The sequence below is a fragment of the Rhinoderma darwinii genome, chromosome 1, assembly GCF_050947455.1.
Source record: "Rhinoderma darwinii isolate aRhiDar2 chromosome 1, aRhiDar2.hap1, whole genome shotgun sequence".
Lineage (NCBI taxonomy): Eukaryota > Metazoa > Chordata > Amphibia > Anura > Rhinodermatidae > Rhinoderma > Rhinoderma darwinii.
This window is the reverse complement of record NC_134687.1, coordinates 427482054-427554142: the sequence shown is the minus strand read 5'-3', so window position 1 is coordinate 427554142 and position 72089 is coordinate 427482054. Positions and strand designations below refer to the sequence as shown.

Here is a 72089-nt window from a genome sequence, read left to right as displayed (position 1 = left end):
TCTGCTCCCTGTACATGATAATCCTCATACATCTGTCTCGAGTGGCGCACAACAAAATGATATCAGCGCCACATCAGTCCGTCGAATTTTGAAGAGGCATCATTATCATCCTTCTAAAATACGTCTTGTTCAGGAGCTATCCGAAGATGATTATAACAGAAGAGCGGAAGTTTGCGATACAATGCTGACACAATTTGATAATCATCAGATTTTCAACTGGACCTGTTTTTCGGATGAAGCTACGTTTGAACTAAACAGTTCTGTAAATGGACAGAACATGAGGTATTGGGCAGACGAAAATCCACATTGGATGGGAGACGGTCATACCCAGTATCCTCAGAAGGTTAACGTTTGGGCCGGAATATTGCTCAATCATATTGTTGGACCGTTTTTCATAAATGCAGAAAATTACTGCAATTTGTTAAGAAACCAAGCGATACCGGCTATTCAAAATATTGCTGGAGAAGCTTTCCGCAATGTTTGGCATCAGCAGGATGGAGCTCCAGCTCATTTTTCTCTGCGAGATCGAAATCTTCTGAACGATAATTTTCCTGATCAATGGATTGGTAGAAGAGGCCCGATAGAATGGCCACCGAGATCACCAGATCTGACCCCATTAGACTTTTTTTTTTTTTACGGGGGGTATTTAAAAAGTAAAGTCTATGAGACTAGGATCACAATCTTAGACTAGCTGCGGGAAATAGTGAACATTTCGATTTCAATCACACCAGATGTCAAATAACGTTATCGCCACGTTTTACGTTCGCTTAGGACACTATCAAGTTGTTGAAGGACATCAGTTCAAACATTTGATTTAATACAGTAATTGTTATATTTGTACTAATACACAATACATGCCCTCGATCTTGCTTTGGTTGGCCAGACAACACAGCGCAGAGGGTTTGGAGTCTTTAAATAACGGGGGAACGACGAACCCCGGGGTCCTTATCTCGGGCTGTGTACACGCACACACGTGTGAGAGGCAAGGGGACTCCCATTAATCTAGTACCCAAATGAGATGTATATCCGACTCTACGACCGCGCGGTACATTTTGGGTAATGTTAACACCGCCGGGAAGCCGATAAGATAACGAACGTTAAATATCTCAGCAAAAAAAAAAAAATCCCATCTCAAAACCGTTTGCAGCATCGTTTTTGTATTGAAAAGAGCTTTCAAATGACACCCCCCTGTGCCATTTAAGATTTTGCTGCCCCCGTCCACCCCACAACCCCCAATGGGGGGGGGGGGGGTTCCGTTAACTGGTAGATTTTATGACCCCACTAAATCCCACCAAATTTCAACCCTCTACCTCGAGCTGTTCAAAAAGTTATGAGGGTGTTTCAGAACTTTGTGGGCACTGTATTTTTACACAAAAAAAAACTAAACAAAAAGACCATAAAAAGATCACTGATCAGTGATAGGGTGGGGGGGGAAAATCACACGTATGTATGGGGTGTGAGGGGGGTTCTCTCATAAGATTGCTTTGACAGCACATCCACACAAGTAGCTCCCGCTCTGATCACGTCCAGGGATGTGGAGTTGGTAGAAATGTACTGACTCCAACTTCAAGATAATATTATACATTCTTCTTTTTTTTTTTTTAAATGCATTGTGTTTATTTACACAGAAACTTAGGAAAGTTTTCCATAAATTGCATTACAATAAATACATATTATGTTCCTAGTAGCCGGAATATTTACATTATGGTGAGGAAAAGCCTGTTATTTTACTACAGCAAATTTATTTCTAATTATTATACATGAACCATTTATGAAGGAGTTGGAACTGGAGTCAGTGAAAACAGAGGAGTCGGAAGCTTACCAATTTCACAGCCCTAATCGCCTCACAAACCAAAATCAGGTACTTAGAGCAGGTAATGCTGGGTAAATAAGCCTCTCTGTGATTGCGCAGTTAGGATTGACTTCCCAATGAAAGTGATTGCAGATGCCGAACCACTGTGGATTGATGTCCTGGAACTTTGTAGTGATTGGCTGCTGTTGATACCATCACTAGTGTGTCTTTTGACACAGTGACATGTTAAACTTTTCTACGTTTACGGTCCAGTGTTAAGCTAACGATTTACCACCTGTGGCGTAAATATACAGTGAAGGACAGGAAGGGGTTAAAAGCTTCATAGTTTCTTCCCTGTAATCCATCCAAAATTCCCATTGTAGTGTTATGTGGCAGATCTACAGCTTGTGCGTATAGGAATAATGCAAAACCATATTTCATAACAATATATCAGACAGAACTTGCAAACGGCAATCTCAGTGTGTAATATAAATTTTGATAGAGTATATATATATATATATATATATATATATATATAAATACTCTATCAGGAACAAAGAACAAGTAACAGCACCAGGACTTCAGTATTGGGGAGATGTTTGTTTATTCACCACCAGGTGGAAAGAATGAGCAACGTTTCGGTTCACAACTGGACCTTTCCCTTTAGGAGGGCATCTTATGGATTCCTCAAAATAGTAAATTGTCAGATGCACTTAAAAAAAAAATAAAAAAAAAAAAAAATCTCCATTTCAAAACGAGACAGTAATTTGATTTTAGATTTTATTTTTAATATGAAATATATACAGGAAGGAAAGACAGGTGATAAGGTTTCCTTGCTCACGCTATACATTACATATAAAACTACGAAGCTTGGATCAAGCCCACTTAACTCTGAAAAAAAAAAAATTGTTATACTGTGCATCAGTTTTCTAGGCGTTCACGTAGATCTCTATACTCAGGAGAAAAAAAAAAAAAAGCAATCTCAGACCACAACACTTGTGCACTCATTTTACATATAAGATAGGTATGGGGAATATACGGATGTAGTAAATCATAGATACATTAAAATGTTCATATGTCAAACATGCTTTTAACAATTTAAGGCCAGGTTCACACTAGGAGAAGTCTTTCCTTTACTGTTTATCCCTTTTAGGATCAACCCCTTACTTTAAGAAAATAAAAGCATCAAAACTGCCCTGTGTGAACCGGACCTAAAATGGACCCTTTGAGCCGATGTAGGTCCGAATTTACCATATAGACCTATCACATTCCTTAATTCCTGCTTCTGTGCGATACGTGGGACTTTTTTTTTAAACCACATAACTGAAGCGCTTCCTACACACAAAGGTGATGTGTCAACCATGTACTCGGACTCACATTTGGAAAGTGTGCAGCCAACGAGAACCAACACTAAAGTGACTTATTATTTTTTTTTTTAAAGCGTACCAAATAGAGCTATTTATATTTTATGGATGTGCTGAGGAACTTTCTTACATCTAACGCGACTTCGGATAGATTCACACGAGCATGGGGAAACAGATGTGAAAACGTGACGTTTTTCACGTCAGAGGTGCGCTCGTGCGCGCCCCATTTTCACAGACCCCCATAGACATGAGCCTATGGAGGGATCCGTGAAAACGGACGATTATAGCACAGGTTCCATTTTTCAACGGACCCTTCATATGGTCCGTTAAAACAATGGCCATGTGAACGGCCCCATTGAAATAGACGCATCCGTGTGACGGACGTTGTTTTAAACGGACTTCACACGGACAAATTTAATGCTCGTGTAAATAAGGCCTTAATCTGTAACATAAATAAGACCACATACCATAGGGGACCTGTCTTGAGATGCACAAGTAGTTGCAGCATTTTACACCAAAAATTGTATACTGTTGTTGAACAGGATCTGTACACAGCAAGTCAGAATCAAGATCATTACTCTTTTCATGCTCTAAGAGCACATTTTGCAGACAGAAATCACACAGTTAGAGAGAACATTCACACAGTTGGCTAAACAGCTGTATTATTGTGCGTATTATCAAGGCGGCTGTTCTAATGGTAAAGATATGCCCTACATCCTATGAGAACGGCATAAAAGCGTCAAAGGAGAGACTAGCCACTGGCTGCCGCTTTCTCCTTGTCTTGCTTTAGTCTGTAGTCCGCCAAGGCAGCTCTGATTGCATCTTCTGCTAGCACTGGGAAAAAAAATACAAAATTAGTTAAGCCCGAAACCCAAAAATTCGTATGTTAGGCTCTGTTTCCACCACATTTATGTTTGCCTCTTCAAAGTTAGTTTTTTTTATTTATTTATTTTAAGACTAGAACAAAAACGTAAAAACAGAATGCCTATCCTGTTGCCATGGACTTCTATTGTACAAAAGAAACACAACTATACAGAGCACTAATCGGACACACCCAACAGCTTTATATAAGAGGCTTACTGACCGTAAAACTGTCACATTTAATTTGAAAGTGTAGTTCCTATTTAAACGTGATAATATAGAGAAACATCAAGTTTGGATCGGTGGGGGTCCGGGTGCTGAAACCTCCACCGAAGCTGAAACTAAGGTGCAGAAGCACTCAGCTCCTTCAACTGACCAGCGTTCATAGTCCGATATCTATGTAAGCAGTCTGCAGCTTGATAGGGAGCGACAATCACAACCCGAAGGTGCAGGGCGCTCCGATGAGGGCTTCCGCACCTTTGTTTCAGCATCGGTGAGGGTCTCTTTAAAGTACCATTTAATGTACTCGGAAACTGAAAATAAAAAAGTCTTTGGATTCTGAAAATGGAAAAAGCAGAGATTCGTCCATTTTTTTTTCTTTTATGGGATTCGTTTAAGACTTTCACCGTGCGGTAAAAACGACAACTGAAATTTTTTGATATATACAACTTTGATCACCTTTTATTAAAAAATTTTTTTTAAAAGCGAAGGTGACCAAAAGGCAGTGATTTGGGCATTAAATATTTATTTTTCACGCCGTTGACCGTGCGAGTTAAATAATGGTATATTGTAATAGTTTAGACTTTTACGGACGCAGCGAGAAAGTCGTTGTGTATTTTTTACATTACATAGGAAAAAAAAAAATGGGAAAGGTTTTTTTTTTTGGACTTTAACCCCTTCCCGTCGTAAACAACTTTCAGATTATTATTTTTGTTTTTTCCTCCCCACATTCCAGAAGCCATAACGTCTTTATTTTTCCGTCTATATAGTCCTATGGGGCTTGATTTTTGCGGGACGAGTTGTAGTTTTTGCGTGCCGTTTTAACGGAATTCACTGCGCAATTAAGACGACATGTTAACTTTATTCTGTGGGTCAATAAGATTACGGCGATAGCAAATATATATATATAGTTTTATCTATATTTTACTACTTTTACATGTAAAAACCTAAGTGTAAAAGAGAATTTATATTGTGTCTCCAAATTCAGAGAGAAGCTGTAGTTTTTAATAATACCATTTTGGTGTACATGTGACGGTTTGATCACTTTTTGCGGGAGATGAGGTGACCAAAAAAAATAGACATTTTGGCGTTTACAACTTTTTTTTTTACGCCGTTCACTGTGCGGGTTAAATAATGATATATTGTAATAGTTCAGACTTTAACTGACGCGGCGATACCAATTAGGTTTATTTTTTTATTTTTTTAACTATGCTCTAGGGGGAAAATGTTGTTTTTTTTTTCACTTTTAATTATTATTTTTTTACCACAAAAAAAACAAAAAACTAATTTTTACTTTTTTTTTTTTATTAGTCCCCCTAGGAGACTTCAACCAGCTATCATTAGATCGCTTGCACAATATACTGCAATACTAATGTATTGCAGTATATTGTGATTCTGACAGGCAACTATTAAGCACTGCCGGAGGCAGAGCTTCATAGGAGTACAAAGATGGCGGACCTAGGGGCGTTCATTAAGCCCCCAGGCAGCCATAGCAACCACCGCCCACCCGCAATTGCATTGCGGGGGGCGCGATGAGCTGTTAGAGGGGGCCGCCCCCTCTGACAATTTAAGTGCTGCGATCGGTATTGACCGCAGCATTTAACGAGTTAAACTAGCGGGATAGCGCTAGAGCGCGATGCTGCTAGTTACTCTGAAGTGTCGGCTGTAACATACAGCCGACACCGACATCGTATGGTGCGAGCTCACTGCGTGAGCCTGCTCCATACTTCCCCCTACCCGACTTTGGCATATGGATACACCAAATGGCGGGAAGGAGTTAAAGTTATTATTAGTGAGAAAAAAAAAATACATTATATTTTTGGTTTACACACTTTATTGGATCGCTGGTACAATACACTGCAATACTAATGTAGAGCAGTATAATAGCGGTGTATTACAGGAGCCTGTAAAAATGACGACAACTGCAGCATATGGAACGGGTTCAGTGCATAACCCCCCCCCCCCCCCACCACAACATGCTATTAAAGAGGCTCTGTCACCAGATTTTGCAACCCCTATCTCCTATTGCAGCAGATCGGCGCTGCAATGTAGATAAGAGTAACGTTTTGGTTTTTTTAAACGAGCATTTTTGGCCAAGTTATGACCATTTTTATATTTATGCAAGTACAACTGGGCGTGTTTAAAGTAGAAGTACAACTGGGCGTGTATTATGTATGTACATCTGGGCGTTTTTACTTCTTTTACTAGCTGGGCGTTGTGACGAGAAGTATCATCCACTTCTCTTCACAACGCCCAGCTTCTGGCAGTGCAGACACACAGCGTGTTCTCGAGAGATCACGCTGTGTCGTCACTCACAGGTCCTGCATCGTGTCGGACGAGCGAGGACACATCGGCACCAGAGGCTACAGTTGATTCTGCAGCAGCATCGGCGTTTGCAGGTAAGTCGATGTAGCTACTTACCTGCAAACGCTGATGCAGAATCAACTGTAGCCTCTGGTTCCGATGTGGCCGACACGATGCAGGACCTGTGAGTGACGTCACAGCGTGATCTCTCGAGAACACGGCTGTGTCTGCACTGCCAGAAGCTGGGCGTTCTGAAGAGAAGTGGATGATCCTTCTATACACAACGCCCAGCTAGTAAAAAGTAAACACGCCCCGATGTACGCACATAATACACGCCCAGTTGGACTTTTGCAAGCCTCATTTACATAAATATAAAAATGGTCATAACTTGGCCAAAAATGCTCGTTTTAAAAAAAATAAAAAAACGTTACTGTAATCTACATTGCAGCGCCTATCTGCTGCAATAGCAGATAGGGGTTGCAAAATCTGGTGACAGAGCCTCTTTAAGTCAAGGTGCGCCAGGGGGGTTAATGTGCAGCGGATGGTGAAAATTACAATTTTCTGCTGATATGCTATTTTAATGCACAATATGTTACGCCCAGTTTGTGCCACTGAACACCAATACCTCATACAATGTTTAGTGGGTTCTCCTGGGCATAAAATGTCATATGTGGACGTAAGCTGATGTTTGGGCACACTGTCGGGCTCAGAAGAAACTGAGTGCCATTTGGCTTTTGGAGCGCAGATTTTGCTTGGTAATAGTTCTGTTTGAAATACCAGCAAAACCCCAGTTTATAATGTGGGGGGCATACGTAAGCTGGGAAGAGTACATCAGAGCATAATAAGAGGGTATAATAATGCGCTAAATAAATAATTCATACATGCGGCCAGTGTCGCACTGATAAATGGTGCCCGATCTTATCCGCTTTGGAACGCTCTGCACAATTTGTCGCCATATTCTGAGAGCCAGAACTTTATTTTTTTCTCCACCGGAGCTGTGTGAGAGCTTATTTGCTGCGGGACAATCTGTAGTTTTAATTGGTACCAGCGATTTTTTTGACCAGTTTTTATTAGACTTTTTTTGGCAAGCAAGGTGACAAAAAACCCCCCAAAAAAAAAAAAAAAAACTGACTAAAGTTGTTATATTTTTTATTTTATTTTAATACCGCGTGCGCTATAAATGACATTCGCTTTAGTCTGCGGGGCGATACAATTACGGCGATACCAGATATTTATATAGTTTGTCTTATGGCGTTTGCACAATAAAACACTTTTCATAAAAAATCATTTACTTTTTGTGTTACCTTATTCTAAGAGTCAGAACTTTTTTATTTTTTCATCAGGAAAGCCGTGCGAGGACTTTTTTGCGTAACGGACTGTAGTTTCGATTAGCACCATTTTTAGGTACATGCGACTTTTTGATCTTTTTATTCCATTTTTTGGAAGGTGTAGTGTGATTCTGGTATGGTTTATTATGATTTTCTTTTATGGCGTTCACCACGCAGGATAGATAACATACTTTTATTTTTACACAACTTTTTCCCACTAGGGGACTTGAGGGCAGGAGGCCCTGATCACAATTCTAATACACTGCACTACATGAGTAGTGCAGCATATTGGAGCTTTCAGCTATTTGCTGACAGCAAGCATAATGGGTCCTGACTTTATTTGTAGTATTTTCTGCTATGAAGGGAAATTATGTAAATTAACATAAAGTAGCAGAAATTGCTTTATAAAGGTGAAAGATGCACACAAAATAAGGAAAATAAAATCTAGCCGTCGAAGGGATAAATTAGATGATCGTACCATCTGCAGGTTGTTCTGAAGAACTACATCCTATAAAAACGTACCCATCATTGTTTTTATAATTTCAGCAAAAGATGACAGAATAAGTCCCCTTAGATTTTGACCGTAATTACAGACCCATTCATTTCTATTGACCACGGACACCTTCCCGTATAGTCGCGGAAAAGTGTCCGGGCCGTAGGAAGTCTCCGCGAAAGATAGGACATGTCCTATCTTGCTTTTTATGGACTTTGCTCCCATACTGTACGGATTACGGGCACTGCCATGTGCATGAGCCCTAAAGGAGCTTTGTCATATTTTGTGTTAAAGGTCAGAGCTTGGTTGCATTCATATGGGGCCGATTTCCCTGCCTTTACTGGACATGCTACTAGACCGTGAAGGCGGAATGGTGCTCCAATCACCCAAATCAATATGTGACAAATCTCTTTTTAAACAGTTTCTAAAAAAATTTTTGTCTTGTGATGCATATGGACATAGCGGCTGGTCCCCCGCTCAGGTCTACCTTCTATGAGCCAGTGTTCATTGCTCTGGTAGACCCAGGCCATCCACATATTGTAGGTTTTGGATTACTACATCTCCCCTGCAGCAGCTGCAGCTTTCCCAGAGATCACCAAACTAACTTTTGCACAGTGCAAGGAATAAATCTATATTTTCCCCAGGTCATCAAGCTAGAATTGGCTTAGGATAGGAAATTTTTTCAGTCTTTATTTCATTATTTATTCAGTGTACATCTACCTGTCTGCTAACGGAGTGGATATAGGAATCTGAACAGTACAGTGTATAAACGATGTGTCTTGTAATGAGCTGAGCACCTGTGTGTCCATCACATGACACTGGATAGATGTTTATCCACCAAAAGTAAACAATGAAAGTTCCTATTAAACAGCAAGCAGAGCTCTTATAACCAAGGGGTATATATTGATGCAAAAAAGGATTTACATTTTTTTTAAAAAGACAAATTAGGACAACAACTACCTCCCGAGAACTGATAAAATACTTACTAGAACAGTGCAGCTTCACTGGAGGAAGGCAGAGCTCTTTGGCAATATCGGTGTTCCTGATGGTCATTGCCTCATCAACCTATGAAATAAAATATACATAAAACCCTATGTAACAAACATGAGCCTATTGCAGATCACTCAGCAATAGCAGTGATCAATTAAAAGAAATAATATTTTAACAGTTAAACAACTTGAAAAGGCATCTTTTAGACACTGTGGAAAGGCCAGAGTTTCCTGGATTATTAGGTTTTAGTATACAGTTGTTGAGAGATTTCATTTTGAATTAAGACTAAGGCCGGAATTACACGAGCGTGTGCGTTTTGAGCGCGCAAAAGGCACTTAACAGCTCCGTGTGTCATCACCATATACTGCGTGATTTATGCGCAGCCGCCATCATTATGACACTCCGTTTGTATGTTTGTAAACAGAAAAGCACGTGGTGCTTTTCTGTTTTCAATCATACTGTTACTGCTGGTGCACGAATCACACGGAAGTGCTTCCGTGTGCCATGCGTGGTTTTCACGCACACATTGACTTAAATGGGTGCGTGATGCGCGAACAACGCACAAATATAGGACATGTCGTGCGTTTCACACAGCGGACTCACGCTGCGCAAAAATCACTGACAATCTGCAAGGCCCCATAGACTAACATAGGTCCGTGTAACGCGCGTGGAAAGCATGCGCGTTGCACGAACGTATTACACGTTCGTGTAAATCTGCCCTAAGAGATCAGAATAAAACCACTATAAAACACTCCAAAACCGTGAAATTGCAACACCAAGAAGAAAAGGTTTTGGAATTGCCGAAATCACAGGCTAAGGGCCTGTTCACACCACCGTTCGCTTTCCGTTCCGGGGTTCCGTCGGGTGAACCCCGCAACGGAAAGTGAAACCACAGCTTCCGTTTCAGTCACCATTGATATCAATGGTGCCGGAAACATCGCTAATGGTTTTCCGACGGAATCAATAGCAGAATCGACTCCGCTATTGATTCAGTTGGAAAACCGGAAACCTGCCGGAATGGTGACGAACGGAAACCATTAGCGATGTTTCCGTCACCATTGATATCAATGGTGACTGAAACGGAAGCTGTGGCTTCACTTTCCGTTGCGGGGTTCACCTGATGGAAAAGCGAACGGTGATGTGAACAGGCCCGAAGTTATTTATTTGCAAAATTATAAAAAAAAACAAAAAAAAAAAAAAAAAAAAACTGTAGAACCAAAATCTTCTAAACATCTTGATTTATTCAGTATCCAGTATGAGCGCCATGCCAAGAAATACACGCACTTCCACGCCTTGGCATGCCAATGAGGTTATTAATTGTTGCCTGAGGAATGTTATGCCACGCTTAATGCACTTGGGCACACAAATGATCAAGATTGGCTACTGGCAGCTCCCTTTGCAATTGCCGACCGATGACGGATGTATCTCGATGGGAGAAAAATCCGGCAGCACGTGCAGGCCACGGCCTGTTCTGTTAAAAATTGCTTCTGGGACACTTTGGTGAAATGGCCGTACCACTGGGTTCACGACAATCAATGTAACGCCACGCTGTTAGTCTACCTGAAATGAAGACGAGGGGTCCGGCTACCACATATTATGCCACACCACCGTCCTCGGAGTTGGACTGGTGTGACGTTCCCTTTTTAAGGCCTCTTTATGGCATTGCCCACGTGGACTCCAGACCAATCTCCGGCTATTATTGCATCGGAGAGAAAAACGGGACTCATCGCTGAAGAGGAGACCTCCATTCCAGCCTCCATTGTGGTCTTGCTATGCACAATGATAGCCTCGGTGAGCGATAGCGTGTGGACAAGAAGTCTCAGTTCAAGGCTTCTATGCCTCTCATTTTCAGACAAGTGGCTATAACTAGCACGTTGGCGAACAGGAGGCATCGCACAATCATCCCACACCACCGCAATTCGATTTTGAGGTTTCACGTGGCTAAAAAAAATAAACTTTGCTTTCAATCTGGCTTTTATGCGCCTCCCACATGCCACAGATTGGAGTTAGGTGATTGATAATGTGATTAGGGTATGTTCACACTCTTACTAAAAAAAAAAGTCTGAAAATACAGAGTTGTTTAAGGGAAAACAGCTCCTGATTTTCAGCAGTTATTTTAGCAACTTGTGTTTTTCGCTGCGTTTTTGGAGCCGTTTTTCTATAGTCAATGAAAACCTGCTCCAAAAACAGCTAAAAAAAGTGACATGCACCTTTGTTTGCGGGCGTTTTTTTTACGGGCGGGTAAAAAAAACAAAAAACGGCCTGTCGGAACAGAAAGACGTTAATCCCATTGAAAATCAATGGGCAGATGTATGGAGGCGTTTTGTTTCCGGTTTTTAAGGCCATTTACGGCGCGAAAAACGGCTGAAAATAAGCAGTGAACATACCCTTAGCGTCAACGGCTACTTCCTTGATTTGGCTAACCTTATGACTTGCCCTTCTTGGTGTTGTAACTTCAACATTGAGGCGTGTAAAATAAACCAAGAAAAATTACCGTTTTCCCCTTCACCCATTCAGTAGCCAGAGAGCTGGAGGCAATTGCAGAACCGCAGCCGAATGTTTTAAACCTAGCATCAACAATTTTTCCATTTTCATCCACTTCAATCTACAAGATAAAAATGACGAGTTATGGTATAAATCATATATTCTGTCTCATAGCTATTTTTACCTCCACTTGAGACTGCAGACAGCAGCGCAGGAACCCAATCATTTTTAATAAACTTATCCGTTCCACAGTTGCGGCATAGGCCATAAATTGCAAACCAGTACAAATACAACAGTGCACTTTGTCTATAAGATGGCTTATAATAAGCTCTGTTTGGTGCAAGCAGGATAGATTTAATGGGCATCAATAAGGGCCTAGTCACACTGCATTTGCAGTGTACATCAGAGGTTTAGGTAAAAAAAAAAAAAAAATAGAATGTATAAGAATGGCCTTTGTCGGATGAACGTGGGCCCTACGAATATATTTCGTTTATGTGCTGGGAGCTTTCCTGACATACGCCAAGACGACACTACAAATGCCTTACACCCAACAGTGCTTCCTTCCCTTTAAATGCCTTAACAGGACGTACAAACCTGCAGTTTCATAACATCTCCACATGCTGGAGCACCCACTAAGCCCGTTCCAACATTCCTTGCGTTCTTGTCAAGGGACCCAACATTTCGTGGGTTCTCATAGTGGTCAACCACCTGTAAATATACAAATGGAGAATGCATCATTGAATGAAGGTCAAAATAGTTCTCTGCCCTTGACTGGACATTTTGTACCTTTGCCAACCTGTTAAGCAGCAGACGTAATGACAATGCCTAAGGCTTCGTTCACACCATGGGTTTCCGTATGCATCACCATTGATTTCATTGGTGACTGAACTGGTGCCAACGGTTTCCGTTTGTCTCAGTTGTGCAAGTGTTCCATTGTTTTGTCGGAATCAATACCGTAGTCGATTATGCTATTCATTCCGTCAAAACGACGGAACCCTTGCACAACTGAGACAAACGGAAACCGTTGGCACCAGTTCAGTCACCAATGAAATCAATGGTGATGGAAACGGAAACCTATGGTTTTCCGTTTGTTTCAGTCAGGGTCCCATTCTGACGGGAAGCTCCGACAGAACGGGACCCTGACGCAGATATGAACGAAGCCTAAACTACACAAGTGAGTTTTAGTTAAAGGGAGGAAAAAAAAATAAAAAAAAAATAAAATATCGAAACCACTACTCTGCAATTGAAAAGAATGCAAGACATTGCATAATTGGTAAAGGGAACCTGCCATGCACATTATGCTGCCCTCACTACGTTCTGCAGTCTCTCACTTATCTGCTAATGTAGAGCAGTTTGAGAAACTTACATGAAGAGCGCAGGCAGCACTGGCAGGGATAAGTCCAGAGTTTTCATGAGCGGCCGCTAGCTCCGCTCACTTTTTGCAGATCGATTTCTCCCTATTCACAGGAATAGATTGACGCTGCCCAGGCTCTTCACGCAAGTTTAGAAACAGGCTACACTTCAGCAAATGAGGAACGGACCACTGAAATCCACATCTGGCACTACACAGCATAATGTGCACGAAGGGTTCCCTTTTAGAGAATGCCATTAGATTTTAATAAGATGCAGTTTACCACATTTGTAAAGACCTTAATGCACCTGGACGTCTAAGCATTCAAGGGACTGTTTAACCCCATGACATTTAATAAAAACAAAGAAAACCAACAAAAAAACAGCTTACAATGGTGTAACACAAAAATACTTACCTTACCAATCCTCTGCCACTACCTACCGGTCACCCACTGGTATCTGACGGTCCTACATGCAACTTACAACTGCACTGCAGTCGGGTCAATGCCGCTTTGTGGGGCCTTATAGTTGTGCAATAGGCCAGAAGAAAGCAAAAGTGCTTACATCACATGGTTTACTCTCGGGAAAGGGTTACTCATACAGCTACGGAGTGATCACAAGAACAATTTTATTTAAATTCAAAAGAAGCTAGCTGGCTCTGCCAACCAACAATAACTTTAAATAGCAGGATTCCTGACATGCTGTGCAAATAGTAACAACATAACACTGAAGAGGTGGTTTGAGATTAGACTAAAGAGTCCATGTTTTTTCTCTTCCAGAAACAACTCTGCATCTGTTATTATTGCGCAAGTGAATGGTTCTGAGCTGCAATTACAAACAGTCCGGTGGTGCTGACCCTTTATTCGAAGATCATTCAACCCGTCATGTTGAACATGGAGTGCGACCTGCGAGCAGAATGTTATAGAGGATGAGAGAAGAAAATTGAGATATAGTTGTGTGACAAAATATTCAGTATAACTTGGAATGTATGGATTTAAATTCCTTCTCACTGTGGTGTTAGGAGTCGGGTTGGCGGTCTCACACAATGATTGACAGCATGCGCGTGCTCATCTCTTGAGAGATCAGTCTTGTACTTTGTCTGCCGAACTGGCAAGGGGGCGTGTCACTGCTACAGACAGTGTAAGAGCTGGGGAGCGCATACACTGTCCGTAGCAGAGACACGCCCCCTTGCCAGTTCGGCAGACAATACAAGACTGATCTCTCGCAAGCGCGCTCTCCACAGCTCTGTCCGTAGCACTGACACGCCACCTTGCCTGTTCGGGTGAAAAGACTGCAATCGCACACTCATACTGTGGCACTGTCCATATCTGATTGGACAGTGTCACAGCCATGTTACATGCCCCCTAGATTGTTCAGGGGGGTTATCTAAATATCGGGCGCCAAATATAACGGCACCGATATCTAAATAACAGTGGAAGGCAGAAAAAAAATGTAAAGTGCCCCAGGGTTCGTGCAGCCCTGCCCATTACATGCTGCACATGTATGGGAGGTGAAAAGTTCTTAAACGACCGCCCACTGTTGACGACAGGCAGTGTAGGTTCTTAGTCTACAGCGGGCATCGCTGTAGTTAAAGGGGTTGTCCAGGAAAAAATAATTTTCTAAAAAATGTCCCCCAGCCTTGATTTGCCTTCCCTAATACCCCCTATTAAACTTCTAACCAGTTTCTGTTTGATTTCCATCGTCACTGCTGCTTTTTCTGTTTGTTTACATCCCTTACTGGCTGTTTCCTGTCTTGTAACCCACTATACCCATGATCCCCGGCTGCATCTGAGGAGACAGTTGCATCCTCCCCCTTCCTCCAAAGCACCTCAGCTATTTGCATACTGCCACGCCCCTCTATGGTCACATGGTCCTTCCCTGCTCTAATTACAGATTACAGGCAGACGCTCCCTCCCTGCACACGGTCTGAGGCCGGATTACACCAGCGTGTGCCTTTTGCTTGCGCAAAAAACACGTCGTTTTGTGCGCGCAAAAGGTACATAACAGCTCCGTGTGTCAGCCCCGTATGATGCGTGGCTGTGTGATTTTCACGCAGCCGCCATCATTATGACACTCCGTTTGTATGTTTGTAGCACAAGGTGCTTTTCTGTTTTCATTCATACTTTTTACTGCTGTTGCGTGAATCACGCGCGTACCACGGAAGTGCTTCCGTGTGCTGCGATTGATTTTCAATGGGTGCGTGATGCGCGAACAACACACAAATATCGGACATGTCGTGAGTTTTACGCAGCAGACACACGCTGCATGAAACTCAGTCTGCACGGCCCCATAGACTAATATAGGTCCGTGCGAGGCGCGTGAAAATCACGCGCATTGCACGGACGTATTACACGTTCGTCTGAATAAGCCCTAACACAGTAATAATCATCATTATCCTTTGTGCCTCCATCTATCCCTGATCTAAGTACAGGCACCCGTCTCCCTCCCCCGCCCCTTCCACAGCCTGATAAATGTCAGGGTATGTTCACAGGCAAAGACGTCTCAAAATACGGAGCCGTTTTCAAGAGAAAACAGCTCCTGATTTTCAGAATTTTTTTTGTGCAAATTGCGATTTTCGCTGCGTTTTTGGAGCTTTTTTCACTACAGTCTATGGAAAATGTTTGGAGGCGTTCTGCTTCGGATTTTTCGGGAGTTTACGGCCCGAAAAACGGACGAAAATAGGCCGTGTGAACATGCCCTAAGTCTGCCCACTCCACCTAAGTCAGACATCTTGGTACACACAATCCAGTCAGCACATTTACCTCACCTACTGCTGGATCTGTTCCAATAGATCCTGTATTAGGCCCTGTTCACACGGAGTTTTTTTGCTGGCAGAAAATTCTGCATCAAGATTCTGTCTTGAATTTGGAGGCAGATTTTGACCTGCCTGCACGCCGTTTGCCACGTTTTTTTGCCCGCGGCCATTGAGGGAAAAAGAAGCGACATGCCCATTCTTCGGGCATTTACTCCTCTGACATCTATGGGAGGCAGAGAAAGCGTTTTTCGCAGCGTTTTTGCCCGTTGCGCTCAATACCCGCGGGCGAAAATCGTGGCAAACGGCGTGGAGGCAGATCAAAATCTGGCTGAAAGTTCAAGCGAAATTTTGAGGCAGAATTTTCTGCCTGCAAATAACTGTGAACAGGGCCTTACAGTGAAGCAAACGCCAAACACTACTCCAAACAATGGTAAAACGTTTCTTTTTTTTTTTACATAATTTACTATAAATGTATGCAAGGCCCCATACACACTAACGTGCTTTTGTGGGCGCAATTCCCCCGAAAATCCACGAGAGAATTGCGGCCCCATTCACTACCTTCTATAGATACTGCCACAGCCCCCATATAGGTAATGCCACACAGCCCCCCTGTAAGTAATGCCACACAGCCCCCCCTGTAGGTAATGGCACATAGCGCCCCCCCCCCCGTCCCGTAGGTAATGCCACATAGCCCCCCCTGTAAGTAATGCCACACAGCCCCCCCTGTAAGTAATGCCACACAGCCCCCCCTGTAGGTAATGGCACATAGCCCCCCCCCCCGTAGGTAATGCCACATAGCCCCCCCCCCCCCCGTAGGTAATGCCACATAGCGCGCCCCCCCCCCGTAGGTAATGCCACATAGCGCGCCCCCCCCCCCCCCGTAGGTAATGCCACATAGCCCCCCCTGTAGGTAATGCCACATAGCCCCCCCTGTAGGTAATGCCACACAGCCCCCCTGTAAGTAATGCCACACAGCCCCCCCTGTAGGTAATGGCACATAGCCCCCCCCCCGTAGGTAATGCCACATAGCCCCCCCCCGTAGGTAATGCCACATAGCCCCCCCCCCCGTAGGTAATGCCACATAGCCCCCCCCCCCGTAGGTAATGCCACATAGCGCCCCCCCCTGTAGGTAATGCCACATAGCCCCCCCTGTAGGTAATGCCACATAGCCCCCCCTGTAGGTAATGCCACACAGCCCCCCTGTAAGTAATGCCACACAGCCCCCCTTGTAAGTAATGCCACACAGCCCCCCCTGTAGGTAATGGCACATAGCCCCCCCCCCGTAGGTAATGCCACATAGCCCCCCCCCCGTAGGTAATGCCACATAGCGCCCCCCCCCCCCCCGTAGGTAATGCCACATAGCCCCCCCTGTAGGTAATGCCACATAGCCCCCCCCGTAGGTAATGCCACATAGCCCCCCCCCCCCCCCCCCGTAGGTAATGCCACATAGCCCCGCCCCCCCGTAGGTAATGCCACATACCCCCCCCCCCCCCCGTAGGTAATGCCACATAACCCCCCCCCCCCCAGGTAATGCCACATAGCCCGCCCCCCGTAGGTAATGCCACATAGCCACCCTGTAGGTAATGCCACATAGCCCCCCTGTAGGTAATGCCACATAGCCCCCCCCCCGTAGGTAATGCCACATAGCCCCCCCCCCGTAGGTAATGCCACATAGCCCCCCCCCCGTAGGTAATGCCACATAGCCCCCCCCCCCCCGTAGGTAATGCCACATAGCCCCGCCCCCCCGTAGGTAATGCCACATAACCCCCCCCCCCCCCGTAGGTAATGCCACATAACCCCCCCCCCCCCAGGTAATGCCACATAGCCCGCCCCCCGTAGGTAATGCCACATAGCCACCCTGTAGGTAATGCCACATAGCCCCCCTGTAGGTAATGCCACATAGCCCCCCCCCCCCCCGTAGGTAATGCCACATAGCCCCCCCCCCCGTAGGTAATGCCACATAGCCCCCCCCCCCCCCGTAGGTAATGCCACATAGCCCCCCCCCCCCCGTAGGTAATGCCACATAGCCCCCCCCTGTAGGTAATGCCACATAGCCCCCCCTGTAGGTAATGCCACATAGCCCCCCCCTGTAGGTAATGCCACATAGCCCCCCCCTGTAGGTAATGCCACATAGCCCCCCCTGTAGGTAATGCCACATAGCCCCCCCTGTAGGTAATGCCACATAGCCCCCCCTGTAGGTAATGCCACATAGCCCCCCCTGTAGGTAATGCCACATAGCCCCCCCTGTAGGTAATGCCACATAGCCCCCCCTGTAGGTAATGCCACATAGCGCGCCCCCCCCCCGTAAGTAATGCCACATAGCCCCCCCTGTAGGTAATGCCACCCTCCGTACTTTCCTGTAGGGGACGGCTCTGGAGAAATCCCTCACTTCACTGTCCATATATGAACAGTGAAGTGAGGTACTTCTCCTGGAACGGAATCCCCGGCCACATCGGCGGGGATTCCGCTTCAGAAGTCCCTGACGTCACTGTCCATATATGGACACAGTGAAGTCAGTGACTTTTCCTGGAGCGGAATCCCCGGCCAATTCGCCGGTGATTCCGCTTCATTAGTCCCTGACGTCACTGTCCATATATGGACACAGTGAAGTCAGTGACTTCTCCTGGAGCGGAATCCCCGGCCACATCGGCGTGGATTCCGCTTCATTAGTCCCTGACGTCACTGTCCATATATGGACACAGTGAAGTCTGACTTCTCCTGGAGCGGAATCCCTTAATCCCGGGTTTGGGGATTCCGCTCCTACAGTGAGCAAATAAACACCCCCCTCCTCCTATGCGCTTCGGACTGTGAGGAGGAGAGAGCGAGCTACGGCAGACACGGCCGTCACAGTGCACACCGACACGTGGTACAGTTACGTCATTTATGATGTAACCGTACACTGTGAAAACCGGAAGTTAGGCGCGAATGGACGAGTATGCACAGGAAGTGCAAATTTTACATGGACAAGCGGTCACGTGACGGAAGAGGGGATACGACGATACAGCCAGCTAATCAAACGTAAGTACATTACAAAGTTAAATGTTTTTTATTGTTTAGTTTAATTAAAAGTAATTTTTTACTTCCGGAAAACCTCTTTAAGGCTTCTGATTGCTCATTCTCTAAGCAGAAGCTGTAAAAGCCGGGATCGGACAAAACAGACCCCAGCTGTTTAACAACCATTTGCCGTGATCCACAACCAAAAGCTATGCGTTCAAAATAAAGTTGTTAAAAGTTATCCCTTCATGGGATTGGAAAAACAATGCCAAAAATTGTTTTTTCCTAGATCCACGCCGTAAAAATAAAAGTTACTTAGAGGGGCTGTTTTAATATACAGGATAGGTAATTAGTATATGATCGGAGAGGGTCCAACATAGAGACCCCACACCAATGATATGTCATCGCTTTGCAGGGTCAGTGCTGGAAGCCAATGACCCGACCATCATATAGCGACCATGCTGCAGATCTCCTATACAAGGGAAAAGGAGCAGAGCTGCAGTAACCCGGTTGATAGGTCATCATTATAAAAACAGCCACCAGCATGGACAAGGCCTTTAACTTAAAGAGGCTCTATCACCAGATTTTGCAACCCCTATCTGCTATTGCAGCAGATCAGCACTGCAATGTAGATTACAGTAACGTTTTTATTTAAAAAAAACGAGCATTTTTGGCCAAGTTATGACCATTTTTGTATTTATGCAAATGAGGCTTGCTAAAGTCCAACTGGGCGTGTTTACAGTAAAAGTCCAACTGGGCGTGTATTATGTGCGTCCATCGGGGCGTGTTTACTACTTTTACTAGCTGGGCGTTCTAACGAGAAGTATCATCCACTTCTCTTCACAACGCCCAGCTTCTGGCAGTGCAGACACACAGCGTGTTCTCGAGAGATCACGCTGTGACGTCACTCACTTCCTGCCCCAGGTCCTGCATCGTGTCGGACGAGCGAGGACACATCGGCACCAGAGGCTACAGTTGATTCTGCAGCAGCATCGGCGTTTGCAGGTAAGTCGATGTAGCTACTTACCTGCAAACGCTGATGCTGCTGCAGAATCAACTGTAGCCTCTGGTGCCGATGTGGCCGACACGATGCAGGACCTGGGGCAGGAAGTGAGTGATGTCACAGCGTGATCTCTCGAGAACACGCTGTGTGTCTTCCCTGCCAGAAGCTGGGCGTTAACGAACAGAAGTGGATGATGCTGATTCGTCAGCATCATACACTCCCATTCACAACGCCCAGCTAGTAAAAGAAGTAAACACGCCCAGATGTAACACATAATACACGCCCACTTGTACTTTTACTTTAAACACGCCCAGTTGGACTTTTGCAAGCCTCATTTGCATAAATACAAAAATGATCATAACTTGGCCAAAAATGCTAGTTTTTTAAAAATAAAAACGTTACTGTAATCTACATTGCAGCGCCGATCTGCTGCAATAGCAGATAGGGGTTGCAAAATCTGGTGACAGAGCCTCTTTAAAGGGGTTTTCCAGCTTCTGACAACTGATGACCTTTCCACCGGATAGGTCATCAGTACATGATCTGTGGGTGTCCGACACCCAGGCCCCCGCTCAGATCAGATCAGCTGGTCCGGTGCCTCCGTGCACCGGACATACAAGCCGGAAGCAGTTGGCTCCGGCCATGGAATAGCAGCGGAGCTCCAGCTCAGATTCAAGTGAATAGGAGCAGACCTGCAGCACGGCCGTTATGCTATGTACAGAGCCAACTGCTTCTGAGCTCCGTACATAGCATTATGTGCCACAACATCCGATGCTGCAGGCCACCGGAGAGGCTTATCGATGCGGGGTCCGGGTGTCAGACCCGCACCAATAAAATACTGATGACCTATCCGGTGGATAGGGCATCACTTGTCAGAAGGTGGACAAACCCTTTAAAGGGGTTATCCGGGGACCAGAAATTGCATTGCAATAATATATTTATGTGAAACAAAGTCACTTACTAATGTACTTTTAATTTAAAATTCTGTACTAAATGGTGCAGTTCAAACCTCGTGGATTGTTCCTGGAAGTCCTGGAGCTTTTCTAATAATGAAAACTCGCCGACAGAGCCCCGCGCGACTGAGCTCTTGCTTCACGTGATGTTCGTGAACATGACCGCGAGGGGCTGTCACATTGCCTATTGCTTGAGTCCCGAGCGGACAATCAACTAGCGCTTTGCTCTGGACTCCTTGGTCAATTCAGGGGTTTCCTATCGCTGGGGTACCCAAGCAAGTCAGCTGATGCTCTGCCTGGGGACTCCACAACTCCTGCCCACGTCAATCTCCATATATGTACTGTTTAAAACAATACGATCAGCAGATGATCGAGCGTTTGCCCATTCATCTACTGATCGCTGCCCTGTCTTTGCAGGGCAATCAGCAACAAGCATCATATGAACCATCGTGTGCCTGATAAAACCCCCTTAACACAGTAGGCCCCAGACTGCAGAGCAAAGAAATAGTTTCTCTTACATAACACAAGACCTCATACAGCCAGATCACCGGAAAAAAAAAAAAAAAGGAAGCGTTCGTTGCTGAAAGGTAAAAACAGAAAAAAAAAAAAAAAAAAAAGTACATGGCTATTAAGGGCTTCTCAGGACTGCTCATTAAGGGGTTAAATTATTTTGGTATCCCTCCACTCTTAGGCCTCATGCACACGACCGTAAAAACTCCCGTTATTACGGGTCGTAATTACGACACGTAATAACGGGCTCATAGACTTCTATTGGCCACGGGTACCTTCCCGTTTTCTTACGGGAAGGTGCCCGTGCCGTTAAAAAAGATAGAACATGTCCTATTTCAGGCCGTAATAACGGCACGGACAGCCCATAGAAGTCTATGGAGCTCCCGTAATGACGGGTGGCTACATGTGTGCACCCGTCATTACGGCAGCGTTGCTAAGCGACGTCAGTAAATAGTCACTGTCCAGGGTGCTGAAAGAGTTAACTGAACGGCAGTAACTCTTTCAGCACCCTGGACAGTGACTACCTATCAGAATAAAGAGCAACCTGTAAAAAATAATAAAAGACGTTCATACTTACCGAGAACTTCCTGCTTCCTCCAGTCCGGTCTCCCGGTCGTTGCCTTGGTGACGCGTCCCTCTCGACATTCGGCCCGACGTCCTGGCCATCCCTGGATGACGTTTCAGCCCATCTGACCGCTGCAGCCAATCACAGGTCAATCACAGGCTGCAGCGGTCACATGGACTGCCGCGTCATCCAGGGAGGTCGGGCTGGATGTGAAGAGAGGGACGCGTCACCAAGACAACGGCCGGGTAAGTATGAATTTCTTTAACTTTTATTACAGAAAGGGCTGTCCCTTCTCTCTATCCTGCACTGATAGAGAGAAGGGGCTGCCGATTAGTGCAGTGCTATTTTGCCGCCAAAAACGTGCCCGTAAATACGGGTGCCACCGGACCCATATTTACGGGCACGGGTCCGTAAATACTGGTGCAAAACGGGTCGAATACGTGTGACACCGGACCCGTATTTACGCCAGTATTTACGGGTGGGAAAAAATACGGTCGTGTGCGAGGCCTTATTACAATTTTGATGATAAGCAGTTGCTTGAACATCTTGTGAGACTAGAAACATGGCTCTCCAGTCACACCAGGCGCACAACGGAGTTATAATAATAGAAGAGGGAAAACCCCAGAAACTGCGCACACACAGCCCTACGTCCTTCAGCCCCTCATCACCAGCGCTCCGTGCAGTTCTATATACCGCGCCAGTCTCCACAACACAAGGGACAGTCATCTCACTCTGTTATTTCCAGCCCCGAAGATTGCAAGGACACTCCAACTAAACATGCCCTCACCCGGCAACTCAGCGGTCACTAACACGTGCCTCATCATTACTGCGTAACACAACAGCGCAGCCATGTCCTCTACACTACCTTCTTGTGATAGGCGGCACAGGGCACTCGGAACTCCGGCACAGCACACCTACTCCACACCGTGCAAAACAAACGTCCTACTCCTGTCATCGCGTCTCTTCAACACACAAGATAAGAGAAATGGCGACGAGCTGACGTAACTGTATACGGAAGTCACGTGACCATTCGCAGTAAAATATGGTGTACGGCCTCTCCTGGGGCCTGATTTGTCACGTGATTAGGGGGGGGTGTCCTGTGTTATGCAAGGGGGAGTGGTACTTTTAAGTAAAGTGCGTCACATTGTCTGTCGGTCTATATATAGTCGCGATATACTGTGACAGCCTGCTATGATGATGTTGGCGGGCTCTTTAGCTCTGCGTTACAGTGTCTGAGCTTTTACACATTTCTAGCCAGGGTTATTCCCATCTTATAAAGTTCCATTCTCAGGATTGTGGGGGTCGGAGCCATATGCCATCGCTTATAAGGCTCTATTCACACGACAGGGTCCGAGTGTCGGCCGATAAAAACGGCCGTTTGGACCGTTTTTTCCCAGCCGTTTTGCATCCGTTCCAGTCCGTGTTGCCATTTTTAACGGCCAATTTTGACCCGTTTTGCATCCGGTTTTTTTCCCTGTCCATTTTAAAATCGGATGAATTTAATTTGTAAATTTTTTGCCACACACTTCCCTCTGTAGATAATGCCGCACACTGCCCTTTGTAGATACTGCCACAGCCCCCCTGTAGGTAGTGGCACACAGCCCTCTGTAGGTAGTGCCACACAGCCCCATGTAGGTAGTGCCACACAGCTCCCTGTAGGTAGTGGCACACAGCCCCCTGTAGGTAGTGGCACACAGCCCCATGTAGGTAGTGGCACACAGCCCCATGTAGGTAATGCCACACAGCCCCCTGAAGGTAGTTCTACACAGCACCCCCCCCCCCCAATAGATGGAACCACCCCCCCCCCCCCCAATAGATGGAACCCCCCCCCCCCCTACCTGTCTGTAGATAGTGCCACCGTTCCAGGAGAAGTCCCTGACTTCAATGTCTATATATGGACACAGTGAAGTCAGGGACTTCTCCTGGAGCGGAAACACCGGCCACAGGGTCGGGGATTCCGCTTCAGAAGTGCCAGACGTCACTGTGTCCATATATGGACACAGTGATATCCGGCACTTCTGAAGCGGAATCCCCGGCCACAGCGTTGCCGAAGCTGTGGCCGGGGATTGGGGATTCCGCTCCTACAGGGAGCAAAAAAATACCCTCCTCCTCCTCCTCACATGCACTTCGCACTGTGAGGAGGAGAAGGAGGGAGAGCGAGCGACGGAAGATACGGCCGTCACTCGGGACACATTCTATGGGAGACTTCTATGCCGGACGTCCGAAAATAGGGCATGTCTCATTTTTTGACGTCCGGGTTTCCCGGGCCGTCAAAAAATCGGTCGTGTAGATAACCCCATTAGGGGTCTATTGCTCCTACTGCGGCCGTCACATGGCCGGGAAACCCTTTCGTGTGAATAAGGTCTAAGGCTTAGTTCACATCTCGTTTTGTGCACACGTTTGTGGTATGCGATGACGCTTACGTTTTTAAAGTTACAAAAACATGCATTTGTAGCATACGTTTGTTTTTTTGTACACGTCGTATACTTTTTTATGCGTTTGTGTCAGTTTTTCTAAAAACGTATACTTTTTTTGTTCTTGAGCTAAATCAAACTTTGCCAAGTCAAGATTTCCCATATATGGTGACAAAAACGTATAACTTTTACGTATGCAAACGTCGGGTTTAAAGGGAGTCTGTCAACAGAACTTCAGTTTTGAACTAGGAGTATGCTAATATAGTTCATGCGAACCTGATTTTCAATATGTTTTCCTTGTTCCCCACGGTGCCTAAGTTTATGCAAATTAGCATTTCGGTGCAACGAGCGCGTCATTGCCCTGTTCAATCCACATCCCTCCCTGCTGGATGTAATTGACATAGGCCAGGCAGCGTACTCTGCATGTTCGGCCTGACCCCCGTAGTGTAGTGTACGCGCTTGCACGTTCCTGTATCTTAGTCGGCACATGCGCAGTATAAACAATATGTCCGCCGTTGCAATCGGCACTACTGCGCATGCGCTGAGGACGTCATCAGTACATGCGCAGTAGCATAGCTCCCAACCGTCCCGGATCCGGCAAGACAGTCCCGGTCTCTCACCACTGTCCCGCCGTCCTGGGCGGTCTGCAAAATGTCCCGCTAGGCTCTGCAGCTGTATCAAAACAGCTGATCGCGGCTGACAGGCGCCCTGCATGCCAGATCACTGCAGCAGCGATCAGCGTCAGAAGAAGGCAGGAGTCTTGCGGCCGTGTTCTGACAGGGATCGATACCGGCGCGGGAGTGGACCAGTCCAGTCACCTGACCTGTCATCTGACCTCACCGGGCAGATGACAGGTCAGTTGACTGGACTGGTCCCCTCTTGGGCCGACATCGACACCAGTGAGAACGCTGCTGCAAGACTTCTGCCTTCTTCTGACGGTGAGTGACGTCAAAGCAGAGCGGAGAGTGGCAGCAGTAGGGCTACGTCTACCGCTCTCCGCTCTGGCGGCATTGTGGCACAAACTATAAGGGGGTTGTGTGGCACTATGTACAAGGGAGGAGGGGGGTTGTGTGGAACTATGTACAAGAGGGGAGGGGGTTGTGTGGCGCTATGTACAAAAGGGGGGCTGTGTGTGGCGCTATCTACAGGGGGAGCTGTGTGTGGCGCTATGTACAGGGGTGCTGTGTGTGGCGCTATCTACAGGGGGGCTGTGTGTGGTGCTATCTACAGGGGGAGCTGTGTGTGGCACTTTGTACAGGGGGGGCTCTATGTGGCGCTATCTACAGGGGGCTGTGTGTGGCGCTATCTACAGGGGGGCTGTGTGTGGAGCGATCTACAATGGGACTCTGGTGGATGATTTTTCCATTGACCGGTAGCAGAGTTACACAACTTGAAAAAAAAAATCAGTGTTTTACTTTTTGGCCAAGTGGGCGTTGTACAGAGGAGTGTATGATGCTGACCAATCAGCGACCAATCAGCGTCATCCACTTCTCTCCATTCATTTACTCAGCACATAGCTATATAGCTATATCGCTATGTGCAGCCACATACACAAACACTAATATTACTGCAGTGTCCTGACAATGAATATACATTACCTCCAGCCAAGACGTGATGTGTATTCACAATCCTGACACTTCTCTAACACAATCCCGACACTACAGTACAGCAAGCATAATCTCGTTTGAAATGTCAGTTTACATTGTAATCTCGCGAGATTACGCTTACTGTGCTGTAGTTTCGGGATTCCGAATACACATCACGCCCTGGCTGGAGGTAATGTCTATTCATTGTCAGGACACTGCAGTAATGTATATTCATTGTCAGGACACTGCAATAACGTTACAGTGTGTTTATGTGGCTGCACATAGCGATATAGCTATATCGCTATCTGCAGTCTAAATGAATGGAGAGAAGTGTATGACGCTGATTGGTCACTGATTGGTCAGCGTCATACACTCCTCTGTACAACGCCCACTTGGTCAAAAAGTAAACACGCCCAGTTGTCCATTGAGAAACTCATTAGCATAAAGCTAAAATAGGTCATAACTTTTCTAAATAAAAAACACTGCTGTAATCTACATTACAGCACCGATCACATCATGTACAATATACGCCACTTCTAATGTGGAGACAGAGCCTCTGTAAAATAAAAATAAAAACGTATACGTGCGGTATACGTTTTGGAAATGTACTGAAAACTGTAGTACACTACGTTTTTCAGGACATGGAAAAAAGGATAGAACGTAAGCACAAACTACACCATTAGGGCATCCGTCCTGACCATAGAGATCACTATACACGCTGTGGTACATGTTTTGACACTTTTTTTCATGTCAAAACGTGCACGTCAGACGTATAGTAAAAACGAGATGTGAACTTAGCCGAAATGGGAATAACCCTTTAGGGCGCAATGTTTGTTATTTTTTGCCTTACCACATTCCATGAACCATATTTTTTGTCTGTTTGCATTCCACATTGTATTTTTTCATGGCATATTTTTGTAGTACATATGACATTGTGCTTAGAGGCTCTGTCACCAGATTTTGCAACCCCTATCTGCTATTGCAGCAGATAGGCGCTGCAATGTAGATAAGAGTAACGTTTTTATTTTCATACACGCCCACTTGAACTTTTACTTTAAACACGCCCACTTGGACTTTTGCAAGCCTCATTTGCATAAATACAAAAATGGTCATAACTTGGCCAAAAATGCTTCCGTGCGAACTGCGTGATTCGCGCAAGAGCTGTCAAACTGAATGTAAACAGAAAAGCACCAAGTGCTTTTCTGTTTACAAACATCCGAACGGAGTGTCTTAGACATGAGCGAACCGAACTTTACCGGGTTCGGCCGAACTCGTTTTGACCGAACCCGGCAGGAGACAGTCACTGTGCAGGGTGCTGAAAGAGTTAAACTGGTTCAGCACCCTGGACAGTGACTTCCGATTCCAATATACGTGAACGTGTAAAAAAAAAAAAAAAGTTCTGACTTACCGATAACTCCCGGCTTCTTCCTCCAGTCTGACCTCCCGGGATGACAATTCTGTCCAAGTGACAGCTGCAGCCAATCACAAGCCAAGCACAGGCTGCAGCGGTCACATGGACTGCTGCGTCATCCAGGGAGGTGGGGCCAGATGTCAAGAGAGGCGCGTCACCAAGGACGCTTCACCAAGGCAACGGCCGGGAAGTTCTCGGTAAGTACGAACCTCTTTTTTTTTAAACCGGTTACTCGATATGGTGATCGGAATGCACTGTCGAGGGTGCTGAAAGAGTTACTGCCGATCAGTTAACTCTTTCAGCACCATGGACAGTGACTGACGTGGACTAGCCTCATCTCTATGATGGCGGCTGCGCGAAAATCACGCAGCCGCGCATCATACACGGATGACACACAGAGCTGTCAAGTGCCTTTTGCGCACGCAAAACGCTGCGTTTTTTTCGCGCGCAAAACGCACACGCTTGTGTAAATGAGGCCTTAGACAGGCATTATAAAGGCTTTGAACTTTAGCAGCAATTTCTCACATTTTCAAGAAAATTTCAAAAGGCTATTTTTACAGGGGCCAGTTCAGTTCTGAAGTGGCTTTGAGGGCCTTATATATTAGTAACCACCAATAAGTCACCCCATTTTAAAAACTGCACCCCTCAAAGTATTCAAAACAGCATTTAGAAAGTTTCTTAACCCTTTAGACGTTTCACAGGAATTAAAGCAAAGTAGAGGTGAAATTTACAAATTTCATTTTTTTTTCTTTGCAGAAATGTATTTTTAAACCATTTTTTTCGTAACACAGAAAGTTTTACTAGAGAAATGCAACTCAATATTTACTGCCCAGGTTCTGAAGATTTAGGAAATATCCCACACGTGGCCCTAGTGTGGTAATGGACTGAAGCACAAGCCTCAGAATCAAAGATTGGAAATCCCCCAAAAGTGACCCCATTTGGGAAACTACACCCCTCAAGGAAATTATCTAGAGATATTGTGAGCATTTTGACTGCACAGGTTTATTGCAGAAATTATTGGAAGTAGGCCCTGAAAATGAAAATCTTAATTTTTTCAAAGAAAATGTAGGTTTAGCTAATTTTTTCTCATTTCCAGAAGGACTAAAGGAGAAAAAAACATCACAAAATTTGTAAAGCAATTTCTCCCGAGTAAAACAATACCCCACATAAATGGCTGTTTGGACACACGGCAGGGCTTAGAAGAGAAGGAGCGCTATTTGGGTTTTGGAGCTCAAATTTAGCAGGAATGGTTTGTGGAGGCCATGTCGCATTTAGCCCCTGTGGGACCAAAACAGTTTAAACGCCCAGAAAGTGACTCCATTTAGGAAACTACACCCCTTGAGGCATTCATCTAGGGGTGTAGTGAGCATTTTGACCCCACAGGTTTTTCATAGAATTTATTAGAATTGGGCAGTGAAAATAAAAACAATCCCTTTTCTTCAATAAGACGTAGCTTTAGCTCAAAATTTGTCATGTTCTCAACAAATAAAAGAAAAAAGAACCCCAACAACTGTAAAACAATACCCTATATGTGGTCTTAAACTGCTGTTGGGGCACACAGTAGGGCTCAGAAGGGAAGTAGCGGCATTTGGCTTTTGGAGAGCGGATTTTGCTAGATTGGTTTCTAGTCGCTATATCGCATTTGCAAAGCCCCTGTGGGACCAAAACAGTGGAAACCCTCTAGAAGTGACCCAATTTTGGAAACTACACCCACAAGGTATTCGCATGGGGGTGTAGTGAGCATGTTAACCCCGTGTCACGGCGCGGGGTGTGGACCCACTGGGCCGTACCGCGTATCGGGATAGCAGCTGGCCAAACAGGTATAATGCAATGTCTATAGTTCTGAAATGGTACCTGGGGCAACGTAGACAGTAGCGGTGGTTTCAGGCTAAGATGAGGCTCCGACAGTAGATAAACACCTGGCAGGGTGCGATACAATAGATGCAGCGGCAGGCACAACACGACTCCAACTCTTGAAGGCACGGTAGCACAGGATACAGGGTACAGGCAGAAGGAACGGGAAACACTGGGAACTGGAAAACACTAGGAGACCATTTGCAAGGACAAACTTAAGGTAACACAACAACGCTCAGGCAATGTTCGAGAGGGCAGAGCCCCTTTTATAATCCAGAGGCATTCTGGGCTAATTGCAGCTTTTCTGCAGATGTGCGCGTACAGGCCCTTTAAGGCCGTGCACGCGCGGCCGCATGCAAGCTGCGGGAGACAGTGTCCGGACCAGGAAGTGAGTGCCGGCGTCTCCCAGGAGGGAGATGCCGCTGGGAACTCACTCGTCCATGGCCGCGGCCGTCAGAGGGTGTCAGGTCGACGGTCCGCGGGCATAGATGTTACACCCCGCAGATGTTTTGCAAAAATTAGTGTCCACTCGATGTTGCAGAGTAAAAATTTTATTTTTTCCATAGATATGCCAACATGTGGTGCCCAGCATGTGCCACCATAACAAGACAGCTCTCTAATTATTATGCTGTGTTTCCCGGTTTTAGAATCACCCTACATGGGGCACTAATTTTATGCCTGGACATTTGACAGGGCTCAGGAGTGAAAGAGTACCATGCGAAATTGAGGCCTAATTTGGTGATTTACAAAGTATTGGTTCATAATTGCAGAGGCTCTGATGTGAAATAATAAAAGGAACTCCTGTCAAGTGACCCCATTTTGGAAACTACACCCCTCAAGGCATTTATTAGGGGTGTAGTGAGCATTTTCACCCCACAGGTCTTTTCCATAAATGATAGCGCTGCGTATGGTGCAAAGTAAAAATGTACATTTTTCCCTAGATATGCCATTTCAGTGGCAAATATGTCGTGCCCAGCTTTTGCCACTGGAGACACACACCCCAAAAATTGTTAAAAGGGTTCTCCCGGGTATGGCGATGCCATATATGTGGAAGTAAACTGCTGTTTGGGCACGCTGTAGGGTTCAAAAGGGAGTGATCGCCATTTGGATTTTGGAGCGTGGATTTTGATTCGTGGTAGTTTTCTTTGGTATTTTACTGGTATTTTAGTTTATAATGTGGTGGCATATGTTTGGGGAATTTTGCTGGGAAGTTTTGTCCTGGTATAATACGGGCACCCTCGCTTCCAGCAGATGTGTTTGGGCCCTCCCCTTTCCTGGTTCCCTAATTTTAGGGCCTTGATAAATCGCCACTTGAAACAGAAGAAATGTTCCCCTCAGGCCGGCACAACTGCATATTTTTCTTTCCTGACTTATTGGAGCCTTAACTAATTAAATTTTTTCATAGACGTAGCGGTATGAGGACTGTTTTTTTGCGGGACAAGCTGTAGTTATTATTGGTACCATTTTTGGGTACATGTGACTTTTTGACCACTTTTTATCCTATTTTTTGGGAGGCCAGGTGACCAGAAAACTGCAATTCTGGCATCGTTTTTTAGTTTTTTTATACAGCGTTCACCATGCGTTATAAATTACATGTTAACTTTATACTGCGGGTCAGTCCGATTCCGGCGATACCAAATTTATAGCACTTTTTATATTTCACAACTTTTTGCACAATAAAATGACTTTTGTAAAGAGAATGTATTTTTTCTGTTGCCAAGCTGTGTGAACCATAACTTTTTAATTTTTTTGTCGACGGAGCTGTATAAGGGCTTGTTTTTTGCCAGACGAGCTATAGTTTATATAGGTACCATTTTTTGATAAATGCGACTTTTTGATCACTTTTTATTCCAATATTTGTAGGACAAAGTGACCAAAAAACAGAAATTCTGGTATAGTTATTTACGTGTTTTTTTTTTACCGTGTGGAATAATAACATAATATTTTTATAGTTCAGGCCGTTACGGTCCCGGCGATACCAAATATGTATGGTTTATAAAGAATTTTCAATAATAAAGGACTTGATAAGGGAAAAGGGTGATAGTGTTTTATTTTATTACTTGAAGCTTTTATTATGTTTTAAAAGTTTTTTTTTCAGTTTTTTTATACTTTTTTTTAAGTCCCACTAGGGGACTTGAAGGTCCAACTGTTTGATTTTTTTTTCTAATACATTGCACTACCTATGTAGTGCAATGTATTAGATCTGTCAGTGAGTCACTGACAGCAAGCCGACTAGGGCCTAATCGACTTCCGTAATGGTAGAGCCATTATTAGGCCTCCTGTTACCGTAGCAGCAGTCGGCAGCCCTGCTATCGCATGGCAGGGCTGCCGATCTGCTAGCAACCTCTAAGATGCAGCGATCGCTTTAGATCGCTGCATCTAAGGGGTTAATGGCAGGGATTGGAGCTAGCTCCAGTTTCTGCTGTTACAGGTGGATGTCAGCTGTAACATACAGCTGACATCCACCGATGATGATGCCGATTCAGCCTGTGTGTAGACACCGGAAGCATTTCAGGCCCCGCCTCCGCCATTGCAGCCACCGGAACCCCGGCAATTTCATTGCTGGGGTGCTGTTGAGCTGCAGACTCCTTAAATGATCGCTTTTGACCGCTGCATTTAAGGGGTGAATGGCGGGGATCAAAGCTAATTTCGGTCCCCGCCATTACAGCCGGATGTCAGCTGTAATACACCGCTGACAGTGGCGTAACTACCGCTATAGCAGCCGTAGCGGCTGCTACGGGGCCCGCGGCATGAGGGGGCCCGTGTCGCCCGCCGGCACGGGCCCCCACCATGGCCGGAGGCTCAGCTAGCAGCCGCTATGGCTGCTACAGCGGGACGCCACTGAACACTATGGCAGAACAGGGAGGTATCTCCCCGCTCTGCCATTAAACAAAAGACATGTATCCCCTATTCACAGGATAGGGGATACATGTGTGATCGCTGGCATTGATAGGGAGGACGGGGGACTGAAAGTCCCCTGAAGTTCTCCATCACAAACCTCGGACTTCCGGGGTCTGTGTCTGCAGCTCCGTAGAAATGAATGGAGCGCCGGTCGCGCTAGTGCGCATGCGTGACCTGCGCTCCTTTCATTTTTATTGAGCTGCGCAGACGCCGGAAGTCAGAGGTTAGTCATGGAGAACTTGGGGGACTTTCGGTCCCCCGTTCTCCCTATCGCTGCCAGCGATCACACATGTATCCCCTCTCCTGTGGATAGGGGATACATGTCTTTTCACACTGTAGGTCGCATTTTTTTTGGGGGTTGGGGACGCTGTATGGCGTTCCCTACAGGGGGGGCTGTATGGCGTTCCCTATGGGGGGGGGCTGTATGGCGTTCCCTACAGGGGGGGGCTGTATAGCTTTCCCTACAGGGGGGGGCTGTATGGCGTTCCCTACAGGGGGGGGCTGTATGGCATTCCCTACAGGGGGGTCTGTATGGCGTTCCCTACAGGCCCCCCTGTAGGGAACGCCATACAGACCCCCTGTAGATAACGCCATACAGCCCCCTCTGTAGAGAACGCCATACAGCCCCCTTGTGGATAGCGCCATGCAGCCCCCCTGTAGATAACGCCATACAGCCCCCCTGTAGATAACGCCATACAGCACCCCCTGTAGATAACGCCATACATCCCCCTGTAGATAGCGCCATACAGCCCCCCTGTGGATAGCGACATTCAGCCCCCTGTAGATAACGCCATACAGCCCCCCTGTAGATAACGCCATACAGCCCCCTCTGTAGATAACGCCATACAGACCCCCCTGTAGATAACGCCATACAGCACCCCCTGTAGATAGCGCCATACAGCCCCCACTGTAGAGAACGCCATACAGCCCCCTCTGTAGATGGCGCCATACAGCCCCCCTGTAGATAACGCCATACAGCCCCCTTTGTAGATATCTACAGGGGGGGCTGTATGGCGTTATCTACAGGGGGGGCTGTATCGCGTTCTACACAGGGGTGGCTGTATGGCATTCTCTACAGGGGGGGCTGTATGGCGTTATCTACAGGGGGCTGTATGGTGTTATCTACAGGGGGGCTGTAAAAAAGGCACTATCTACAAGGGGGGGGGGGTTGTGTGACACCCAGGGGAGGGGTGGCCCAGTCAAAAGTTTGCTATGGGGCCTAGTCTTTCCTAGTTAAGCCCCAGACCGCTGACATCCAATGATGGCACCGAATCAGCTTCAGAGCCGGTGCCATCCATTTGTCGTATGGATACGCCAAAATGCGGGAAGCACTAGCTTTCCATGACATATCCATACGACAAATGTCGAGAAGGGGTTAAGGTGCAAAATATTTTTTTACTGTGACACAGACATTAATTAAGACAAAAAAACAGAGAAATTGAATGTGTATAGGTATTTACCCCTGAAAGTCAATACTTTGTAGAGTCACCTTTTGCTGCAATTACATATGTAAGTCTTTTAGGGAATGCCCCTATTACCTTAGCACGTCTAGACACTGGGAATTTGGCCATTCTTCCAGGCAAAAATTCAACAAACTCCTGCAAGTTCGATGCGTTGTGTTGGTGTGCAGCAGTCTTCAAATTGGATTGAGGTCTGGTCTTTGACTAGGTCATTCCAAGACATTGTTTCCACTTAAAGAACACCTGCCATGTCACCAGAAATGTTAACCTGCTGCCATACCTGCATTGTTCTTCCTCTCCTCGGAAAGCAGAGCGAGCAGTGTAGGGACCCATAGACTTTCTATTGAGCTCCTACACCGCTTGCTCGGGTTTCTGAGGAAAGCTGAGCAGAAATGAAGCGGCACAGCGATCACCTGAGCGCTTCTGCCACTTTGTTTTAGCGATCAGTGGGAGTCTCAGTGCTCAGACCCTCATCGACATGTCAAAAGTTTTTTGAAAGTATAGGTACACTTTAATAAATGTCCCCTTCCTAACTGGCTTGTATTTGTGTGCACATTGATGTTGATGGTGATTTGGATCCACGCAAAAATTTGTAAGCAATAAACAATATTCCTATAACAAGGCAGAACAAGGCCAAAGAACAGAACAGGAGGTGCTGTCGTGTGGACCTTGCTCAAGAATTTTGGATTTTAACTTCAGAAGTTAGGCACTGTTCACATTTGTATTGGAGGCTCCATGCAACGCTATGCTTCCTATCAAAACGATGGACACCACGACAGAACCCAACAGACCCTATTGTAAATCAATGGGGTTTATCGGTGGTTCTGTCGTACGCAAATGTGAACAGAGCCTGATTAAAGCAATTTTACTATTTTTCAGAAACATTAAAGGACAAAGGTTTTCTGGAATGTACAAATAGGGCTAAAAATCTTATAACAGTGGAAACAAAAAAACTTACTGATAGGCACCCTTCCCGCAGCTCCGATCCTTCGTGTTGACAAGTTGAATGTAACGACGTGGCATACATATGAAATCGCGTCATTGCAGCAGCCAATCACATTTTTACAAATCATTAAATGTGTTCTAGTAATCATATCATGTATCTTATATTTGAGGATATTCAACATTATATTTATGGAATAACTGAAAATGGTTAAAGGGGTTTTCCACAAGCGGACAACTGATGACCTATCCACAGGATAGGTGATCAGCATGTGATCGGTGGGGGTCCGACAGCCGGATATTGCAACCAATCAGCCGCTCCGGCTGCCTCCAGGCGCCGGATGTTTTGAACGGTATGCAGTAGTTGGAGCCGGAAGCAGATGGCTCCGGTCACAGAATAGCGGCCAAGCTGCAGGTCTGCTCCTATTTAAGTGGAGCGGCTGTTCGTTGCGGTGTCCGGGTGTCGAACCCCCACCGATCATATACCAATGACCTATCCTGTGGATAGATCATTAGTTGTTCGGTCGGTAGTTTATTCTACATTCACACGAGTGTGACAGATTTACGCACGAAAAAATTGTGCGTAAATCTGTCCGTGTGCGTTTTGCATCAGTGTGCTTTACAAGTGGCATGCGTTTTTTACTCACTCGCAAGCCCTTGTTTCGTTTTTTTTCAATGTAATTGATGCGTCAAACACAGACAGCACATGGATGTGCGTCCGTGGTTTTCACGCACCCAGTGACTTCAATGGACGAAATTGACACCAATATAGGACATGCAGTGAGTTTCACACAACAGACACACCGTGTGAAAACTCATGCATGTGTGAACGGCCCCATTGAAATCAATGGGTCCGTGTGCTGTGCATTGTTCCAACGCACAGCACACGGACGAGAATCATGCTGGTCTGAATGAGCCCTAAGGCTGGATTCACACACAGCGTTTTTGTGCGTACTGCATAACAATAGGGATATAACTACCACCATATTTAAAATAAATAAATAAATCTACAGAGATTTTTTTAATGCAGTATACAAAATATCATTTTATTGCTCAGATAGGGCAATTTTTAACACAAATTTTTCTGGACTTCCTGTCAGTCATTCTATTGGCGTCCACTACTGTCAGTACTTCCCAATTTACAGTGCTCTGCACGTTACCACAACCAACATGGCCGATACCAAACATAACGTAGCGTGCACAGTATGGGCAGTTCTAAAGAGGACCCAAAGAACGCCTGGTCCTCCGTTTCCCTGGAGACAAGGCTGTCCCTTTTGCCTGCATAAAAAAAATAAACATTTTCTGTAGCCGTAACCTTATTAAAATGTACGTAGTGAGTCTGTTGAGACTTTCTGTAACATACAAAGGATGCCTTTTCAGGGAGTGTGTGTTTAGTACTGTTTGCGGATAGTATTGTAGACAGGAGTACTGCGAACACCTGCCCGCCCAGCAACGTTGTGAATTCGCAGAAAGGAGCATGATGGCGGCTGCTGAGCACGGGCTGAAGGAGAAGGAAACTCAACGTCTTGGTGGTGGTGAGGAGGAGGAAGGAGAAGAAGGAATGGAATCTGAGGAAGAAGAGCGCCGAGATGGTTCCGCTGAGGGAACGGGACAGTCTTCCTCAGACGAGGAAGACGAGAAAGAAAATGAAGCAGAAATCCAGAGACTGGAAGAGCAGGTAATGATTGGGAACAAGTGGCCCGCATACATGGAAGATGGCACTGAGGGAGGGAGCGAGTGTTGTCGTGAAATACTCGTTCTATTCGTTCCAATCTCGGGGAAAGTTAAGAACTGGTCAGTAAAATGTTGTATATTCCAGTCTATGTGGATCCAGAGCAAGGTATAGAAGACCTTATATAAGCTAGTGCAGGCAAAAAGTGGGGCTGTTATCCACAGCAACCAATCAGGTCACTAAGCTGCCTTCGAAGAATGGAAGCTGTATTTGTCATTGGTTGCTATGGGCAACTGCGCCACTTTTTGTCTGCACTGTACCTTCTGTTCTGGTGCGGTTAGGATACAGACACTTTTTTTTTGACAGCCTGCATTCTGTGAATGGAGACAGGTTATCGGATGTCGCGCAGCATTTAGCACAACAGATAACCCAATTGTGAAGGGAACAACTCCGGTAAATGTCTGTTTTCCCACTATTACAAGTGATGGCATAACGCTGGCCTGTGTGCGGATCAGACTGCAGAGACCCCTGCTAATGCTCAGAATGAAGGACCCGCAGCTATGAACTCCTTCAAAGGTGTTCCCTGCACAGCAGCGCTTCAGGCCACCATGACAGGAACTGCGACAGCCTTGTAAGCGCCATCATCAAAGAGATCTATTTTTATTTTTTTTAATGTTTCTAATACAAAGAGATTTTGTTTATGTTGGATAAAACCTTCCTCTAGAAATGGTGGAAATCTGTTTGTCATTTGTACAGATTTGTGTATGAAAGGTCATTTCAATCATTAGAGCATGGTATTGACTATAAGTATATGTGATACAAAGTGATTGTTAAATATTTATGTTTGCAAACTATTTGTCCCTGTTCACACTTTTTGACTGGGAAAACCCGTCCGAATCGGCGCCAATAACCAGCTGAATTCGCCCCCTATTGATTCCAATGGGAGGCAGAAGCGTTTTTATTTTCCCGGGTGGCTTTTAGGAAAAAAAACTGTGGTCTTGTCTTGCCACGGTTCCGTCTTTGACCTCTCATTGAAATCAATTAGAGGCATAAAAAACCAGCGGGGCTCATTTCTGAGCGTTTTTCCGCTGCGTTTTTTGCCCGCGGTCCTTTTATTAGCCTCAATGGCCCCCGGACGAGAAACACAGCGGAAAAAGCACAGGCAGGTCAAAATCTGCAGCATATTTTTTCTGCCTGAAAAAAAACTGTGAACTAGGCCTTTGAGTCCTGTTTTTTTTATATAAATCGACCTAAAATAAACAAGTAAAACAAGTTACCGCTTTTTTTTAAATGTAAATGATTTAAAAAATAAATATATATTGATAAGACTAAAATGTAAACTCTTTGTTTGTTTTCTCATTTGAAGCCTACACCGTTGAGCTTGCTAAATTGTCCTCTGAAGTGCACTGTACTCTGATCGTTCCCAGGGCCTTGTTCACACAGTGCAGTTAAGATTTTCATAAGCTGCCGCTCCCTCCGCCGATGTTGACAGCTTTCTCCCTATCCACAATTACTTCAGCTTTCAACTCGCGGGACCGGTTTTCACGGGTACCTCATAGACTTGAGTCTATTGATGGATCCGTGAAAACTGACAAAAATAGCACGTCTTATTTTATAACGGGCCCTGTGAAAAGCCTCTTAGAAATACATGCAGCCGTGTGATGACCGTTAAAAAATAAAAATCAATCACACACTATTAAGCCTGTAGAGAAAGCTTCAACTGCCTGTCCTCGCAACCCCTCTACACAACTGCTCAGTGCTCTTCTCCACCATAACTAATGAAAAGCCTTCCACCCTACTCTTCAAACCTCAACTTACCACCTCTGCACTTGACCCAATTCCATCCCACCTCATCTCTAACCTTACTACTGTGTTTATCCCATCCCTAATCCATCTCTTCAACCTTTGGCTAATCACTGGCATCTTTTTACTTCTTCATTTAAACATGCACCCATCACACCCATCCTTAAGAAGCCATCCCTGGCCCCGTCCTTTTTGTCCATCTATAGCTCCATCTTACTACTCCCGTTTGCCTAAAAATTCCTTGAACCACATGTCCACCTTGACTTGTCCTCGAACCTCTCATCCAAATCTTCTTTTCAACCATCCACAATCTGGCTTCCGACCCCACCACTCCACTGAGACGGCCCTGACCAAAATGACGAAAGATTTTTTAACGCCCAAAGCCTCATGACATTACTCTGTGCTCCTTCTCTGCCTTCGACCCAGTCGACCACTATCTCCTGTCACAAATTCTCTCATCCCTAGGCATCAGAGACTCATCCCTCTACACTACCGTATGTGCATATTCTATCCTCCACTACTGTCTCCTTCACTCTTCTCTTGTAGATTTTAAGCCCTCGTGGGCAGGTTGAAGTCCAATATCTATTGTACTTTTACTCATGTTTTGTACATGCAAACTTTTTTTTAATATGTGCGCTGGAATTAATGGCATAAAGGTATTTTTTTTTATTTATAAAAAGGTCAATCAGTGTCGTTTGTGCAACTTTATAATTCGTTTTTAATAAAAACTTTTTGAGATATAGCTGCTTTGTATCCTGTATACAGAGCAGCTGTATCGTTCGCTAAATCCTGTTCTTGTCAGGTCAGCGGCACTGACAGGTTCAATGACTGACACGCAGGTTCCACCTGTTATCCAGCACATCTAAGTTCATAACTTAGATGTGCTCGATCCTGCGTTTTGGAGACACACAGGACCCGCTGACTCTGAACCCACCGATCCCGCTGACCTGACGGGAACAGGACTTAGCGAACGATACAGCTGCTCTGTATACAGGATACAAAGCAGCTGTATCTCAAAAAAGAAAAAGTTTTCGTATTAAAGAAAAAAAAATGCCTTTCAAAGGTGTACATGGCCTTTAATACAAGGAGGTCCGTGCTTTTTTTGCATTACAGGTACGACCATTCAAATGAATGGTTGATGTGCAATGCTACATTTCCCCTGCAGGTGCCAGTGCTTGGTTAAACAACCCGCTGGTACGAATGCTACGCGCAGTATGTGGTTACAAGTCGTGTATTGATTGTTGCATATTATCCTTCAGTGTTGATATTCCTTTATGTTGACATTAATCTAAAATATGATTCTTATTTATCAGCTCTCTATAAATGCCTTTGACTACAATTGCCATGTGGACCTCATAAAACTCTTGAGGCAGGAAGGTGAACTGGAGAGATTAAGACGTGCCCGTCAAAAGATGAGTGAGCTTTTCCCACTAACTGAGGGTATGTGTATGGGATGCAAGTACCCTGATGTAAACATTTTAAATACATGACCTAATCTGTAGATAGGTACTGTATATGCCATTGAAGTTTTATCGTAAAACTAGATAAAGATGGCAAAAAAAGAATGTATGATCCAATTAGCATTTTTGTACTTTTTCGTTGGTATACTTGATTTTTTATTTTATGTGTGCCTCGGTACTAAACCTTATTTGTGTATTTTTTTTTTCTCCTGCAGAGATATGGTTGGACTGGTTGAAGGATGAAATGAAAATGACAGAAGATGGTTCAAGTCGTGAGGCTGCTTATGGGCTGTTCGAGAAAGCCGTTAAAGATTATATCTGTAAGTCCCAATAGTCTTGCACATACAATACTATGATTATTGTCTGCATTATATACTTCTACCCTAGATGTAGGAAGCAGAGAAATGTTATTGAACAAGCTCTCGCGTGACAACCTTGGTCAGGTATAGCAAAACAGACGTATGTTTCTAGAATTCCTTATAAATGACCATAAACTGTGTAGCATCGTGTAAAACCAGTCAAAACCTTGTACATGATACTAAGGTAATGCAAAATATGAAATTGTATTGTTTTAGGTCCAGAAATCTGGTTGGAATATGCACAGTATTCAATCGGAGGGATGGGCGAAGAGGGTGGCATTGCCAAGGTTCGCGCTATCTTTGAGAGAGCGTTAACAGCTGTTGGACTTCATATGACCAAGGGATCAACCATATGGGATGCTTACAGAGAATTTGAGAATGCAATATTAGGAACTATACAGGTAATATAATTGGGTAAGGTTCTATATTTATAATAGTTAATGCTGATTTCAGTCTCTTGCCACTTTTAGTTCTGCTTTGGGGATATTTATTAATCTTGTTGAATTTTTTATTATAGGTTGGTTGCAATAAATTCTTACTTTATTTCTTATGTATTAGCCTTTGCCTGGTACAATTCCTTCAGCAGAACAACAGCAAATGCTGAACGCCCAACTTGAGAGAATCCACACTCTGTTCAAACGCCAGCTGGGTGTACCCCTTCTGGGTAAGTTTATTTAAAGGTGTACCTAAACTGAAATGAAACCCTATTTAAAATCTCTTGTTTCCGCCACAGATTTTTTTTCATGTCCTAGTTTTTTTTATTCTGCATGTTTTGTAAATTTTGCTCACTCATGACATTAAGGGGTATAGACCCTGCCACTACTATGCTGACACTAAGCCAGCCATACACGTAAGATTGCTGTCTGCTCATTCACCCAACAGCCATCTTTTTCAACTCCCCCCCCATATACATGTACTGTTGGATCGGCTGAGGGAGCATGTTTATTGCTGGGGATAAGCTACAAGATACATCTCCAACAAAAGAAACAATATAATCGTAGACCAAGGTTCATTGGCAAATAATTGACCCGCACCTATTTCTAGGACGGGGCCCCCTGAATCCCGCTCTGTGTTGCGCCATTAGCAGGTGAATTTCGACCATGAATTCTGAAACGGCATAGCTCACTGTGCTACGCTGTTTCCGTAAGTACCATAGAACTGAATGGTAGTTCCATAAACCGCATAGTTTACATGCTACGCTCCTTCCATAACTGTCATTAGCTACTATGGGAGTTACGGAAACAACGTAGCCACGCTGCTTTTGTAACTCCCGACCATATAGTCAGGAGGCGGCCGGGGAGCCAGAGGGAGCAGAAAAAGGCAGAACGGGGTTTAGGGGGCCCCGTTCTAGAAATAAGTGCAGGTCCCAGAGGTGCATCTTCTGACATTTATGACCTATTCTGCGGATGTCTCATAAATGTCTCTGATGGGAAAACCCCTTTAAAAAGACAATACAGACATACCAAAGAAACTGGTGGGTGAAGCAGGACAATATAAGTATAACTAAACAAAGTTTCATATGTAATTCAGCAAATTAATTTAACGTATTATTTCACCCAGTAAAGTGCAGGTGCATTATGCACTTTACTAGGTGACATATGTTAAATGAATTTATGTCTGTATTGTCTTGTTAACTATCTTTTATGAAAATAGTTTAATAATGAATCTTGGTTTAGCACAATGTTTTCTTTTGTTGGAGGTATTTGAATTTTTGGTGCATTTAGACTTCGTTCTTGGCATGGTCTGCCATATGTAGGTTGGCTACAAGACATTTGACAAACCTTCACCAAGGGGAACTAATTCAACATGCTGATCCTTTAGACAGTCCGACGTCTTCCATGCACATTTGACTGTCTCCTATCCTGAAGGATTTATCTCTATCCAGTAATAAATGTAATCTTGAAACCATGGTAAGCAAGGCTATGGCCTCCACATGGATATGGGCATCTTCTAGACCAGAGCCAGAAGAAATGGAGGGTGGGAAATTGAGTCCTGAACGCTTTGAATGATCAGAGGAAGCAAAATCTAGAGCTGAAAGCATTGTAGCCATTTGGAGGGGGATATAAATTGTCTCCAGTTTTTTTATTTCATACATCTTGTATGTAGGAAACTATTAAGTAAGTAGTTCCACTTCTTCAAGACTCGTATGCAAAGCAACACAATATGAGCATTGACTAGTGCGTATAATCTGGGATTTATTGCTTGATAGATATGGAGACAACCTATGCAGAGTATGAAGAGTGGTCAGAAGAATCCATTCCAGAGATTGTCAATCAGAACTATAAGAAAGCTGTTCAACAAGTGGAAAAGTACAAGTCTTATGAGGAGGCACTGGTGAGCGCTAGATTTGTGGTTTTCGTACATTTTACTATAGTATGTGTTGCCGCAATAAATAACACGGACTACAAGAAATTAGCGTTTAGGGTGCATTTTGGTGTGTAATGTAGGAATTGTTATAAAAAAAAATCTGAAATGATGCAGTATATAAAGCCATAGACAGTCACTATTGTTCTACATATTGAAAAATCGGCTAGTTTGGAGCAAATCTGTTTTATAACATGAATAGTGTTACGCAGCATGCTGATGGCCGTATTCGGAATCTGCATCACACTAAACCTGAACGCTGCACTTGTAGAATTCTGTGGGCTTTGCTGTGCCCCCAATTTTCACCCAGGTATTTTCTCACGGATTCTGCTAAATTTATTCTAGGGGAGAGTACTGTGCCTCTGTATTGCACACCCGTATGTTTACCACCGTATGCCTCCGTGCAACGTGTGTGATATTAAAAAAGGGATCGGGCACACAACCGTATTACAGTTTCTTATAAGTTCTGAGTTGTAGAAAGCAGTAATGTGACCACACCAGAGAGAGAGAGGATCCACCCCAAGGATAGAAAACTTACAGATCATAAAGGTGGAGTCTCTCCTCAAGCCTCAGTGGTTTTCTGTCCTGGCTGGGAGACCTACAGGCCCTGTCGCACTTAATTTTTCTTGTACATGGACGGTGGTTGCCTTCCTGAAGTGTTCCCAGCTTTCCCAGTGTCAAAAGCAGGTCCGGTGTGATGTATCTCCCAGAGACACAGGGATGTGTATCTTCTGATAAAGCCTCGGTAGGGCGCGTGCTTGGCTGATCCGCGTTAAACAGTGGCCTCGTGGAACGAACACTGGTATACGGGTCAGCTGACTGAGACACTTCTGAATGGAAGTTGGCATCTAAAGATGGCGGCGGAGCCCAGTTAAGAGTTAACGTTATTCACCTTCTGGAGAGGTGTGGGAATTTAGGACAAAAATACCACGATTGTGATATATATAGAGCATAAAAGAGATCCTTGAGCTTCAGTGCATACTATATTCAGTACCATTGAAAACGCAACTGCGTTTAAAGACAACCCTTCCCCTGCCCATACATGTGCAGGGCTACACAAACACTGTCACTTTAAATTTTTTCCCTATCTTCCTCCGTTATTTACATATCTGTGGTTATAACTGGTGGTTCTGCAGAGATCGCTCTCTGTCTGTGTGTGATCTCGCGGAGGGAACACCGCGCAAGCCGCCCTGACACTGTCCGCAGCTGATTGGGCAGTGTCAGAGCGAAGAGATCACGCCCCCTTGCCGTTTAGTTAGTTAGAAACGCCCCATTGACAGTTCAGGGGCTTCTTTACATATCGGGCGCCAAATATAACGGCACCGATATGTAAATAACGGGGGAAGTTAGAAAAATAATTTCAAGTGAGACCGTGTTTGTGAAGCCCTGTCCATTACATGCCGCACACGTATGAGCAGGTGAAAGGTTCTCTTTAAAAGAGACACCGCTGATCATTCCAACCCAACCCCTGGCACTGTAATGTCCTGTGTTGTGAGTATGCTATAAAGATTATTATTTTTTTGCATATGATACTCTTTTCATGTGTCTTGTTTTGGAGAGGCCTAGGAAAACATTGACAAAAATTAAGAATAAGGAATGTGCATTGTGCGACGTAAAACTTTCTTCTGCATATAATAAAAGAAGTCGTACCGAGCCTTTATTGAGCAGATAATCTCTGAAGTATCCCCTTCTTTGTTTAAGAATATTAAATCCATGGTCCAGTCCAAAACTAGGAGTTCCCTTAAGGGTAAAAGTTGTCCAAGTACTCCCTCAGGGAAATGAGAGTTCTCCCTGGTGTCTAGCTCAGAGGAAGAGTCTAACATCGCTGAGAGTGGAACATTGTATTCCGATTTTTCTTCCTTGGACAAGATGGACGGGGGCAGTCCATGCTTCCCGGCCGATAATACAAAAAAATAGTTAAGAGCCGTTCGGTCCACTATGAAGATTGAAAACCCTCGGGTATCTAGATCCATTCATGATGTCATGTTTGAGACTCCAGGGCGGTGCATGTTAATGTTTCATGGCTTCTCAAAAAATAATGGAAAAAGCTGGACAAAAAGTGTTTATTCCTAAGGGGGTAACAATGTAAGTATCCGTTTGAAGAGAATGTCTGTACCAGTTGGAATCACACCCCAAGATTGTGTCCAGTATCTAGGAAGACAACCTTACCTATTGATGTAATGGGCCTGCTTAAAGGGGTTATGTGGGGACCGAAAAATATTAGCAGTGTTGTCACATCAGTGTGTGGCTACACTGCTAATATACACTCCGGTCACCCGTCATGCTGATGATGAGATTTTAATAGATTTTTATAAATAGATTTTTATAGTCTTGTTGTCTAGCTTCGTGACAAGACAACTCTTTGTCATGTGACTGGTCCCACTTTACTATATGTAATCGATGTACTACTGCTATATCACTTAAATAGAGTACAGCAGGGCCGGTCACATGACAGTCGTGTCGTCATGAAGACTGTGCAACTAGATTTGTATATTAGCAGTTTACTCCCATACTGCAGTGAGTACACTGCTAATACTTTTCGGTCCCCACATAACCCCTTACAGGGTCCTTAAGACGAAAAAGCGGTGAAGTTTCTTAAAAAGAGCTTAATAGTTGACAGCGGCCTCCTTTTTAAGCCCAACATCACAGCCACATGCACCACTAGGACCCTTATCATTTGCCTTCACCAGCTGGAATCACAACTTAAAAGTAAATGCTCCAGAGAACAAATTCTTGCTTCCCTGACCGTATCCAAAAATCAGCAGGTTTCTTGGCACAAGCATCAGTAGATGTGGTCAGATAAGCCGCTCCTACCAACTTTCTCTTAAAATTCAGCTTGTAGAGCTCTGGAGGGGTGATTTACCTTCCAAATCTAAATTATCGCCTATCTCGTGTCATGGGGAATTTCTTATTGGCTCTATCTTAGATGATATTTTGGAAAAGGCAGGAGATAAAAAAAAAAAGTGCCTTTTCCCAAATTTAAAATATCTTTTCATCCTTCAAGGAGGATTAGGCAAGATAAATTTGCTTGGGAAAAAAAGAATAAAAATGGAAGATTCCCAAGGGTTTAATCTCTCTGCTGAATAAAATGACGCCAGGTCCCATGTAGGCGTGAAAGGTTGATATTTTTCCTTCCAGACTGATGAGCAATTTTATTAAGCAGGTGGGTTTTAGATACCATAGGTCAATGGTTGAGACTAGAACGATTTCTAGTAACACATGTCTTACATTCTGCAGTGGGCCATTAAGCCCTAAAATTAGACGTTCCTAAAGTTTATGGAAAGCAAGTACTGGTTTCAGCTCTGAAGAAACAAGGAATGAGATTCTTCTCACCTCTTTTCGTAGCAAAACGAGAAAAAAAAAAACATTGTTTCCCTCAGCCACGAGCCCAAAGCCAGTAGGAGTTGAATGGGGCAGTAGTTGAGCATGTGCACTGCCACTCCATTCAAACGCTATGCCACTGACAGAAACTGCCAAGCCGTGCGCTCAGCAGTTTCTGTCTGCCGTAGACCTCAAGGACATGGGACCCCCGTTCTGGCGATCGGTGGGGGACTTAGCGGTCAGACCCCCACACCAATCTATTAGTTATCACCTATTCAGTAGATAGGTGATAACCTGTAGTAACCGGAATAAAACTTTACTTCATTATATGATGTTTAAAATGGAAAACCAGAAGATCAACTGTGAATCTTCTTTACCCACATTGCTTTGTGGCAGTCGACCATCTACACAAAGCCTATTGCCATGTCCTTATGCGTATGGAAAATCAAAAGTTTTTGAGAAAAGCCGTAAATATTCAGGTATGTTCTATCTCCCTTTCAGTTTCGGACCCCCCGTTGCAATTTCTGTGACCCATCGAGTGTTCACCAAAATAGTGGTGGAGTTGTCCGCTCCTATTCGAGAGGATATTCTTTTTATCCCGTATCTTGATGATTTTTTAATTGTGGGAAAGACGGAGAAGACCTGGGCTTATCACGTATCCTCTCAAGCCTAGGGTGGATGATCAATTTCAAGACCAACACCAGTAAAGAAAATCCAACTGAATTCAGGTGCTACTTGCCAAAAGAAAAGATTGAGAGAGATTGCAAACGGATTTCTGACTTAATCTTGTGTGCTTGTGTTTCTCTAAGGAAGGCAATGTCTCTCCTAGGAACCTTGACAGCTTGTATTCTGGGCCTAGGGTTATATCAGCACGCTACAATGGACATCTGTTATCTGGAGAAGAAACTGAGGATATCAGACGAAACTCTACAGTACCTGTCCTGGTGGCAACACAAATAGAATCTGACCCATAAAAAATCTCACTCCCTATGGGAATTACTACCAATGCCAGTCCTTCCGGTTATGGGGCACATGGGAAATCAGGTGTTCCAGGGCCTGGCCTGTGGAGGTGGTCTTTCTGGTTAGGCTCATCACATCTAAAGGAACTTACAGCAATTAGGCTAGCACTGACTAGAATCCCCCTTAGGATCTTAATACTGTACGTATTCCACAAAAATGTCAAATTCTGTCAGACAACATGACGGTCTCATACATCAGCCATCAGGGGAGCACAAGATCAAAGTCCCTTATGACCGAAACAGAAAAAATCTTGATGTTGGTAGGAGAATACCTCCTTTTCCTTTCAGCTCTTTATATTAAGAGTGGAAAATGACACTGCAGACTTTGTCGCCATCAGCTAAAATAGGGGGACTAGATCCTCAACCAGTCAATTTTCAAACAAATTGTGGCCTTGTGGGGCAATCCAGAAGTGGATCTGTTTGCAACCAAATCGAACAAGAAAGTATAGACTTTTTTTCTCCCAAGGAATCCCCATATGGGGTGGATGCGCTTCTTCAAAAATGGGATTTCAGACTAATAGATGCTTTTCCCTTAATCTCACTGATTCCAACAGTTGAAAAAGACTCGGGTGGGCCAGGCAAGAGTCCTTCTGTTTGCACCCTTTTGGCCCAGGGGAGCCTAGTTTACCTGGCTATGGGTCACGTCAGTGACCGGACCCTGGATGCTTCCAGAAGTTACAGATCTGTTATTCCAGGGTCCTGTTCTGTATTCTCAAATGTTGAACCTGCCCCTGATGGCTTGGCATTTGAGCAGAAGATTCTGACAAAAGTTTCTCACATTAAGTTATATCGATCTTACTCAAAAGTCCGCAGTAACCCTCCTTCAACATCTGTGCAAGAATATGGAATCGTTTTCTAGTTTAGACTTGGCTGACCATCCCTGGATATAAGGGGACTTGTACAGGCTTCCTAGAAGTCCAGGCCAATTGAAAGACCTAGAATCCCCCCTTGGGACCTTAATTAAGTTCTGAATGCCCTAACCAAGCCTCTCCTTGAGACTTTATGGTCTGCCCCATTAAGGTTTTGACGCTTAATAACTTTCTCCTGATTGCCTTAACATCAGCTAGAAGGATTAGGGAGTTACACGCTTTTTTTTTTTTTTTTTTTTTTTTTTTGGGTACACCCTTCTTTCACCACAGCATTGGAAGACAGAGTGGCGGTTAGACCAGACCCAGCATTCCTACCTAAGGCAGCATCTAAATTCTATTATTTGCAGGAAATTGTTCCTCCATTTTTTTTTTTTATTTTTTTTTAATGACACAAAATCTCAGAAGGAAACTTTTATTATTTTTCTTGCTAAACCACGTGAAACCTGAACACTCACAACCAAGATGAAAATACACAATGGCCATAGGAAAAAAAAAAAAAGGGGTTTTGTCATTGGTTCTGGAAAATCAAATTATCAGTGAGTGTAGTTCTAATTTTCTGTTGGCTTCATCATGCACCATCAGATGCTGTATTACAAAGACGTTCTCTCCTAAAACATTGCTACTATATTTTCGTAAGACGGTGCCACATGGCGCTGTAGCATGGAGCTGCGGGGACTTCATACAGTCTCTGCCGTGTTCATCATGCCAAACACCGTTTTCGGATTAGATGACTGTCTGACCTTTAATAATCATTCAACCAAATATTGTAGCAGAAACCAAATGTGTTTTTCCCACTAATATCAGATATTTATTTTGTTTATTTTTAGTATAGACTTAAAAAAAAGTAAAAAATAAATAAATAATGCTTGTACTGTACAATACTATTAAGAATTTCAAGATTTGTTTTGTATTGTATGTTCCAGATCTTAATTTCTATATATTTCTGTCTAATGCTCCATTAGCTGGCCGCTGAAACGCCAAAGTTGGCAGAATACCAGGCTTACATTGACTTTGAAGTGAAAGAAGGAGACCCTGCCCGTATCCCGCTGATCTTCGAGCGGGCCTTGGCTGACAACTGTTTGGTGCCAGATCTTTGGGCAAGATATACACAGTATCTTGTGAGTACCTGCTTGGAAAGGCAATGTTACCTATTTATGGATGAGTTGGATCATTTTGTCATCCATTTTTTTACTTTGTAGTCAAAAGTACAATGAAAGGACCTAATAACACTGTTTTTCAAAACTGTGTTCTTCTAGGACAGAAAGCTAAAAACGAAGGAACTTGTGCTTGGTGCACATGATCGAGCGGTCAGAAATTGTCCATGGACAGTGGGCTTGTGGAAAAGTTATATCCTTGCCTTAGAGCGCCATTGTGTTGATCACAGCACCATAACTGGTAAGTGAGTTGTATATGGAATAAAGCATTTGAATGACATGAAGGCTTATATTTTTGTGTTTTTCTTTTGTAAGGCTAAGTAAAGGACAAGTGATCCAGTATTAACCCTTTCATGCACATTTATCAATGGTGACATAAGAACAACACTGTACAAAGGGAGAGGGAGTCATTTATTTGGCGCACACTGCCGAATACATTTGCTGCAACTCACGCCATATTAGGCACACTTCTCGTCCTTATGCCATATACACTTTACTCCATATAGAGTGACAAAGTAAAAAGCGCTCATAAATAAAATCTCCACGTTGCACGCCAAGCCTCTCCTGCTTTACTTTGTCACTCTGAGTATATGGAATAAAGTAGCAAGAGATTTTATCCAGCGCTGCAGTCTGCGCTATGTGTCTCCGCTTTTATACTTTGCAGAACCACTTTATGTGAAGGCTGGGAGATGATGTAGTAGAAAGATCAAGTGTGTTCTGATACTTTATCTACCACATGTTACCGCCTTGTTATTGGGGATGGTGAGGAACTTTTCCTGGAGTCGGTGTGTTGAATTTTTATGTGGACTAGACAGTGTGTAGCCTTATTTCATAGAATTAGTATTTACAGGTCCTTCTCAATGAATTAGAATATCATCAAAAAGTTTTTCAGTAATTCAATTCAAAAAGTGAAACTCATATTATATAGATTCATTACACACAGAGTGATCTATTTCCAGCATTTTTTTCTTTTAATGTTGAAGATTATGGCTAACAGTTAATGAAAACACAAAATTTAGTCTCTCAGAAAATTAGAATATTATATAAACCCAATTTCAAAAAGGATTTTTAATATCAAAATGTTGTCCTACTGAAAAGTATGTACAGTATATGCCCTCAGTACTTGGTCGGGGCTCCGACTCTGCATGAATTACTGCATGAATGCGGCATGGCATGGAGGCGATCAGCCTGTGGCACTGCTGAGGTGTTATGGAAGCCCAGGTTGCTTTGATAGCGGCCTTCAGCTCGTCTGCATTGTTGGGTCTGGTGTCTCATCTTCCTCCTGACAATACCCTATAGATTCTCTATGGGGTTTAGGTCAGGCGAGTTTCCAGGCCAATCAAGCAGAGTGATACTGTGGTTATTAAACCAGGTATTGGCACTTTTCGCAGTGTGGGCAGGTGCCAAGTTCTGCTGAAAAATGAAATCCGCATCTCCATAAAGCTTGTCAGCAGAGGGAAGCCTGAAGTGCTCGAAAATTTCCAGGTAGACGCTGCACTGACTCTGGACTTGATATAACACAGTGGACCAACACCAGCAGATGACATGGCTCCCCAAACCATCACTGACTGTGGAAACTTCTCACTGGACCGCTAGCAACTTGGATTGATGCCTCTCCACTCTTCCTCCAGACTCTGGGATCCTGATTTCCAAATGAAATGCAAAATTTACTTTCATCTGAAAACAGGACTTTGGGCCACTGAGCAACAGACCAGTCCTTTTAAAAGCTTAGGAAACCTTTGCAGGTGTTTTGTGTTGATTCGCTGGTTAGAGTGCGACTCCATGAGTCTACAATCTGCAAAGTTTACTCAATATTCTAATTTTCTGAGAGACTACATTTTGGGTTTTCATTAATTGTTAGCCATAATCATCAACATTAAAAGAAAACAATGCTGGAAATAGATCACTGTGTGTAATGAATCTATATAATATAGGAGTTTCACTTTTTCAATTGAATTACTGAAATTTACTTTTTGATATTCTAATTCATTGAGGAGAACTAGTATGTATTTCTGAGTGGATTGCTGGACTTTATTCACTGCAATTGGGTGCTCCACTGATTACAGATTAGTGCAACCCATATGTCAGTACATTATATAATGGTTCAAAAGGACAACATTTAACCTGATAGGTACTTGGGTCTAATCTTAAAAAAATGTTTTGGAGTAGAATTCTAATATTGTGCATTGTTTTCATTTTGAAAAAAATAAATAAATTCAAATTTCTTTCTGTTTTCATAATTAGAAACTTTTGAGAAGGCTCTAAATGCAGGGTTCATCCATGCCACGGACTATGTGGAAATTTGGCAGTCATACTTGGATTATCTCAGACGAAGAGTGGATTTCACCAAAGGTAACTATATTCAGTCTGATAAAAGATCTTAGAATAATATAGTCTTCTATCTGTGGCTACTCTTTGATTCCTTCTCACTATACTCCGTAAGTATACTTACAGTAGGGGCCCTTTTACACGGGCAAATTATCGGGCAAACGAGCATTCATAGAACGTTCGTTTCCGATAATTGTCCTGTGTAAACAGGGCAACGATCAGCTGATGAACGAGCAAACGCTCCTCTATTGGGTGATCGCATCGTTTTAAATGCATAAACTTTTTGTCGGCAGCACAACTCACGTTGGTCTGTGTAAAAGTACCTTAAAGGTAATGTGTCGCTAGAAAAACATGTTTTGTTTTTTTTAATTAAACATTTAGTGTGTAGGTGATTAGACATTGTTCTAATTTTTTTTATTTTTTTCACGAGTCAGGAAATATTATAAATTAGATTCTAATTTATAACATTTCCCAGCGCTGGTCACTAGATGGAGCAATTCCCAAAATTGCAGCATTGCATGTGGTAAAGCAACCACATTGCTTTATGCTGCAAAATTTGAGAAAACTCACTCGCTCTAGTGAGCTCTCAGAATCCCCCCCCCCCTCCTTTATCCTGGCTAGTGCCGGGAGAAACGAGGGGATTGAACGGTCAAACCTCTTACACTGTGTGTCGCCATTTTTTGAGCTAACACACAGTGTAGTAAGTTTACATACACTAGTAAAACACACTGAAACACGAACATACATAGAAATAACTTACCTGCTCCTGCCGCCGCCGCTCCCTCCGGTCCGTCCGCTCCGTCTGCTACCGCCGCTCCAAGTGCACAAGTCCGGAAGCCGCGACCGGAAGTAGTAATCTTACTGTCCGGCCGCGACTTCCGGTCCACAGGAAAATGGCGCCGGACGTCGCACAGTTCAACTTGGACTGTGTGGGAGCGGCGCATGCGCCGTTCCCACACAGACGGCGTTCAGCATAGTGGATGGAACGGGCCCTGTTCGCATTCACTATGGGACTGTGGCTGCCGTATTCCATGTCTGTATGTGTCGTTAATCGACACATACAGAAATGGAAAAAAAAAATGGCAGCCCCCATAAGGAAGAAAAAGTGAAAAAATAAAAAAAAGTAAAACACAAACACACAAATTAAAAAATGTTTAATAACACACTAAAGTCAAATTGATGTAAAAAATTTTTTTTTCGTGACACTGGTCCTTTAAGTCCTCAGCTAGTCCATGCAGACAACCATCTCACCCTTGAGTCCATTGTCTTTTGAAGACCCATCTGATTTATCGAATTTGAATTCTCTTCTTTACTCCATATTTCAGCACTGGGAATATTGCTTTTGCTCTTTTCTGTGAGGTGAAACATAAAAAAAATGGTCTCCTTTAGTATGTACAGTCCTGATGAACATCTTAGACTTGCCACCACAGATAAAAGATCAGTTTCAGGTAGCTTTGTTCTGCCTACGCGAACAGGATTTATGCCCCATGCAATCGTTTTTTTTTTTATTGCCCTTGTTCTGGCACAGGCAACACGAGATTTATAGTTTTGGCTTCCCATGTCAGATTTTTTTAATATATATTTTGAGTAAAGGAGAAAGATAAACTGGTAAACACATTTTTGGAATAGAAAGAGTAGATAACATGCAATTTCTCTGCATTGTAGCCTCCTCTAGTGCTTATTGTATACTTCACCGCTATACTAGAACTTCCCTCTATCACTGGAGGTTGGCGATCGTTTAATATATATTGGAAATGTTGAGAAAGTGCCTTGACTTTTATGGCTACATCTCCATTTGTACTTTTTTGCTCCGAGATTGTATAGTAGAATTTAGGATTAAGGGGAGTATCACACGGATTTCAGAAGACCCAACGTTGCATCAACTGAACATTTAGTAAATCGTCTGTAATTTGTAATATATCTGTAAATACATTATTTCTAATCTGATCACTTTGCCTTTCAGATTCCAGTAAAGAACATGAAGAGCTTAGAGCTGCATTTGTTCGTGCGTTAGACTACCTTAAGCAGGAAGTGGAAGAAAGTAGGTATTCGAGTATCTGTACCGTGTGTTGCTAGATTTGGTGGTAGTTTTTTTTCAAATAATTGTGATTTTTGTACAGTTTACCATGTGTAGTTTACAATGCATGGAAGGAACAGCCTGAAGATAGTTTATCTGTGCAATCTTGCTTTCTCTTGGCTGGCTTAAAGGGAATGTGTCTCTAGAAAAAGAATTTTTTTTTTTTTTTTTTAGTTAAACTGTTAGTATATAAATGATTACACATTGTTCTAATTTTTTTCACAAGTCAGGAAATATTATAAATTAGATTCTAATTTATAACATTTCCATGTGCTGGTCACTAGAGGGAGCAATTCCCAAAATTGCAGCATTGGCATGTGGTAAAGCAACCTCATTGCTTTATGCTGCAAAATTGGAGAAGACCCACTCGCTCTAATGTGCTCAAACAATTCCCCCTCCTTTCTCCTGGCTAGTGCCAGGAGAAAGGAGGGGGTTGAATGTTCAAACCTCCTACACTGTGTGCTGCCATTTTTTGAGTGAATGCACAGTGTAGGAGGATTAGATACAGTGGTAATCACACAGTATAACACGAACATATATACACAAACATAGCTTACCTGCTCCTGCCGCTGTCCCTGCCGCTCCCTCCGCTCCTAGTCCTTGCTCCTGAACATGTGGACGGAAGTCGCAACCAGAAGTAGTCATCTTACTGTCCGGCCGCGGCTTCCGGTCCACATGAAAATAGCGCCGGATGTCGCTCTGCCGAAGACCTTCGTTTTGGTCTGTGTGGGAACGGCACATGCGCCGTTCCCACACAGACGGCGTACGCTATAGTGAATGGAATGGCTCCCGTTCGCATTCTCTATGGGGATGTTTGGGCCGTATTCCATCTCTGTATGTGTCGTTAATTGACACATACAGAGATGGGAAAAAAAAAAGGCAGCCCCCATGGAGAAGTAAAAGAGAGAAAAAAGTAAAACACAAATAAAATTTATTTTAATAACATACTAAAAGCAATAAAATATAAAAAAAAAAAAAATTCCGTGACACCTTCCCTTTAAGTGATTTATTGAATTCTTCTCTGTTCACGTTACCATTAAGAACCTCCATCGGGGTTTCCTCCACTTTTGATGACAAGAATAGCGCTACATGCTGCCCTATTCTTACCATTAAAATGACTGAAATCTTGGTGGTACCTATTACAATGGATCTGTCACAGCTTTATCTCTTCCGTTATGGCTTCTCTGAGTGCATATTGCCTTCTATACACACCGCTTTTTTTCTTGAACATTTATTGTTGTGTGTTTTGTGGCTTTTGTTTCACTGTATTTATTTAGCAGTGCGAGCCTCGATCTCTTTGTGGGGAGTTACAAAAACAGCTGAGCTACGCTGTTTCTGTAACTCATAGAAGTGAATTGGCGTTATGGAAACTGCATAGCACGGCGAACTACTCTGTTTTTCCGTAGCTCCCAAATTCCGGAAACAGCGTAGCTTGACTCAAGATGTGAAAACCCCTTTAAGCTTTATATGCATGTGTATACAGTGCTACTTAGCTGTTTCTTGGTGGAACCCCAGGGGACATTATTATGTCATTGTCGTAGTCGCACAATGGATCTGTCACAGAATTATGGCTTTTGTTATAAAATGATAGTGTGAACAGATCCTTAGCCAATTGTAGTAAACTGAGAATGCTAATTTATATAATTTATTATTCACTTTCTCTACAATATTTGATGGCATATGCACAATACACATTGCCTCTACGCCTATAATAGCACCACGAGAGACCGCCTCTGTCCTGGACAGGGAACAGGAACCTCTGGGAGCACCCCCATCTTCAATTCCTGTTCTCTGTCCAGTAGACATGTTGAGGGAGCTATTATTCTAGGATTGCAAAGTTTGTACTGTAGAGACCCCCCCCCCCATTTATTTGAAGGGACTGAAAGGTTACATGCTGGCGTAAGTCCCCTCTAGGAGTCTGTAGGATCCCCCCCCCCCTTTTTTTCTTTTTCTTTTCTTCCTTGACTGCTAAAAGTTTCTATCTTGGTGTGCTGTTTTTTTCTGGGGCGGGGGTTGGCTTGGTTTATAAGATGTCCAAATTTTCTGTTTTATTGAATGTTTCTGCATTTTTACAGAGTTTAGTGAAAGTGGAGATCCTTCTTGTAGCGTAATGCAGAACTGGGCCAGGATAGAGGTAAGATGTTTCATAACCATATGAGGCATTTATGGGAAACCTGCATTAAATGCTGGCTGGAGCCAGTTCATCCACGGTCTCCGGCTGTGATTCCATATGTGCACAGCCTCCTCCTGTATGTGTGCATGCGCCAGATGCAGCATGTTGTTACTATTAAGCGTTTGAGCAGTTGGATTCGCAGCCGGAGACCGTGGATGAATGACATCTGCTCCTGACCACTTCTCTGTGATGTCTCATGGACCAGGAGCATTTCTTCATCTGGTGCCCGATTGATAAAGACCGTGCCCGTAATCCCTGTCTGTGATCATGGGCAAGAACAGCCACCCGGCATTTGCGGGCCGTGCTCCCGTATAAAGTATGGGAGCACGGTCTGTAAAAAGCAAGAAATGGGGACATGTCCTATCGTTTGCGGAGCCTTTCTACGGCACGGACGCCTTCCCGTAAATATACGGGAAGGTGTCGTGGCGACTATAGAAATGAGTAAGTCTGTAATTCCGGACAAAATCTATAGTCGTGTGCATGGGGCCTAGTTACTAAGTGACAAGATGCAAAAGAGTATGATGATACATATGGTTGTACTGTAGTTTCATATAAGGGATAAACCCTACTGTAAACTCTTCATATACAAGTAATAGAACTTATTTTTTTTCTTTTTTTTTAGAGGAAGCATAAGCTCCATTTTAATTATTGACAGAATAGCATGAAATGTTTCTTAATGCAACTGAGGTGTGTCCATAAAGCATCCCAAATACCATACCTGTTCCCTGGATGCTACGATTCTTTTCATTTCACTTGTGACATTTGAGGTCGGTTTAGGGAAAGAACCTCCTGGTAGAAGTGATATGTTGTAGATCGCTCTGCTAGAAGAAATAGCGGCAGCATGCAAATATTATTCACATTCCTATGTATTATATATGGTAGATAGATGAACACCAGATACTTATAGATGAACTGACGTGTATTTAATAAATTTCTGGGATCTAGTGCTTGACATACAGTATGCAGCAAAGTGACATTGATATTGTAAATCTGCTGTAAACTCTGATCTTCAGCTTGGTTTTTTTTCCTATTATTTGTATTCCGTGACTCAGAGATTGCATTCCCTTATACAAAAGTTGGACAGTGGGCAGTAAAAATACCCATCATTTTGAATAACCCTACGGCTGCTTATATTTATACTAAAAGACACATACAATTTAAAGGGATTGTCACATTCAGACAAACCCTGTCCATATGCCCTGTTAGGGGGGGGGGGGTCCTCTGGTCATAAGCCCACCGCTGTGCCATAACAAAGAACCGCTCTGTAATAGCAGGTCAAAAAGTACAACATCTGTCAATGTGGAGAAGCTGATTCCGCAGGCAGTATTTTTATATAGAAGCATAGTTCTTTCCCAGGGGCCTGTATATTTGAACAAATAAGCCTACCTTCTTCCAAACCCAAAGGCGTGGTAAATTTTCATGCTGTCATTTATTGGCAAATTGATCTTGGTACTGCATTTATTGAAGAATACTGTAAACTTATGCTGTATAAATCTGACTGCAATTGAATTAGAAATCTAAAAATTGTTTCCCTTTACTTGACCCCCTAAGGCTCAACACTGCAACAACATGCAGAAAGCTAGAGAACTCTGGGATAGCATCATGACCAAAGGCAATTCCAAATTTGCCAATATGTGGCTGGAGTATTACAACCTAGAAAGGTAAGAATGATCTTGAGATTCAAGATAAATAAGCAGATGGCTAGTATTGATCTAGCATATAAAAGCCATACGGAGCTGCTGGAAGCCGGTGAATAATTTTCTCTGTTGAGAACAGGAGCTTCTTCAGGGTCCTGTTCAGTACAAACAGTCTACAGTAATAATAACCTGGAGAATAAAGGAGTGGTTCTTCCAGGTAGGGGGCAGTGCAGCACCATGCATTACAGCGCTACTAGACAACCAATTACTGCAGGAAATTCAGTATGGCCCCATGCATACGAACGTAAAAACACCCGTAATTACAGGCCCATAGACTTCTATTGGCCACGGGTACCTTCCTGTTTGCTTACGGTAAGGTGCCCGGGCCTTTGAAAAATATGGAACATGTCCTATTTCAGGCCGTAATTACGGCACAGGCAGGCCCATAGAAGTCTATGGGACTCCCGTAATTACAGGTGGCTACGTGTGTGCACCCGTAATTACGGGAGCGTTGCTAGGCGACGTCAGGGGATAGTCACTGTCCAGGGTGCTGAAAGAGTTAAACGATCAGCAGTAACTCTTTCAGCACCCAGGACAGTGACTACCACTGGAGAAAAGTTAACTTACCCAGAACTCCCTGCTTCTTCCTCCAGTACGGCCTCCCGGGATGACGTTTCATCCCATGTGACCGCTGCGGCGGTCACATGGACTGCCACGTCATCCAGGGAGGTCGGATTGGATGTCAAAAGAGGGACGCGTCAAGTCACCAAGACAACGGCCTGGGTACGTATGAACTTCTTTTACTTTCAATCGCTGCGGAAACTCTGCCCGAAAAGGCTGCCCCTTCTCTCTATCCAGCACTGATAGAGAGAAGGGGCTGCCGATTAGTGCAGAGAAAACGGGTCCGTAAATACGGGTTGAATACTGGTGACAACGGACCCGTATTTACGGGCGCGCGTCCGTAAATACTGGTGGAATACGTGTGATAAAGGACCCGTATTTACGGGAGGAAAAGAAATACGTTTGTGTGCATGGGGCCTAACACATTGCCTGCTGATTGGTTCTACTTTCCCTAAATGTGACACGCTGATTGACCACTTACTGTGGTCAATCACATGCATTTTATTAGTGAAATGCACTTGCTGATTGGCTAGGTCTTCATTGTCTGTGGCATTGTACGTTAAAGAGACTCTGTCACCAGTTTATCAATTCCATATCTCCTAACTAATCTAATAGGCGCTATAATTCTGATAACTACAGTGTGATTTGTTTTAAAAAAACAAACAAAAAAGAACTTTTTATTTGCAAAGTTATGAGCATTTTTCTAAATAAGCCTTTATTAGACAACTGGGAGGTAACACCAGCTATTCTCCTGAGGTGGAACTTCCTCACAGCCTCTGACCTGTCCTATCAGCATGAAGCTGCTTCACACAGTGTGAGAGACTGAGGCTGGAGGGAAGGGGGATCACTTCTAATAGAAATATCTCCAGCTGTGGACCACCTAGAGAACCACAGTTCTAGCTGTGACAACCGGAGGTATCACCAGTTGAATACACAGTCTGGAATGGAAGCTGTATACTATATGATCACCCTGTGTTGCTGGGCAGGGAAGTGGGAGAAGCTGTATGCTGATTGGACAGCGTCATACAGAAAACATTACACCGCCCAGAGTGAAAAGAAAGTCCCCTCCTATTTGGCTATTGGAACCGCATTCGCATATTTAGAAAAATGCTCATAACTTTGTAAATAATAAGTTTTTTAAAACAAATCCAACTAGTTATCCGCATCATAGTGCCTATTAGATTAGTTAGGAGGTAGAGAATTGATGAACGTGGTTTCAAGTTATGACGGTCCAGGAAGACAATTGTAAATTGAACAGTTTGTACCTCTTAGGTTATTGTAACTTGGGAGGACACTGTACAGTTATTGAGCTTTTAAAGGGGTTTTACAGTTCTAAACATATAAAGTATAATTACTGTATAAATGAAGTTCTACAACTTTTTAATAAACTTTGCCTAGACATGACTGCTGTTGGTGGACCACCGTTTCTGTGGATTAGTATTATTTGTTTGAGATGGGAATACCCCATCTTTTGAGGATGTCATGAAATATTATTTTTGTTCTGGTCACCTGCAAATGTCATGGACTCCACTGGGAAGTGCTTATGCAGTAGTTTTATCTAGAAGTGGTTCTCTTTAGAATGGCATTTCAGTCTCCTCCATCTACTCGATGACGCAGTGTAGACCCACGCTGTATCCTATAGGTTTTGTTAATACTCTATATATCTATGTTGCATATGTATGTTTTCACAGAGCCCATGGTGATACTCCGCACTGTAGGAAGGCTTTACATCGTGCTGTGCAGTGCACCGTGGATTATCCTGAGCACGTGTGCGATGTATTGCTCACCCTGGAGAGAGCAGAAGGTGGGTAGCTTGTAGTAACTAGTCAAAATATACAATGTCTTTTTATTGATAGGCTTCAATAAGATTGTTCATTTTTTTTTCTATCAGGGAGTTTAGAAGACTGGGATGCAGCTGTTATAAAAACCGAAGCAAGACTATCAAGAGTTAATGAACAGCGGGCAAAGGTACCAGGGATAACTCACAATTTTGTCAAATATGGCGTAATTATATAATATTTGATCTCCATAGCATGTTCTGTGCTGGATTTCACAGGCTGCTGCGAAGCAAGCCATCCATGCTAGGCAGGAGGAGGAAAAGTCTGAGCAGAGGAAAAAAACTCGAGCTGCAAAGAAACCCCAAAAAGCCAAACCTGGAGATAAACGTAAAGCTGAGGATGAAGATGATGAAGAGTGGGGGGAGGATGCAGGTAAGGTTTTCCCATTTTATACGCTTCGCTTAAGCTATTGGTATAATCTTGATGGCTAAATTTGCACACACCGTTTTGGATACATTTTTTTGTTTTGTTTAACTGCATCAAAAACTGCCTGTGTGAATCCAGGTTCTTTTCACACTAGCGTCATGGCTTCCATTTGTGTGAGGTGTCCGACCCCTGACCACTTCCTTAACCCCTTCAAGACGCAGCCTGTTTTTGCCTTGTGGCACAGCCCATTTTTTTTTTTTCAAATCTGACGTTTTCCTTTATGTGGTAATAACTCCGGAATGCTTTTACCTATCCAAGCGATTCTGAGATTGTTTTCTCATGACATATTGTACTTTGTTAGTGAAAAAATGTGGTCGACAAATGTAATATTTATTTGTGAAAAACACCAAAATTTAGAGAAAATTTGCAAAAAAAAAATAGCAGTTTTTTAAAAATTTAAGTGTATCTGCTTGTAAAACAGGTAGTAATACCACACAAAATAGTTACTAGTTACCATTTCTCACATGTCTACTTTGTTTGCATCGTTTTTTGAACATACTTTTAATTTTTTAGGACGTCACAAGGCTTAGAACTTTGGCAGCAATTTCTCACATTTTCAAGAAAATGACAAAAGCCTATTTTTTTCAGGAACTAGTTCAGTTCTGAAGTGGCCTTGAGGGCCTTATATATTAGAAAGTCACCATAAATCACCCCATTTTAAAAACTGCACCCCTCAAAGTATTCAAAACAGCATTCACAAAGTCTCAACCCTTCTAGGCGTTTCACAGGAATTAAATCAATGTAGAGGTGACATTTTTTAATTTCATTTTTTTGGCCCAAATTCATTTGTAATAAAAAATAAATAATTCTGTACAACAGAAGGTTTTACTAGAGAAACGCAACTCAATATTTATTGCCCAGATTCTGCAGTTTTTAGAAATACCCAACGTGTGGCCCTAGTGCGGTAATGGACTGAAGCACCGGCCTCCGAAGCAAAGGAGCACCTAGTGGATTTTGGGGCCTCCTTTCTTTTTAGATTATATATTCGGCACCATGTCCAGTTTGAAGAGGTCTTGTGGTGCCAAAACAGTGGAAACTCCCCAAAAGTGACCCAATTTTTGAAACTAGACCCCTCAAGGAATTTATCTATGGGTATAGTGAGCATTTTAAACCCTTATTTTTTTTATTTTTTTGCTAAGTTAAATTGAATTAGTCTGTCAAGATAAAAATCTACTTTTTTTTTCAGAAAAAACATAGAATTTTTTAATTTTTACAAGGACTAAAGGCAAAAAAAAAAACCCTAACATTTGTAAAGCAATTTCTCCCAATTACAGCAATATCCCATATGTGGTAATAAACTGCTGTTAAGACCCACAGCAGGGCTCAGCAACGAAGTAGAACCATTTGGATTTTTAGGCGCAGATTTTGCTGGAATGGTTGTCGGTGCCATGTCGTGTTTGCAACGCCATTGAGGGATCAAAACAGTGGAAATCCCCCAAAAGTGACCACATTTTGGAAACTACACCCCTCAACGAATTTTTCTAGCGGTATAGTTAGCATTTTGACCCCACCGTTTTTTTGCAGAATTTAGTGGAAATAGACTGTGAAGATGAAAATCTACTTTTTTTCTGAAAAAACATAGAATTTTTTTATTTTTACAAGGATAAAGGAGAAAAATCACCTCAACATTTACGGCAATACCCCATATATGGTAATAAACTGCTATTTGGACCCACGGCAGGGCTCAGAAGAGGAGCGCAATTTATAGCACAGATTTTGCTGGAATGGTCTTCATGTTCCATGTTGCATTTGCAGAGCTCCTGAGGTACCAGTACAGTGAAGTGACCCCATTTTGGAAACTGCACCCCTCAAAGAATCAATGTAGGGGTGTGATCACTTTTATGACCCCCATAGTTTTTCTGGCTTGAAAAAATTAAATGTTACATTTTTCAGACACGGCATACAAGTGAAGTAAATCGCCTCAATATCTATTGGGGTATTTCTTCTGACTTTAGAAATACCCCCAAAGTGGTCTAAATATGTTGTCTGGACATATAGCAGTCCCTGGAAGTAAAGAAGCACCACAGGGATTTTGAGGCCGCCTTTTTACCTGGGTGATTTTTAGCCACAAGCATAGGCCTAAAAAATTGTGCAGATCATACACATTTGCTATAGTATTAGGTATTCATCTAGGGGTATAATGAGGGTTTTTAGTTTTGTTATACGTTTTTTTTAGTGTCCAATTTTAAAAATGGGTAAAAGACCAGAATGATAAAGGGAGGGGTGGGGGTTTTAAAAGTATAATTTATTTATTTTTTTAATCCAAGGAGGTGTGGAAGATGTGGAAGGAGTCCTTCATGCAGAGTCCGGGTTTTGATGGACAGGTGTCGCACTGATATATGGTATCCTTACGGATACCCCTTTTTGCATAGACCATTTTTTGTGCCCTCCGTTTTTTTTGTGTTGCAGGCACTTCACTTGGAAAGTGCTGCCCAGGAACGATACGGCAAGAACTACTTGAAGCAGCAGATGTTTCCCCCACCACGTCTCCAAGCAATAGAAATTTTATAATTTTTTCTTGGTATTCTAAGTAGGTACCCGGGTGGCCAGCTTTACGGAAAATTAAAAATGAATTGTTCAGTGCCGTCTATACAAGGTACACTGCCAATTTTTTTTGTACCAAATTTTGCTTTTCCGCACGCCACTGTACGGTTTTAACACCTGGTCATTCTGGTCAAACCCCCCCCCCCCCCCCCACCCCATGAATTTATTATATGCCTGAATGCACACAGGCTTCATTGTGGACGTTGTGAATCAACGTGTGGGGACAGGGGTGCAGCTGGCGTCATGCATACATTTTTATTCTGGTATTTCAGACACAGGACCCCATCCTGCAGCAATGCCCTGCTTTCTACAATTTGCAGGGATTGGCCGATGAGGGTCTTGGGATGGTGCCGCTGGTTTATTCGGACAGTCCACATGCCACTGTTTTTTTTGTCTTCTAGATATTTGAACAGGGGTACACTTGTGTACCAGTTGTACAAGTTGTACCCCTGATCTAACAGTGGGTGTAGGAGGTCCCACACTACCTTCCCTGTTGTGGACAGGACGGGGGGAAAATTTGGGGGCTGTATTGTCCTGTCCTTCCCCCTCATAGATCCGGAAAGCATGTGTGTATCCGGTCTCAGACTCACACAGCTTATAGACCTTGATGCCGTACCTGGCGCGCTTATTTGGCAAATATTGGTGCACCAGGGATTCATCAACTGAAATCTCTTTGTCGGGGGTGTAGATTTTGGGAAAAAATGTTTGAGGGCCCTTTTTTTAAAAAGTCTGTGGGAATTGGGGTCATAGGGAGTTGTCACTAAAGTGCAGAAATTTTTGGATTGCCTCAAAGCGGGGTCTGGCCATTGTATTGCGGTACAGTGGACAATGATTGAGAATGTCTGTCTGTGGGCCAGTAGGATCTCACTTTGGGCTTTTTAGTGAGACCCATTTTGAGGACTAACCCCCAATATTTTTGCATTTCTGCTCAATTAGTTGGTTGCCAACGATTGGGCTGGGTATAAAAGGAGTTTGGGTGTTCGGCTATAAACCACCATAAGCTCTATCAAATTGTCGGTAAAGAACAATTTGAAATATCCAATTACAGGCAGTCCTTCCGTCTGCACACAAATTCCTGACGCAGCAGTAAATTCTGGGATTTGTGGGGTGTGATTGGTTGGGGGTGACCAATTACTGCTGGCAGTACCAGGGTCAGGCAGAACCTGTGGACTAACCCCCCTGCGACTACGAGGAGGTTCCTCGCTGTCACTAGAGGAGGACGACGAGAGAAAGAACTCTGGTTCCTCACCGCTCGCTGAGTCCGTATCGGATGCGACCGTGGCATACGCCTCTTCAGCGGTGTAACTCTTCGCAGCCATTTTATTAATTTGTGTGTAAATATATATGTCGTTTATACACACGTAGCTGTAACAAACCATTGTATAACCGTTTTTTTTTTTGGTTTTTTTTTCACACTAAAACACTAACTAACGCTGAGGGTATGTTCACACGGCCTATTATCGGCCCTTTTTCAGGCCGTAAATGGCCGAAAAATCGGAAGCAGAACGTCTCCAAACATCTGTCCATTGATTTCAATGGGAAAAATGGCGTTCTGTTCCGACGGACCCTTATTTTACTTTAGACCACCAGGGAAGTTTTAATTAGTATGAAGTATTTTTATTTTCTGTTGTGGGTCTTATAACCCCAAAAATATGGTACTTTGCAAATCCGTTCTTCACGGTTTTAAAGATCTCTGTTTGTAGTCTTTGAATTAAAACTTCCAGATGTATGAAAAGCTGTCCTGGTCATGTGATGCTCACACAGGTGCATGGCTTATTACAGTACAGTTATCAAAGGTCTCTCTCATCTAATGAGCTGTATGAGCATCACATGACCAGGACAGATTCATCCCTGGAAGGAAACCATGATGGTACTTATTCAATGCAGAGATTATCACTAAAACTGTTGAGAACTGGCACCCGAAGTAGATTGGAAAATTGCATAACTTTTCATTATACCATAAATGAGCTTTATTTGCTGAAAACGGAATACTACTTTAACCCCTTCCCCCTGCTTGCATTCTGGGCCCTAATGTCCAAGCCATTTTTTACATTTTTACATTGTCACATTCAAAGAGCTCTAAATTTATTTATTTTTTTGCGTCGGCATAGCTGTATAAGGTCTTGTTTTTTGCGGGAAGACTTGTAGTTTTTCTTGGTACCATTTTGGAGTAGATGCGACTTTTTGATCACTTTTTATCACATTTTTTTAAAGTCAGGATTAACAGAAAACAGCAATTTTTCCATTGTTTTTTATTTTATTTTTTACGGCGTTCACAGTGCGGGTTAAATAATGTAACAGCTTTATAGTCGGGGTCGTTACGGACGCGGCGATACCAAATATGTATAACTTTTTTGCTTTATTGTAGTTTTTTTTAATAGTAAAGCATTTTGTAATGGGAAAAGCTGGGTTTTTCATTTTTTTTTTTTTTCACTTTTTTTTAAAATTAACTTTATTAAACTTTTTTTACTTTTTTACTAGTCCCACTAGGGGACTTCACTATCCTCCGATCGCTATTATAATACACTGCAATACTTTTGTATTGCAGTGTATTACTGCCTGTCCGTTTAAAACGGACAGGCATCTGCTAGGTCATGCCTGCGGCATGATCTAGCAGGCATTCGCTCCAGGCAGACCTGGGGGTCTTTATTAGACCCCCGGCTGCCATAGAAAACACAGACACTCGGCGATTTTATCGCCGGGTGTCAGTGAGATGAGAGGGAGCTCCCTCCCTCTCTCCAAAACCATTCAGATGCGGTGCTCGCTATTGTGCACCGCATCTGAAGGGTTAAACGGGTGAGATCGATACTAATATCGATCTCACCCGGCAGAGCAGGGACGCCCCCAGCCCTCAGCTGCCTCTGGCAGCTGAGAGCAGGGAGATTTCACGGCTCCCTGCTCTGTTTACTTTATTCTACAGCAGCGACGTAGAATAGCGGCGCTCTAGAATAAAGCCCACTAATGACCGCCGTAAAAAGACGTATCGGCGGTCACTAAGGGGTTAAAATGGACCCATAAATGTTTGTTGTGTAGCAGTTCTAGATGATTCTGTGCATGCTTTAGTAGGATATATAGATAAATGTTCGTGTTTGTGCCCTGCAGCTGAACAACCCTGTAAGAAGCACAGAGGAGAGGAGCAGTCTGAAGACAATGAGGCAGAGGAGATGGAGACTGAAACAGGGCTTTTTGGAAGGAGTACCTCCTCCGCAAGTCGGTCTCAATCCAAGCAGAAACCTCCTGCCACAAACGAACAGCCCAGGATCCCTCATAATCCTCACAAGGACAAGTTAACTGTTTTTGTGAGCAACTTGCCCTACAATATGTCTGATCCAGAGCAACAACTTAGAAATGTTTTCTCTGGCTGTGGGGAGATCTCCCAGGTTAGGGTTATCTACACTAACAAAGGGGCCTTCCGTGGATACTGCTATGTTGAATTTAATGAAGAGAAAGGTGCTCTGGATGCACTGAAAATGGACCGGCATGAGGTGAAAGGGAGGCCTATGTTTGTGTCTCCTTGTGTGGACAAGAACAAGAACCCAGAGTTTAAGGTTAGTTTTTGTTAGTATTTATCATGATGACCAGGACTTTAGCAGTTGTCTATTGTTTACAGCCTCTCTTTTTTTCAGCTGACCCTTCTATCTTCAATGTCTCCAAATTCACAGAACTGTGGTATAAGGGTTTTGTAGTACTTCTAAAATGCATTGTCTAAGTCTAGTTAAAGAGGCTCTGTCACCAGATTTTGCAACCCCTATCTGCTATTGCAGCAGATCGGCGCTGCAATGTAGATTACAGTAACGTTTTTATTTTTAAAAAACGAGCATTTTTGGCCAAGTTATGACCATTTTTGTAGTTATGCAAATGAGGCTTGCTAAAGTCCAACTGGGCGTGTATTATGTGCGTACATCGGGGCGTGTTTACTACTTTTACTAGCTGGGCGTTGTGTATAGAAGTATCATCCACTTCTCTTCAGAACGCCCAGCTTCTGGCAGTGCAGATCTGTGACGTCACTCACAGGTCCTGCATCGTGTCGGACACATCGGCACCAGAGGCTTCAGTTGATTCTGCAGCAGCATCGGCGTTAGCAGGTAAGTAGCTACATCGACTTACCTGCAAACGCCGATGCTGCTGCAGAATCAACTGAAGCCTCTGGTGCCGATGTGTCCTCGCTCGTCTGACACGATGCAGGACCTGTGAGTGACGTCACAGCGTGATCTGCCAGAAGCTGGGCGTTCTGAAGAGAAGTGGATGATACTTCTCATCAGAACGCCCAGCTAGTAAAAGTATTAAAAACGCCCCGATGTACGCACATAATACACGCCCACTTGGACTTTTACTTTTAAACACACCCACTTGGGCTTTTGCAAGCCTCATTTGCATAACTACAAAAATGGTCATAACTTGGCCAAAAATGCTCGTTTTTTAAAAATAAAAACGTTACTGTAATCTACATTGCAGCGCCGATCTGCTGCAATAGCAGATAGGGCTTGCAAAATCTGGTGACAGAGCCTCTTTAAGCTTTTTAAGCGTTCTTCATTTTTCCAGGGTTTTCAAACTAAATACGAATGTGACTTTCATAGGTGTTCAAATACAGCACCATCCTAGAGAAACACAAGCTATTTGTTTCTGGCTTACCATTTTCCTGCACTAAAGAGGAGCTGGAAGAAATCTTTAAAGAGCATGGCACCATTAAGGAGATCCGTCTGGTAACCAATCGGTCTGGGAAACCAAAGGTACGTCCCTATTGTGCTGTGACTTGGAGGGGTTCTTTCTATAAGAATTAAAATTCACAAATAATATTAAATGGGCTATCCAGGATTTAAAGTTTAATGGCCAATCCTTCGGATAGGCCATCAATATAAGATCGGTGAGAGTCCAACTCTCTGCACCCCCCGGCGAAGCTTGTGAGCGCTGCAGCCTCTTCGTTGTTTTTACAAAGGGTATCAGGTTGTTCATGCTTGCACCCGCCATTACTTTCATAGTGGCGGTGGGACAGCGCTGTAATGCCTAGCTCAGCCACTATGCAAGTATGAACAACCTGATACCCTATGTAAACAAAGAGGCTGCTGCCCCTTTAAACAGCTTATCGGCGGAGGTGCCGAGAGTCCGACTCTACTGGTCTAATATTAATGGCAATATCCCAAAGATAGGCCATCAATTTTTAAATCCTGGACAGCCCTTTTTAATATTGTTACCAGGTTTTCAGCTCGGTTTCTTTTGGGAGTTTCTATGTATGCGCAGAAATATATACCTTTCTACAGCACGAGCCTTCCGCTAAATACCGATTTTTATACAGCTAGTATAGAGCTCAGAGCTTGTAAGTATCCATATTCAGTTTACTGAATACTTTGATAAAATAAAGGGTCACCTACTTGATTTTATTTTTTTTATGTCTAATTATAAGCGTAGGAAAATTGGTCCTGTTTCCTTTTCTTTAGGCGAAACCTCTTCTTTCCCCCCCCCCCCTAATATTTTAATTTTGTCTAGTACAATTTTTAGCAATGTAATCTATTCAGAATATTACATAAAGAGGTGGAACATGACCAGTATACTAGCAGATGAACTTTGGAAACCATCTTGTCGTGGACATGACACACGGCTCAATAGGCCACGGTTACCAGTATGAGTAACACACACAGCACCCTGGAACGGTTGGAGTTCTGGAGTAGGCGAAGCTGTGTTGTAATGAATCAACAGCGACTCTTACCAGCATGGCTTAGTGATGAGAACATAAAATGGTGCGTGGGGTCTGTTTTTAATTGAGATCGTTTTGCCCAAAATATGGCTTCAAATGATTTCATACAACTGGGTGAAATGCGGCAGGACTGTTTCGCTTCTAGCATCTTGAGAAGTAATGTCGGATTCCTATATATTATACGGTTTGCATGTGTGTATTTACAGATGTTTTTCATTGTTTAGACCCTGTAATTTTAGTTTGTGTGTGTGTATACAATTTACTAACTTTTTGTTTTCTGTATGATAATTTTCATAAGAATCTCTTAATCCTATTTTTACTTTACCCCTTTTTAGGGACTTGCATATGTTGACTATGAAAATGAGACCCAGGCCTCACAAGCTGTAATCAAATTGGATGGCACAAAAATGAAGGACCATACTATTAAGGTGGCGATTAGTAATCCTCCTATAAGAAAACAGCAAGAGAGTCAAGAAGCTGCTCGCTTAGCAATGTCTATGGTCCCTCGACAAACATACGGAGCGTAAGTATAGTAGAAATCTAGCAGAAAATAAGGGCTCCCTCACAGTCTGTCTGTAATGCCACTTTAGTGGAGAATACCCCATGGAGAATGTCTGCGATTGACAGGTTTTCCTGTATGAGTTGTATATTGGCAAAGCTGTCAATCATCCAGCTTTGACGAGGGAAGCGGGGGCTCAAACGGTTCAGGCTTTAAACCGCTTTTTACACTAAAACACGGTCAGAAAATAGCAAAGTATGTATATCGCTGAACTTGGCACCTCTCGTTCTCTAGGCTATGCTGCCCAGAGAGGGGGACCATAGTGTTTCATCTAAGGCCAGGACCACACACCCAGTTTTTGGCTCATTTTTTTTTAGCTAAAGTCAGAAGTGGATCCAAAAGAAAGGAATTCAGAAAAGACTGATGCTTTTCTTTTGTGTCCACCCCTGTGTTTGGCTGAAAAAACTTCACCAAAAACTGCATCAAAACCGCCCCGGAACCACATAAAATAATTCTCTTGCTTAATTATTTTCTATTAATAGGAGGGGGAAAGGAAGAACCCAAGTGGCTCTCTTACCGCGATCTCTGCACCGCCAGAATACACCAGGCACCACAAAAACAGAAAATGGTACCCCCCAGACACCGGAGGCATCATCAGGTGCTGAAGGGGAGCCCCGGAAGATGTCTAATGCTGACTTTGCCAGGATGTTGCTCCAGAAGTGATCGGATTAAACGGGGACCTGTGCAATGGGAAAATGTAAAAAAAATGACTGCCCCTTTGTGACCACCTCCATCGCTGCAGCTGCTTGCGGCTCTACTAAACACTTGGACTGCAGATTCTGCCCAGTTGGGCTATACGTACAGTTTGTTTTACAGGTTGTTCGTTTTTCTAGTTCCTATACTGATTACCTTTTTATGTTTTAATAGTGCAGACTTTAGGCTTCCTTATTTCCCTCATATTGAGGCAGGCAAGGCAAAGTAGGGGTAGCTAATAACGGTCTGTTGGGGTATGTTTTTACACCTGGTGTTACAGAATGTCGATTGATTGCACACAATTGCAAAAGTCCTAGTGAAACACACCCAGAAATGGGTATTTTATATGTATTACCCTCATTTCATGCTTTGTTTCCCTGTGGAATTTACAGTTCATTTATGTTGGTTAAAACTGGATTAAAACATTTGCTGTACTGAAGCCAATCTTACCAATGTGCGACTAGCAACTTTGTGCAGTCTTCGGTTAGTGAGCACTCCTACACGTGTACACCCAACCAATATACTGCATATTTGGACAATCGGTTATATTGAATGACTACTGTGTCACTTTGCGTCATTGTAGCAATGTGCATGGAGAACTTTTTCCCCTGATTGCTTGTTCATTTCATGGGTCTTTAACTGCAGTATTGAGACAGACCTACCAGAAGAAAATAAAGTGCCGCTTAGGCTTCGTTCAGATCTGCGTCGGGGTTCCGTTCATGGGTTCCGTCAGACCTTAACATCAGGGGAACCCATGAACGGAAATCATAGCTTCCATTTTTATATTACCATTGATTTCGGAAACGGAAACCTTATGGGACGGAGACAAACGGAAACCATTGGCAATGGAAGCGTTACCATTGAAAGGTAATGTTACGCGAAGCTATGGTTTCCATTCATGGGTTCCCCTGACGGAAAGGTCTGACGGAACCCATGAACAGAACCCTGATGCAGATCTGAACGAAGCCTAAGCGGCACTTTATTTTCTTCTGGTAGGTCTGTCTCAATACTGCAGTTAAAGACACATGAAATGAACAAGCAATCCGGAAAAAAAGTTCTCCACAATACAAAGATGCACATTTACTTTTAAAGACATTCTTTAATCAAAATGAATTGAAGGAGAACAATGCTAATAGTATATATTAGCATCATAGCGTTTTAATGTAGCCGCTGGTAGCCAAACGAGTACCTCCTTTTCCTATAAGAAGACTCCATTTCTCCCCATAGTTCACCCATCTTTTAGAGGCGTGTGTTGTACACCTAATGGGATGATGGGTGCACAACCAGTCCCAAGGCAGCTATAATGTTAAAGTACGCACATTAGAACAATTACCTAACATATTCGCTAGTCCGCACTGTGCGTTTTTATTGTTTGAAACCATGATGATTTTGCAATACGACAGCATTTTTATTTTTTTTAGAGCTTCGTGCTAAAACTGCAATTAAGCTGTTAGATGTGGACTCCTCTGGACTCCACTTGTGTCTTTACATGGACTACTTGTTATTTTGACAATGTCTCCGTTTCTCAGCTCTAGTGTAGCGGTCGCACACAGCCCAGCCAGCTTAATGACTGCATTGATGTCCCGTTTGACCACATACATAATTGTCTAAATTAGTTTTACGTAAACCTGTTTGTGTTGAGGACCTGCTGGATCCAGGGTGGCAAGTCACCTAAATATGGCAGCTAATAGTTTTTAAGGTTACCAGTTGTTCACATAAGCACACTGCAGTAGAGTCTGCGATGTTCTACTGTTTATTGATCCTTAAGCCAAATTATTATGCGATGCTGAACTGGTCATGGATTTGCGATATAGATACGTTGTATCTAAGGATGAGGTAACATTTTGGAAACATGGCAAAAAATATAATTGATTGGATGTGGATTATTTTTAAAGGTTTTTTATAAGGTTTGGAATAGTATTGCTCGTGCTGCAGCTATGTAGATAACGGAACTTTGCATACAGCCTCACTTTCCCATTTACTGGAAAAAAAATCCACATAATTCATACATGACCTCAACCCCCCACTCCCTTCATCCCTCCTAAGCCCCCGCCTCCCAATATGCCCCAGAACACAATACCAGGGATTAACCTCTGTTTAATTATTGATAATTTGACAATGGCAAATACTCATTCTTTCAGCAGGCTGCCTGTTCTTCCACCAACAGGTGCAAAATACTCTCAAAGGACTAGTTCATGTAAAATTCCTATTTTCAATGGAGATAGAAGCTTGTGTTGCCAGTTACTTTGCCAACTAATGCAATCTTGTGCATTTACTGGAGAAGAAAATGCCGTAAAGCCTTTACCGGATAAATATAAGCGTGAGGCAGTCATTTGGTAGTGTGAGTTAAGAAGTCATAATGCGGTGCATGTTTTTTTTCCATAGGCCACTTTTTTTTTTTTTTTGAGTGAATTAAAGAGCGATCTTCGAGGTATCCTGTTGTGTCAAGTTGTTAAAAAAAAAATCCATTCAGCCATCTCCTAAAACTGTCTGATGGGTGCAGATGTTTGCTAGACCCTATCCAGAAAATCTGGCGAGTCATGCCGTGATCCATCACTGTGGTAGTAGTTTTGTTGTCACCCAACATTTCTAGAAGCAGATCTAACTAACTAACTAACTAACTAACTAACGGAACAACAACATTTTAAGAGGCTTCACACTTAGATAATTCAAAGACTTGGGATTTTTTTTATTTAAAGTGTTTTCAACTGGCTTTCCAGGACTATAATAGGCCATGAATGGGACTGAGCTGCAGTATCGGGACCGCCATTATACGGCACGTGCGTGGAAAACAATAAAGCGCTGCAGCACCTTTAGTCAGCTGATCGGCAGGGGTGGCTGGAGTCTAGATCTACTGATCTGATATGAATAGCCTATCCGAAATATAGGCCATCAATATTATAGTCCCGAAAAACCCATTTAAGGCCACTAACCACTTCAATAGCATTTC

General features: G+C 43.6%; 2 protein-coding genes across 3 annotated transcripts; one reads left to right on the top strand and one right to left on the bottom strand.

Moving 5' to 3' along the window:
* Window positions 1–3788: 3788 nt before the first annotated feature.
* ISCU (iron-sulfur cluster assembly enzyme) lies at window positions 3789–23016 on the bottom strand. Of its 2 annotated transcripts, none has more exons than XM_075830303.1 (5): window positions 22828–23016; window positions 12430–12543; window positions 11846–11956; window positions 9348–9426; window positions 3789–3990 (listed from the first exon to the last, which is right to left on the bottom strand). In XM_075830303.1, the coding sequence occupies exons 1-5, from the start codon at window positions 22915–22917 to the stop codon at window positions 3908–3910; spliced, it is 477 nt and encodes a 158-aa protein (XP_075686418.1). In that variant the 5' UTR covers window positions 22918–23016; the 3' UTR covers window positions 3789–3907. The 2 variants fall into 2 exon arrangements, with proteins under 2 accessions (XP_075686418.1, XP_075686427.1); XM_075830312.1 differs by lacking the exon at window positions 22828–23016 and adding an exon at window positions 22694–22747.
* Window positions 23017–35834: 12818 nt separating this feature from the next.
* SART3 (spliceosome associated factor 3, U4/U6 recycling protein) lies at window positions 35835–69799 on the top strand. Its single transcript, XM_075830292.1, has 19 exons — window positions 35835–36208; window positions 39319–39445; window positions 39681–39785; window positions 40041–40225; window positions 40383–40488; window positions 42034–42158; window positions 48360–48515; window positions 48654–48792; window positions 50796–50903; window positions 52843–52920; window positions 55032–55090; window positions 56681–56790; window positions 59079–59191; window positions 59279–59355; window positions 59444–59597; window positions 65298–65743; window positions 66773–66925; window positions 68223–68410; window positions 68929–69799. Exons 1-19 carry the CDS (start codon window positions 36008–36010, stop codon window positions 69107–69109), a joined length of 2811 nt encoding a protein of 936 aa, XP_075686407.1. The 5' UTR covers window positions 35835–36007; the 3' UTR covers window positions 69110–69799.
* The last annotated feature ends 2290 nt before the right edge of the window (window positions 69800–72089 follow it).

Excerpts from the sequence above, each read along its gene's own strand:
- ISCU (XM_075830303.1), bottom strand. The coding sequence starts at position 22,917 with ATGACAGGAGTAGGACGTTTGTTTTGCACGGTGTGGAGTAGGTGTGCT. Across the intron at positions 12,544-22,827 it reads GTGCCGCCTATCACAAGAAG|GTGGTTGACCACTATGAGAA; the intron begins GTAGTGTAGAGG and ends GTATATTTACAG. Across the intron at positions 11,957-12,429 it reads GAGATGTTATGAAACTGCAG|ATTGAAGTGGATGAAAATGG; the intron begins GTTTGTACGTCC and ends TTTATCTTGTAG.
- SART3 (XM_075830292.1), top strand. The coding sequence starts at position 36,008 with ATGATGGCGGCTGCTGAGCACGGGCTGAAGGAGAAGGAAACTCAACGT. Across the intron at positions 56,791-59,078 it reads GAGTATTACAACCTAGAAAG|AGCCCATGGTGATACTCCGC; the intron begins GTAAGAATGATC and ends ATGTTTTCACAG. Across the intron at positions 59,192-59,278 it reads CACCCTGGAGAGAGCAGAAG|GGAGTTTAGAAGACTGGGAT; the intron begins GTGGGTAGCTTG and ends TTTTTCTATCAG.